Source organism: Desmodus rotundus, chromosome 4 (genome assembly GCF_022682495.2).
Source record: "Desmodus rotundus isolate HL8 chromosome 4, HLdesRot8A.1, whole genome shotgun sequence".
Classification (NCBI taxonomy): domain Eukaryota; kingdom Metazoa; phylum Chordata; class Mammalia; order Chiroptera; family Phyllostomidae; genus Desmodus; species Desmodus rotundus.
The window spans coordinates 78,756,337-78,828,425 of record NC_071390.1 but is presented as its reverse complement, the minus strand read 5'-3'; the positions used below and the strand labels follow the sequence as shown (position 1 = coordinate 78,828,425).

At 41.8% G+C, this 72,089-nt stretch overlaps 1 protein-coding gene and 1 pseudogene across 1 annotated transcript; one reads left to right on the top strand and one right to left on the bottom strand.

The window, feature by feature from the left end:
• The first annotated feature begins 34,738 nt into the window (after positions 1 to 34,738).
• Positions 34,739 to 68,021, top strand: COQ2 (coenzyme Q2, polyprenyltransferase). Its single transcript, XM_024574909.4, has 7 exons — positions 34,739 to 35,036; positions 41,540 to 41,706; positions 46,443 to 46,564; positions 47,958 to 48,043; positions 59,237 to 59,370; positions 61,402 to 61,590; positions 63,421 to 68,021. Exons 1-7 carry the CDS (start codon positions 34,784 to 34,786, stop codon positions 63,583 to 63,585), a joined length of 1,116 nt encoding a protein of 371 aa, XP_024430677.3. The 5' UTR covers positions 34,739 to 34,783; the 3' UTR covers positions 63,586 to 68,021.
• Positions 45,708 to 46,236, bottom strand: LOC112317816 (large ribosomal subunit protein uL23 pseudogene; annotated as a pseudogene).
• Positions 68,022 to 72,089: the final 4,068 nt, after the last annotated feature.

Below are 72,089 nucleotides of genomic sequence, written 5' to 3'. Positions count from 1 at the left end.
GCACTAAGGCTCTCCCAATGCCTATCAGTTCAGCCTTCTGTGCTGAGGTTCACAGCACAAGGGTTTGGGCTTCTATTACCTTGTCTATGATGCTACTGCATACCTTACTCGTCATTGGCTGTTGTCCATGAAGCTGCTCCTGTCTGTGTACAGGTTCTAGTCAGGTACCACCAACAGTTGGTCCAGTAGATCCAGCCTGCTAGAATTTACTTGGTCAATAATTTCCAAGTAATCATGCTGGAGGGCTGCGTTTTCCTTCACGTCTGGGAACAGAGTGGCCAGATTCAAAGTTGTAGTAGTCTGCAAGGTAACATTTGGGTAGTCCAACAGAATGGCCTGGTATTTCTCCATGTTACTGCCATCAGCCAACACCCTCCTTTCCATTCTAGTAGAGTTAAGACCTGGTATGGTACCAATACCATAGTAGTTTGTCTCAAAGTGAACTTTTCGGCTTCCTGTAAGATGTCACAAGTAGCTGCCACTGCTCAAAGATATAGTGGCTATCCCTTTGCCATGTGATCCAACTTCTTTGGGTGATAGGCTATGGGTTTGAAAATGTTTTCCAGATTCTGAATTAGTAAACCCAGTCCAATCCCCTGCCTTTCATGAATGTACAATTAGAAAGGCTTTTGTGCATTGGGCAGTCCTAGTGTGGGAGCCAAAACTAGCTTTTCCTTCAAGATATCAAATACTACCTGACAATCCCTTATGCATTTGAAAAGTTCAGAGTCCAATCCTTTCAAGGAATTGTACAGTGGTTTTTCTATGAGTCCAAAGTTTGGGATTCAAATTTGGAAGAATCCTGTAATCCCTAAGGACCCACAAAGATGCCTTCAGTTTCCTTGGATTTTTAGTGTAGCAATGGCTTGTTTTCTCTCCTCCGTCAAGCTCCTAGTGCCATTTCAGTTGAAATCCTAGGTATGCCACCTCCTGTTTGCAAATCTTGTGAGGAGATACCCCTTTTTGCCAAATGATTTAGGACTGTGATGGTGTTGAGCAAACGGTCCTCATAGGTGCTACTAGTTATCAATATGTCATCTACATATTGCAGAAGAACTGCTAATCTCAATTGAATATCCCTTAAGTCCTAGACTAACACTCCCCCAAATATATTCAGGGAGTTCTTCAAACCTTGTGGCAGCACAGTCCAGCAGTGTTGGAGCGTGGCTTTTGTCTGTGGGTCCTGCCGTTCAAAGGCAAACAGCAGCTGAGCCTGTTCATCTATTGGGATGCAGAAAAAGGCATCCTTCAAGTCTAGGTCTGAAAACCACATGCCATCTGCAGGCACCATGGTCAACAGAGTACAGGGGTTGAGCACCATAGGATGAATGTCCTGAACAATGTTATTTATGGCTCTAAGATCCTGTACAAATCGATATTCATCAGAGTGGGGCTTTTTAACTGGCAAAATGGGAGTGTTATAGGGAGATTGGCATGGCCAGATTAGCCCCAATTTTAAGTATTTCTGCAATACTGGCCGAATCCCCTCTAAAGCCTCCTTTTTGAGGGAGTACCGTATCTTCTGTGGAATTCACACCCTCTCTTTTAAGCTAACTTTTATGGGTTGGACATTAACCGCTTTACCTGTGGTTACATCAGCCCAGTGGTTTGACCAAACTGTTCATAGATCCCAGGTAGGAAGAGTTCACCTCCAGAACCTTCCAGGCAAGTCAGCGGGAGAGCATGTTTCAATGGGACCTCTACACATAATTGCTGCTTTTCAAGAGAAAAAGTTATTTGTGCATTTAATGTACAAAGTAAGCCTCAGCTCAGAAGTGGAATGGGATGATCTGGCATGTAGAGACTATGTACAATCCTCTGATCCTCAGGCTGGCATTCTAGGGGTTGAAGGAATGCCTGTTTTTGTAGTCCAATCACTCCAGTAACTGTTACTGCATCCAACTTTTCTTAATTTCATATTCAACAAAAAATATGTGGCTCTCACATCTAAAAGGAAATCCACTGGCTTATTCCCCACCATTATTTGTACTGGGGCTCCCATGGGGAAATGGGTTAGGAAATGTCCAAGAGAGCCCCCGGGCCTCCTCATTTGTCATCAGACTCCCCTCACCTTTTTACCATTTCTAGGTGAGATTTTTTTATCTGTACTTTCCCTTTTGAGTTTTGGGCACTCCTTTCTCCAGTGGCCCTTCTCCTTGAAGTAGGCACATTGATGGATGCCTAGTGAGCCTCCCTTTTTCCCTTAGAGTCTCTCCACTTCTTCCAGTCTTGCCACCTTATTTCTAAGAACACAGTGGCCTGCTTTATCTTCCTTGCTTCCCGGGTGTTGTAGACTTCAAAGGCTATGTCTACCAGCTAACAGGGATTCATTCCCAATGCCCCATCAAACTTCTAGAGTCTCCTTCTAATATCCAGGCCACTTCGTCCAATAAAGGTCATGTTCATCATCTGCATGTTTTCTGGTGCCTGTGGGTCAGCACCAGTGTGCTTCCTGGTGGACCTAATAGGTCCTCTCTAAACATTCAGAAAGGTCATCATTTGGTTTTTGTGGAAGGGCTTGTATCATATTCAGGCTCTTTTGCTTGGGTACCCACTTTCTTAGGCTCTTCCAGTATGCACTTTCTGTAATGTTCCAGGAAGGCTAGGCCCCCACCAGTTGGATACCAATCCGGCTCTGTCAAGGGAATTGCCCCAGCTGGGTTGGGGGGTCCCACTGGGATTCTCTTGGTGGAGACACTGGGACTCTCTGTTTGCTTTATTTATAACCAGCCATCTCTCATCTACAGTTAACAAAATGTTAAGGAGAGCCTCTACATCTGCCCAGTTTGGATGATGAGTGGCACAAATGGAGGCAATAAGATCTGCCATTCTCTGTGGATCCTCCTTCTAAGAGGGGTTGGAATTCTTCCAATTAAGTAAGTCTGAAGTGGAGAACAGAGTATGGGCCCAACAGCAGCCAGTGGGCTGGGCTTCCTGAGTTATTCCTCCTATAGGGTACTGCCACCAAAGAAACTGCCTTGCTCTGAATACAGAGGATCCATGGCCAAATTGGGTGCCCTGGTGGGTCTTTGAGGAGGAGACCCATCCCTCATCATACAGGGCCAGGGCCATTGGCTTAGTGGGTCCCCCTCCAGGAGTAACCAGTGGAGGGGCTGGTGATGGGCAAGGTTCTCCTGCCACCAACCCTTAGTCCCCTGGGTTCAGGGCATTGATGAGGTTTATTTACTCTTTCTCCTTTCCTTCCTGTGTCTTACTATCAGGAAGAGGTTTCAAGGCCCCTTCCCTTCTCTGCACCATCAAGCAGACCTCTGTCTCTGCTGAGATCCTATTATGCAATGACATAACTGCCTTGCCATAATGGATTTCATACCGTTTCTGTAACCGTTGGCAATACTGTTCCAATTGCTCACTGCTACAGGAATCTAGGAAACCAAGCACAGGCCACCTTTTCCCAAAATCTAAAACATACATAGGCCACACAATATTACAATAACAAATCAATACCACCTTGACCATTGAATAATGGCAACACATGCTCCAGTCTGCCAAAATCCTACCCAGTAGGCTCCCTCCAGGAGCCAGCCCAGAATTGTGCTTATTGGCCCAAATGTACAGGCCTAGAACTATTACTGAAAGTATGCTGCAGGCAACCTGTGAACATAAAAACAAAACTTGAATCTGCAACTCCATCTCGCAAGGAGGTTTTGGGGTCCTATCTTCTGCAAACCAATGCTGCAAACTGTGGCCTTCAAACCACAGGTGATCGATACCCAATCCTAGCCATGTGGCCTTCCTTGGCCACTCCTTACCGGAATACAGTTCACAGCCCCAAAACTCAGGTGATGCTTGTTCATCCTTAGAGTTTATCCCCTTCACAGACCCATTTCCTTTCCACATGCCAGAGGTATTTAAGCAGCCAAAGCCTCTAGCAGGCACGCAGAAGCATTCCTACCAACAGGGAAAACTCAGTCCCACTCCTCCAGGGGAGAACTCTCCACCCGATTTCATGTATGAGTGCTTGGCATGTGGTGGTACATGATCTGGAGATCTGAGAAACATCTAGTTTATTGACAGGAGCTAATTAAAGAAAAACATAATTAAGGGAAGCTAGTCAGAAAAATATCTACCAGAAACTTCTTCAAGACTCTGGAACACCCCGCTGTGAGCTCCTCCTGGATCCCTGCCTGTTGTGCAGGTCAGCATGCATCGTCCAGAATCCGCATGATTCCCAGCTCACCAGGATACTGGCTGGGTTGGTGTCAAGTGGCATGGATGTCCCAGTCGTTCCCTCTGCCACGAGTGGCACCAAGGTTCTGGTTCACGCTCTAGACCTCAGGGTTCCCATGGTCCCAGTTATGGGCTGTCCGGACCTCAGTGGCACCATGGCTCCGGTAGTAGGCACTCCAGACCTCTGCTGCTCCATGGTCCCAGTGATACATGCTCTGGGTCTCAGGGGCTCCATGGTCACGGTGGTAGGAGCTCCAGAGTGCAGCCTTACTGTGGTCCTGGTGGTGGGCACTGTGGTACCTGATCTTCACTGGTCTCTCCAGTGGACTCCCATACCAGCTCAGCACAGTACAATGCTCCCAAATCCCTTCACCCTTTCCTCTCCAACAGCTCACAATGTGGAATGTTAGCATGTCTCTAGCCAAGTGTCCGGGTGAAGGGGAGGAGTCAGTGAGCTCATGAGAGGGGCTTTGACCCTAGTGTGTCTGTAAGTGTTGGGCACATTAGGGCTTAGCCCAGTCACTCATTGACCACAGGTAGCTTTCTGAGTAACCCTCACAGTTCTCAGCACCCTGGGTCTGATGGAGAGGACACATTTCTTTCTAGGGTTAATATACCTCAAGGTCCAGTGACAGACGCCTTTGCCTCACTTGCCCAATCACTCTGACCACGCTCCCACCTCCCACATGGTTGTGTAGTCCTGGCCCTTGCAGCACTGGCCAGAGGCAGGTTAAGGCCCAACGGAGTCCCTCTTGGGACCCTGATCTTTGTTCCATTGCTCAGTTGTTGAGTGCATACAACTTGTCTGCTCTGCACCCCTTTCCACAGGTTTACAAACTCAGGGTCCATTCTGTCATCATCCATCTAGTTTGGCATGGCTGCTCACTGCACTTGGAATTTGTGGGTCTTGCTTGGTGAAGTATTTCTTATTTTCCACTATGTTGATTATTTTTATTCATGGCTTTTGTGAAAGACACTGTCATCTTCATTTTTCCTGCAGGTTCCTGAAGCTTCCAGAGAGGTTGACCCCTGGCCCTGTGCACCAGGGTCAGGATGGGCGAGGACCAGCCCTCTGCCTTTCCTCCTGCCACCTCCCTGCACTCTGCAGGTCCCCTTACCTGGCTACTGGCTCTGCTGCACGATCTCTAGCTCCTCTCTGGGCTCTGGACCAGGCTCTGCCCCACTGAGGAGCCCTGTCCCCATCTGCCCTCTTGGCCATGTCACCGCCACAAAAATAATTTTTAAGAAATAATTTAGAAATGTAGTTCCCCACATTCACTTTAAACTAGCCACTCACAAAATAATTCCTTTACACATTTTACTCTCTCAAACTGCTGCCCATACTCCTATATACATCTTAGCTGAACAAATGTGGTTTATTTTGTAATTATAAGGGAACTTCTACAAACTTCAGGCAACCTAGGTATGTGCCCTGACCGGGAATCAACCCATAATCTTTGGGCTATAGGACGATGCTCCAACCAACCGAGCCACAGCAGCCAGGGCTACAATGATATTTTTATAAAATTCATTTGGGGTCCTTTGGGTGTAGGTCAGATAACCCAGTCTTGTGGCATCTGAGGTACGTTGTGGACAAGGGAAAGAAATCAAGAAAACTGGGTTCTGTACCCAGAGCCACATCTAAACTGGGGTGTAAAACTTGGACAAGATTATTACCTGCTCTGAGTGTAACATGGAAATGGAAGTACTAATATCTGTCCTCTGTAACTTATCAGATTACAGTAAGAATAAAAATTTGCTTTTCAGTGAAAAACAGTAGCCTCTATCAAGAAAATTCAGCACTGGGAAAGGAATGGTACCAGCAGTTTGCTGCCAAGATCATCGATCTCACTGCCTAATGTAAAAAAGTGTTTTAAATAGAATTTTCCTGTGAAGGATGTTGTGATGAGAGTAATTAGTAGGGGTTAGGTATCACTATATGATGAGTTAGCAGTTTCGATAATTAGGTCTTTGGCATGAAATCCTGTCAGGAAAAGTATTCCTGTTAGGGCCAGGCTTCCACGATGAGTGCAGTGAGAGGGAAGGGCAGTGTTTTGAACAGCCCGTCCACCCTTCAAATACCTTGTTCACCATGAAGGCTGTGAATAGCAGACCCTGCACATAGGAACAGTACGGCTTTTAAAAATGCGTGTGTACACATATGGAGAAAGGCTTAGATAGAGTTTGCTAAGGCTGATGGTTATTATTATTAGGCCTAGTGGGTTTGAGGTGGAGAAAGCTATAGTCTTTTTAATGCTGTTTTAGGTGAGGACACCAATTGCTATAAACAGTGTGGAGACTGCTCCTAGGCATAATATTATTGTTTGAATTAGGTTGTTTTCTGTTAGTGGGTAGAGTCAGGTTAGTAGAGAAATGCCTGCCTGAGTGGAGTGGTGCTGAGATAGGTGGAAACTCTTCCATGGCAGAGGATAGTTGTGGGTAATCCGAATTGGGCTGATTTACTGGTAGCAGCGAAGAGGAATCCGGTTAGGGGGAAGTTGGTGTTGTCAAAGTTTAGTAAGAAGATCTGTTGTAATTCTCATGTGTTAGGGTTAAGTAGGCATCATGCTATTGATATAATACATCCGGTATCTCAGATACAGTTATGTAAGATTGTTTCGCAGAGAGGCACTATTAGCATCTGCTCAGCCATATCATCAGCCAATTACCAGGAATGACATAATTCCTACTCTTTCTCAGGCAATAAATTGAAAAAGACTGTGGATGGGAACTAAGATTAGTACTGGGATGAGAAATACTAGAAGGCACTTGAAGAATACATTGCTATTTGGATCTGACTGCATATATCATATTGAGAATTCCATAATAGATCATGTGATGAGTAGCACAGTACTACTGGTATACGAGTAAATACCACTGAGAACTAGTCCAGTTTGGAGCTGAGTGATCGTTTCATAGTTTGAATTGTTATTCAGTGTCAGAAATTACTATTTCTTGGCTGGAGTAGGTAAACATTACAGTGGGGATTGAGCTGGTGATAAAAGTGTATGAGATTATAGTTTCTACACAGTTTGTGTATACAATGTATTTCTGGATATTAGAGACAGTTATTATGACCGGTTCAGTTAGTATAAGGAGTGAAATTATTATTGAGGAGGCAGTTAGATTTCCTAGTCTTACTTGAACTTGCACCAACTTTTTGGTTCCTGACACCAAGGGTCTACTTCCAAAGTTTGAAAAAGCCACACTCTTAGGTGTAGGGGCATGAGTTAGCAGTTGTAGCATACCTTTCAGTAAATAAGAATTTTTAGATTCTATTATTAGATTCTCAATCTAATGTTTTGTTTAAACTACATTTATAATACAAAGTCCCCAAAATAATCCTGGGATTAATAGTTAAGAGTAGTGGGGGCATTAGTTGCATTATTATGAGTGTGTTTTCTCGTGAAAAGGATGGTTTAATATTGTTAATGTGATAACGTGTGGGTGTCTGTTGGGTTACAGTTAGCATGTAAAAGGAACACGAAGCAGTAATGACAACGTTAACTCCTATAAGGAGGAAGGGTAGGTGGGTTCACGAGGGTGTTCTATGACTATGACACTTCTCCAGTCAAGTCGGTCATGGGAGGCAGAGAGCTAGGCTGGCGAGATTTGCTGATGGTCCTTGTGATGCTATGACAGGGAGACTGTTCATAGGCCAGGAGCTAAAATTATAGTTCGGTATAGTTTAGGCTATTCCAAGCAGCTTACTTTCAGAATAAAAAGATAGTTGTATTTCTAAAGTATTCACTGAGGTCAAATATCAGGGTAATCTAAAGTGCTAGAGTAGGTCAGCAAGTCACCAAAAGGGAGAAATTAACATAAAGAAGTGTATTGCTATCAATCCTATTTCCTATTCCTCCTACTTCTGAGGATTCAGAGCCCACAGCAAATCCCTAAGGTCTGTTAGTGAGAGCTACCTTCCTAGCACTGGTCTCTCAGGACCTCCCCACTTCTCCTACAAGAACTCGATGGTCTCTCATTCCTCCCCCACCCCTGCCCTTATGTTGACTGTCTTTGACCTCAGCTTTATTTTCCCCAAAGACTCTCATCACTGCCAGGACTTTCTGATTGCCACAGGCTCTGTGCTGAAAAATACCGCTCAGTCTTTGCAAATGGCAAGAATACTCCTTCCTAGGAAGTGTAGTATTGACTTCTGTGGGAAAACCAGTGTTTTACTAAATTTGAATTAAGAAGACACAATTCCTTTAGATAGCAGTCTGAGGATGTGGGCGAAAAGAAAGGAAAGAATGTAAGTATTTCAGGGTGGTGATTGATTTTATTTTATTTTTATCCTTACCCAAGGACATGTTTATTGATTTTAGAGAGCAGTAGGGAGAGAGAGAAGGAGAGAAACATTGATGTGAGAGAGAAACATCCACTGGTTGACTCTAGTATGAGCCCGGACTAGGGACCAAACCCACAACCTGGGCATGTGCCCGACAGAGAATCAAACCCTCGACCTTTCGGTTTACAGGAGTACATTCCAATGGAACCACACCAGCCAGGGCAGGATTGTGAGTGATTCTAAAAGAATGTGATCATTGTTTTAGCAAAAGCTAAATTAGCAATCTTCTAAATTAAAACTTTCATGATTCAGAGAATGCAAGAGGTCTTGGTTTTTATTATCTACCCACTCAATATCTGTAGTCATCTGAAATTTTTAGTTTCAGGAAAATGGAAAACTTTTCTATGAAGTAGCTACATCTTTGAACCTGCCCCCCTCCACCCAAGCCCAAAATGGTTAACATTCACAGCACTGTAGAGCATGTTACAATTACTTTTTAAACCACCTATCCATTCTGATCAATTTTAGAAGGCACTGCTGTTACATGATGCTGTTTCTTCTTTATGTAGCACATTAACTTACAGCAAATGGGAGGCGCTGTGAAGATAAGTGACTGCCATGCTATGTCTCCAGTGTGCTGGGTTTCCCTTTTCTCCTCTGAACAAAAAGTAATGTGGGCAATATTCAGTCAACAGTACTTATAAACTAGACCTATACAATAAGACTACATAGCAGAAGGTCCAGATCAGTAATTTTAACCTTTTTCATCTCATGGCACACATAAACTAATCACTAACTTCTGCAGCACACCATAAAATGTGTTTTTTGCCAATCTGACAAAAAAAAAAAAACCCATAAGTATTATTTTGATTGATTTGTACCAGATGGCCATTCTTGTGTTGTCTGTCATCATTTTTAAATATGGCAATCTAAGGGAAAAGTGGTCATGACCCCTGCCTAAATACTCAGATACTGCCTGCTTTACTTTAAAAAAAAAAAAAATTTATTGTTATTCAATTACAGTTGTCTGCATTTTCTCCCCATCCCTCCACCCCACCACAGCCGAACCCACCTCCCTCCCCTGCCTCCACCTTCCCCCTTGATTTTGTCCATGTGTCCTTCATAGTAGTTCCTGTAAACCCCTCTCCCCACTGTCCCCTCCCCACTCCCCTCTGGCTATTGTTACATTGTTCTTAACTTCAGTGTCTCTGGTTATATTTTATTTGCTTTTTTCTTCTGTCGATTATGTTCCAGTTAAAGGTGAGATCATATGGTATTTGTCCCCCACCGCCTGGCTTATTTCACTTAGCATAATGCTCTCCAGTTCCATCTATGCTGTTGCAAAGGGTATGAGCTCCTTCTTTCTGCTGCATAGAATTCCATTGTGTAAATGTACCATAGTTTTTGGATCCACTCATTTGCTGATGGGCACTTAGGTTGCTTCCAGTCCTTGGCTATTGTAAATTGTGCTGCTATGAACATTGCGGTGCATAGGTTCTTTTGGATTGGTGTTTCAGGGTTCTTAGGGTATAATCCCAGCAGCAGAATTGCTGGATCAAAGGGCAGTTCCATTTTTAGTTTTCCGAGAAAATTCCATACTGTTTTCCACAGTGGCCTCACCAGTCTGCATTCCCACCAACAGTGTACCAAGGTTCCCTTTTCTCCGCACCCTCTCCAACATTTGTTTGTTGATTTGTTTATGTTGGCTACTCTGACTGGTGTGAGATGGTGCCTCATTGTGGTTTTAATTTGCATCTCTCTGATGGCTAGTGATGCTGTTTTACATTTTTTAAATTTTTTCATTTTTGAAATTAATTTATTTTTTATTGTTCAACTACAGTCGTCCTCCATTTTTCCCCCATCACTCTCCCCCACCCCACCCACGCCCACATCCCACACTCAATCCTACCCCACCTTTGGCTTTGCCCATGGGTCCTTTATACATGTTCCTTGATGACTCTTCCATTCCTTTTCCCCATTATCCCCCTCCTCCCTCCACTCTGGTTACTTACTATCAGTTTGCTCTTCATTTCAATGTCTCTGGTTATATTTTGCTTGCTTGTTTGTTTTATCGATTAGGTTCCACTTATAGGTGACATCATATGGTATTTGTCTTTCACCACCTGGCTTATTTCACTTAACAAAATGCTAAGTTCTATCCACACTATTGCAACAGCTAGGAGCTCCTTCTTTCTTTCTGCTGTGTAGTATTCCATTGTGTAAATGTACCACAGTCTTTTGATCTGCTCATTTGCTGATGGGCACTTAGGCTGTTTCCAGCTCTTGGATATTGTAATAATGTTGCTATGAACATCAGGGTGCATAGGTTCTTTTGAATTGGTATTTCAGGATTCTTATGGTATAATCCCAGCAGTGGAATTGCCAGGTCAAAACGCAGTTCCATTTTTAGTTTTTTGAGGAAATTCCATACTGTTTTCCACAGTGGCTGCATCAGCCTGCATTCCCACCAACAGTGTAGTAGGGTTCCCTTTTCTCCACAACTTTGCCAGCACTTGTTTGTTGTTTTGTTTATGATGGCCATTCTGACCAATATGAAGTGGTGTCTCATTGTGGTTTTAATTTGCATCTCTCTGACGGCTAGTGGTGATGAGCATCCTTTCATTTGTCTCTGGGCCCTCTCGATGTCCTCCTTGGAGAAATGTCTGTTTAGGTCCTTTGCCCATTTTTTAATTGGGTTGTTTGTTTTCCTGGTGTGGAGTCGTGTGAGTTCTTTATATATTTTAGAGATCAAACCCTTGTCTGAAGTATCATTGGCAAATATGTTTTCCCATATGGTTGGTTCCCTTTTCATTTTGCTGATGTTTTCTTTAGCTGTGCAGAAACTTTTTAATTTGATGTAGTCCCCTTTGTTTATTCTTTCCTTTATGTCCCTTGCTCTAGGGGACATATTGGTGAATCATTGAACTAAATTCAGTTAAAACATATGAAATGACCATCTTCTCAGGTCCAAAAATGGTAAGAAGTCTATCACCCTGGCCCAAACAAACTTCAAAAACCCACTAGTTAGTGTAAGCTTCTTCCTTCCCAGTAAATGGGCTCTCTTATCAGGCAGTTCACATTCAAGTGATTTTTGTCAACATTTCATATGGCCCAATTGAATATTACTCACGAAAGAGCTTTAAATTTATGGAAGTATATTAATTACAAAAGCACTATATGAAATTCATTTCCTCCTGTCTGTTACAGATTTGAAATTTAAAAAGTGTAACAGGGCATCAAGGGTGAGTAACTTGTGAGTGGAATAAAAGGTGAGCAATTGTTACTATTCTTTTGAGGTATTATAGAACCTTTGAGAATCTGACAGAAAACATGGACACACGTCCCAGGAAAATGTGCACACGCACAGGCACCATTTTTCATAGAGTTCCATCAAGTTAACAAATCTTTCCGTTCCCACCAAGCCATCAATTAATAACTCCTCTCAGAAGATGAAGAAAATGTTTTCCAGTAATTCCAGCCATTTCCCAATTTTAGAACAAGAAAACATGTTGCCTACTTTGAGATATAGCCAGTCCACAAATTACCAGATGGTTGCTATGGTAAACTGAAGGTCATCATTACCAATTCAATGCCACCAAGCCCACCACTCACACTCGCAGCTGGGCTAATTTTCTGTGCCTTAGTTTTCTAATAGGTGACGTGGGGGAAGAATGATGCCCACGTAGGTTTGAGCATTAAATGAGTAACTGTGTGAGGCCTCAGGACAATTGGGGACACACAAGCAGCAACTGAGCAAAACTTCATCATCAGGCAGGAGGTGCTGTGGGCTGACATGTCTTGCAGGAAAGACCAGAGGACAACACTGGGACTGTGTTGTCTGTGGTGAGGGGTGGTGATGGTGCTGAGCACTGAGTCTAGGAATTCCCATGCTTCTGTTCTGTTTTTGCTAATCTGCCAGGACATGAGCCAGGGTCTGAGCTATCTCTGACCAGCAGGGACTCTGTCCAATATAAATTCACAGAGGCAGGGTTTGAAGCAATGTAAGATCAGCATCACTAGTTGACATTTCAAGTGAAGATACTCAATCTTTTGTAATTATCATTTTATAGACATGATTGAAAGATTCCTTTAACAAACACAGCTCATAATTTAAGGTGTTTAATTATTACATTTTGGAATCTTGCTTCTCATTCACTATTAAACATAGGAAAGCAGGTCTGATAACTGAGACAACAGACTGCATATTGTTGGATATTAAAGAAAACCTTCCCTTTCTGGCTGCTTGGTTACCACACACTGGTGTTCTCAAATCTTCCATCCTCGGGCTGTGCCGTAGCACATACAGCCAACATTTTGCTTTCGTGGGGCTTTATAATGCAGCATATTAGTTTCCCAGGACTGTGTGCCTTTAAACAACAGGAATTTGTTCTCTCACAGTTCTAGAGTCTAAAAGGCTAGACTCGGGTGTCAGCAGGTTGGCTCCTTCTGAGGGCTCTGAGGCAGAATGTGTTCCAGGCCTCTCTCCAGCTTCTGGTAGTGCTGGCTATCCTTGGTGTGCCATGGCTTGTACATATCACCCCAGTCTCAGTCTCTGTCGTCACAGGGCCTTTCCCTGTGTCTGTGTTTCTTCTTTTCTCTCCTTGTAGAACACTGGCCATTGGATTAAGGGCCCACCACCCTACTCCAGGATGACCTCATCTGAACTAATTATATCTTCAAAGCCCCTATTTCCCAATAAGGTCACATTCAAAGTTTCAGTGGTTAGAACATGGGCATATCTTTTGGGGGACACAATTCAATCCACAACAGGTACTAAGGCTTATGAATTCTGACTCTCACCTGGATCTTTGCCAGGTACAGTCACAGGTGAGGAAGTCCTGGTAGCTGGGAGCTCCTCTCTTTCATTTTAAGGTTCTGATGTGTTGGGGTCTTTGGAAAAGATAAATCCGGGGGAACAATATGGATTCCAATGTTCTGAGCTCATCATTTCCACACAGCTTCCATGGCTTTTACTATTTGGGCAGACTTTTTTTGTTAGATTGGCTCTGCCCTTTTTGATTGCTACAGAATAATTCTATTACTAGGGTCTTTTATGCTTCTCTTTTTATTGAGATATAATTAACACATAGCACACACTTCTTTTAAAAATACATTAGTTGCTTGATTCAAATGAGACCTCCTTTCACAAATTTTAACTTTCACGTTTCCCCATTTATACTTCTAGGTCATGGTATTTGGAAGCCGAATAGCAAACTTCTATTTTTATAGTCCAGCCTTTAGATACTAAAACTTCACTGAACATTTGTAGTGGAAAATTCCAGAAATAAATGTGGTGTTTTTCTAGCTTTTACTCTTACTTATTTCTCGTGGAAGAATGTTTAGTTTGTAGGGATAAAGCCCATGATCTTGGAAACACTCATTTGTTTCCTGATTCAGTCAGACACTACCACAGAGGTGAGGGCACAGCCATGACCAGGAAGTTCAGATGGGCGCAGGAGGCCTGGCACAGGCAGGCAGATGGCCCCCTCTGTGGAGATGGGAGCTGGCAGCTGGTGCATATTTGAGCTGCCCTAGAAGACAGTGAGGGGGAAAGTCAGGTGGGCATCTGTGAAAAGAACTTCCAGGTAGAGGTCAAGATAAGTGCAAAAGCCTCCAGATGGGGTCAGGCTGGGCACTGGAGGAGAGTGAGAGTGGAGATAAGGCCAGGAGGGGTGGGGGTGAACCATGGAGCCCACAGGCCATGGAGAAGATGGGCCATGGATACAGTGAAACTGTATTTTTTTTAAATATATTTATTGATTATGCTATTACAGTTGCCCCATTTCCCCCCCCACTCCACTCCATCCTGCCCACCCCCCTCCCTCCCACATTCCCCCCCCCATAGTTCATGTCCATGGGTCATACTTATAAGTTCTCTGGCTTCTACATTTCCTACACTATTTTTACCCTCCCCCTGTCTATTTTCCACCTATCATCTATGTGCTACTTATTCACTGTACCTTTACCCCCCTCTCCCCCTCCCACTCCCTTATTGACAACCCTCATGTTCTAGTTGTTTGCCTAGTTTGCTCTCGTTTTTGTTTTATGTGTGGTCGTTAATAACTGTGAGTTTGCTGTCATTTTTACTGTTCCTATTTTTGATCCTCTTTTTCTTAGGTAACTCCCTTTAACATTTCATATAATAAGGGCTTGGTGATGATGAGCTTCTTTAACTTGACCTTATCTGAGAAGCACTTTATCTTCCCTTCCATTCTAAATGATAGCTTTGCTGGATACAGTAATCTTGGATGTAGGTCCTTGCGTTTAATCTTGGGTAATGTAATTATGATGTGCCTTGTTGTGTTCCTCCTTGGGTCCAGCTTCTTTGGGACTCTCTGAGCTTCCTGGACTTCCCGGAAGTCTATTTCCTTTGCCAGATTGGGGAAGTTCTCCATTATTTGTTCAAATAAGTTTTCAATTTTTTGTTCTTCCTCTTCTCCTTCTGGCACCCCTATAATTCGGATGTTGGAACGTTTCAAGGTGTCCTGGAGGTTCCTAAGCCTCTCCTCATTTTTCCAAGTTCTTGTTTCTTCATTCTTTTCTGGTTGGATGTTTCTTTCTTCCTTCTGGTCCATACCATTGACTTGAGTCCCAGTTTCCTTCTCATCACTATTGGTTCCCTGTACATTTTCCTTTGTTTCTCTTAGCATAGGCTTCATTTTTTCATCTGTTTTTCGAACAGATTCAACCAAGTCTGTGAGCATCTTGATAACCAGTGCTTTGAACTGTGCATCTGATAGGTTGGCTATCTCTTCGTCACTTAGTTGTATTTTTTCAGGAGCTTTGAAGTGTTCTGTCATTTGGGCCATTTTTTTTTGTTTGTTTGTCTTGGCAGGTCTGTTACTTTAAGGGGCGGAGCCTTAGGTGTTCACCGGGGCGGGGTAATGCTGGTCGCTGCGCTGTGACGCTGTACGTGGGGGAGGGGCCAAGTGGGAGCAATGGCGCCCGCCTCACTCTCCTCCGGATTTCAATCTTCCACTCTGATACCCACAATCAAACTGGGCCACTCTGGTGCTGGTTCCCGAGTAAGTGGGCCTGTGCACACTCTAGGCCCCTCTGGGTCTCTCCAACAACCTCTCCTGTGAGGCTGGGAGTCTCTCCTGCCGCCCCAACCCCCAGGGGCGCTTTCAATCAGAGGTTTGAGGCTTTATTTCCCCAAGCTGGAGCCCTGGGTTGCGCAGCGGTCTGCTTCGCTGCCCGCCGTTCGTCAGGTTTATCAGTCTGGATGAATGATTATTTTCTGTTTCCTTGGTGTCAGTCCCCCTTGCTGTTCGATTCTCTGTCAGTTCTGGTTGTGCGAGGAGGCGCAGTGTGTCTACCTACGCCGCCATCTTGGTTCCTCCAAACCCAATTGTGAAACTGTATTTTTATCCAAAACCATAAAAGCATGTTACAGCATGTCTCTCATCCAAACAGCACCCCTAAGAACTTGCTGTCCGGAATGGCATAGCATCAACCGCATTTTAGAATCTCACACATATAGTTGCTCTTGAGCCTATACCATGCACATCTGAACTTGAGTCTGAATAAGCATAATCTCCATCATTTATATTCCATGCTGTCATCGTGTTTTTAGAATCATTACTCTCCCTTTTTAAATATTTCCCAAACTGGAAAATGTGATCTTGCAGAGATGGGGGGTGGAGAGAGAGAATTGAACCAGTTACTCTATGGTGTGTGTGTGTGCGTGTGTGTATAGTAGGAGGGGGAAGGTGTTAAGAGAACACTGCAATGTCTTCACTTTTCTGAGGTGTTTTTAAAATATCCTGGAAACCCACAGGAATAATTAGTGGACACTAACATATCAAAAACAGGGCCCTGGACAAACTGAGAACTCCAGACGTCTGGCAGCCTTCAGGAGTCCTGTGGGACCCAGAGGTGGCTGACTCTGCCTTCTGTGGGCACGTGTGCTCACGTGCTTATCTGGGCTTCTACGTATTTAGACAAAACTGCTCTTACAGGCCCACAGATGACAGCAACCAGCCCCCAGGCTGGGGCATCCTCTCCATGCTCTGGTTGACTTCTGGGGTCATCAGGGTGGACTCAGAAGAAAAGCCGACTGTGCTCACCATGCAGGAAGTCGGCCTCATGATGCCTGGAGGTGAATGTCAGCCTGGCCACAGACAGTGCAGGAGTTCATTCAGTACCCCAGCCAGTGGCTGGAGGATGATCAGATATCAAATGCTTCCCTAACAGCATCACTGGCCCCTCTGGCAGGAGCTCTCAGAATAATGCCTAACTCCAGTCTCCTCACATCTTTGTTTAAGCTTCACGATTGGCGGTAGCTGCCCCTCCTGATGAAGGAAACTCAAAATTTTCAAGAAGCTGAGGAAAGTCTTCTATGCTGCCTTGTGCACTGGAACCTGGGGTCCACTTCCCCTGGGGTTGGTGGGGCTTCTCCGTACCTCCAGCGGCACCTGGCAGCTTCTCCTCTGAGGGTCCGATTCTCGCTGGTCATCCTGATGCACCATGCAGGGCTGGGTGCTGGTTTGGCTTGTAAGCAGACCCGCGAAAACTGAGGAGTGGGGGTCTGAGTATTTAGTGAAGCTTGTTTTAGCAGTAGGGTCCTTTTTAAAAGTCACAGAAAACATTAACACAAATGAGCAGAGAGGAGCCCTGGTTGAAAGGCTCACCCTGCAGGACCCCATGTACTTCTTACCCCCAGCCTTGTGCTTGGGTGTCTCTTGTGACTTCTTAGGGCTCTAGGAAGTGCAGAGAGACCATCTGTGCTGGAAGAAGAGGGGAGCCCATTCTATGATTAGCATACCTTTACCTGTGTCCATTTCTCCTCATGTGTCCCCTCTTTCAGGAGGCCTGTGAACCCTAAGGCCCCCACAGTGGAGCAGGCTCCCTTTTCAGCTGCAGGTTCCACTTGGATCTGGACTTTTTCCTCCTGATGAGCCCACAGGAGTGTGGTCTCACTTCACAGGGAGACAGTCACATCCACGCACAACACAGCCCTGCAGATACACACATGCACGGCACTGGAAGCAAAGACAGCTTCCTCACCACCAGCACGTGCCACAAGCCAGAGGTGCACACATCTGAGTGCTGTAGGTGCGAGGTCCATGTGGACCCTCCCAGGAGCTCCCCTTGCCTGTCCATAAAGAGTCTGCCACCTTGTACCCCTGGTGTCACAGAAACTTTGCTTTAATCCTCAAACCCTCCACATGCTGTATGTCTCAGGCCCACTGTACACTTTCAGCCTTGGCCAGGCCTCCCAGATCCTTTTCTTTAAAATTGTTTTTTCAAATAAATAATAGAGTCCCATGGTCTTAGCCTGAAAAAATACAGTTTGTACAATGAAAAAACTTTCTTTCTGGCAATAGTGCTTCTTTTCAGAAATGCTCTGGGGCTGTAGGGGCACACACAGTGACATATACATATGTACTTCTTTTTTCTCTTTTTTCTTTAATTTTTTAATTTTTTATTTTTAGAGAAAAGGGAAGGGAGGGAGAAAGAGAGGGAAAGATACGTCAGTGTGTGGCTGCTGCTCCCACACCCCCCGACTGGGAACCTGGCCCTCAACCCAGGCATGTGCCCTGACTGGGAATCGATCCAGTGACCCTTTGGTTTGCAGGCTGGCACTCAATCCACTAAGCCACACCAGCTTAGTTTTATTTTTTTGTTTTGTTTTGTTTTGTTTTGTTTTTTCTACATCATGTAATGAGAGACCATTCTTGGTTTTTCCTTGGTTCAGTGTCACATGATATAGGGCAGCTCACACGTGTCTTGCATCTTAGAGCTTGTTTGTGGTGTGTGAAGGGCTCTCTTTCCTTTCCAGACCATGGAGTGTACAGTGATTGTCCATCTTGTGCTGCTGAATAGTGATGCCAGGAATAACTCATCTGTGCTTCATCTGCACAGGTGTGAGGATGGCTGAATGGAAAGGCTGTAGAAATTGGATTTGTTTCTATGGTAGATGCCCACATAACTAATGATATTGTGTCCTTTGGAAAAACGGTAAAGATTGATATCCTACCACTAGTGAGGGATGACCCTCTCTCTTCACTGCTTCCTGCCTAGTGTGTTACAGATTTATTTATTTTTTTGTGGTGGGTGAAGAATATTTTGGTATAATTTTATTCTGAATCCCCCCCCCCCCGCCGCTCCCAGGAGTGAGCTGTATGTCTCCTGTGTTTTGCTGGCTGTATTTCTTAGATGTGGCTGTTCCTGTCACCTTAACTCCAACCCGGGGTGACAGGGTCAGGCTCTTTCTGGTCAGCTCAGCCATTACCGACACACACCCCACTTCACTGAACTGCCAGCTCCCTAACCAGACCCACGGTCTGTGGTGGCCAGTGTGGGGCACACGTGTCATGACAGCTTTGGGCGTGCATGCCACAAATGAGGAAAGCTTAGCATCGTTGAATTATGTGCTGAAAATGGTCAGTTGTGAACCTCTCAACCAACATTGTCCAAAGGGCCCAGCTTGGTAGAGAATCTGAGATCAAAGGTTACAATATCCACAGGAAGCTGGGGCCTTCTACCCAGAGGAGCTTAACAGACTATAGGCCAAGTGTTTTGTGCTTCTTGTTAGACGAACTTGAAGTTGCATCCTAGACACTGCATGTGTTTTGCTGATGGTGTGGCTGTAGCCAGTGACCCTTAGGCTTACTCTGTCATCCTCACATCTATGGCAGAAAGGACTACCCCTCTTACATACAATTTACACATTAAAATTAAAGCAATTGGAATGATCCACTGATGTCTGTTGGGAACCACCCTGACTGGTTTCAGAAGCTGTAACCCCCCATGGCTAAGGCTGAGTGAGAGACCTTAGGACCTTAAGCCACTAAGGAGACAAAGCCTATCTCCCTGGCAGGAGCACCACCTCTGCCCAGTTTACTTCACCCTGCCTGGCCCCCAGTGCATGACTGGTAGCCAATGACAGGTAACATTCCTCAAGGGAGGGACTACCTAAGACAGGCACAGTCACAAAGGGGCCCTCAGGGAAGGACTTGGGGGCTATAGAAAAAAGGGTGATGGACCTTCACCCCTTGGCTTTGACATAGCCTGAGTCCTCATTCTGTCTGCAAGAAGTCTCCTAATCTCTTGGCTGCCTTACTTCCCCTCCCTGACTTTTAAGCTTGAAACAATGCCTTAAACCTGAAACAATGTTGGAGGTGGGTGTGGCCCTGTGCTGGAAAGGGCAGGAACCCTAGGGTGATCAGGCCTAAGAAAGAATGCATAAAATCCCATGAAACCTGCTTTGCTAATACCCTCAATTTAAATGATAAGGGTCCAAGCATGAAATAAATTTGTTTCCCCAAAGTTTTATGGTCCTTTAGCTATCTGACCCTGACTCAAAATAAGCCCTCAGAGTTCTTCTTCGAATGTTATCTATTTGATTATTACTGCCTGACAATGGTTGATGAGCTTTCCATACACGCCCTGTATTCCTATGCAAATTAAGCCAATAAAAGCCTGTCAAGGCAAGGGTCGGGGCGCTCTCCTCCTGAGAGAGTGGCCGTGCCATCCCTTTTCCTCCACAGGTCTCAGTAGTCCGTGTGAATTTGTCTCATCTCAGCCACAACACCGTGGACACTGCTTGCTGGTGACCATGTCAATGTCACAGTTGTGAAATTTGACATTTTGCTGTAACATGAAAAGTCACAACTCACTTTAGGGAAAATGACTGCCTGGCTCATCACCTCCCTGTCACATTGTAGCTTTGTTCCTGATGATGTTTCTTTCCATATATGTTTCCATTTGTTTTCATTTCTCTCTCTCTGTCTCCATGTATGTCCCTCTCTGTAACTGTCTCCCTGTCCCTCCCTCTTATATTTCTTGTGCTCCGTGTTCCACATTCAGCCTTCATGTGCTCCATGAAACCAGACGGGATCCCTCAGCTGTGCAGAACAGATGAACTCATGGAGCTCTGCATGTGCGCGATTGCTGCAGGCATATGCTATTACGGCCTCTCCGGCATGACCAAGAGCACCTTCGAGGTAGGTCTGGGAGGTGAGTGCCATTGCCAGGAGCACAGACATGAAAGATAAAATAACAATTTCTCAAAGAAAAATTCTTATACTCATTAAAGTAGTCTCACTTTCTCCTGCCATTGTTATAGTTTTCAATAAATTGAGCTTATACTGTTTTCACTTTGTAACCAGTGTTGAAAAAGGACAAATAACAGTTTCTTTAAAATGGGCCGTTTCAAAATATTGCTGTTCTCCCCTTGCCTGTTTATGAAGGGGACCAGGGACAGTGGGTAGATGAAGAAACACGAGCACACGGGCACGGCCTCGCTGGTGGGGGAGCCAAGAGCCCCCTTTTCGGCCTGCCAGTCTAGGCCCTACTTGGGCAGGCAGGAACAGGTGTGCACACTAAATAACTCTCTCCACAGCGTGAACAGGCAGGTGTATGTGGTGTGTGTGTGTGTGTGGTGGTGATGGTATGCTGTGTGTGCACATACATGTGTGATGTGTGCAGTATGTACACACACGTGTGGTGTTAGCACATGCCCACACACTTGTGGCCTTGTGAGTGAGAGGTTGAAGGATGTACTCAGCATTCCGGGAGCTCAGCTGCTCCTCAGCGTTCTCAGAGCTCCTGCCGTTGGCTGTGAGATGCCTGACCCCAGGAGGAGCACACTTTTGATTACGTTGTGCACGGGAAAGCCTGAGTTGTTTGGGGATAAGTTTCTTAATGTTCAGGACCATGGTTGTTGACTATAGATTCATGTTTCAAGACACATCTAAATAAAATCCCCATCTCCTTTCCCATGCGATTCACCTGCCAGGTTTGAGGAAAACGGGCATAGAGTCTGAATACGTGATTTGCTTCATTCATATCATTTTTAAGTGTAGTTCCAATAAGGAAAAATATTTTAATGAATAGGGCTCATTTCACAACTAAAAGATGTTATTTAAAATGCACCTCGATTCTCCACTTATCACATTTATGCTGTGGCTTTACAAGCAGAAGTAATTAGTGTTTATCAGACCATTGTCATGACCTCTGCATATCACCTCTCAAGAGGCTTAGAAGCCATGGAATGGAACCTGTGAAGGGCTCTGTGTATAGACGAGTGGGGCCAAATTGTAAGGTGCTCGGTGGGGGGAGGTGCCTCCCATGTTCATGATGTCTGCTGACAGCAGCTGCCTGGGCTGGCTTCCTCAGCCAGGGTTCAGGTTAGGAGACACAGCTGGAGAGAAGCAGGCCCAGTGGGCTCCAAGGAGGAGTAGAGAAGACAGGCCTCGCTGGGCACTCACAGCTCATGCTTCCCCAGGGATTCCCCATGATGAGCTCAGGGGCCCTGGTCAGCGAGTACCCCTTCGTGAGGACAGGTCTACTGGGCTTCATTGGCCCCAGAGGGCTTGTCTTTGTGGTGGGCAAGATGGATGAGCTTATGGTGGTCAGTGGACGCAGACATAACACCGACGACATTGTAGGTACAGCACTGGCCGTGGAGCCCATGAAGTTTGTCTTCAGGGGAAGGTGAGTGCACCCTCTGTGAATTAAGCACACAGTTTTCTGTGGATTATACTTTTATATAAAATTGCATAAATTCCTTAAACTGACAGGACTCAGTTTACTTTTATATAAAATGAAGCAACTGGATTCACTGAACTTTGTGATTCCATCTAGTTTTGAATGCCCAATTTTATAGAAATTTCCTGAATTCATAAATATATATTCATTAACTTCCCCTCTAAGTTAAGTAAAAATATCCATTTGAGAAATTTATTGTTAATATAAAAACAATTCAAATAGACACATATTCATCTTGGAGCGGGTCCTTTCAAAAGACCCAAAGATAACACAGATGAGCTACAAATTTGCACAGGCAACTGGCTCTCACAACTTCCCTCCCCTTGATTGTACCCCTGCCTTGCTTGGAATGAGGTAAATATTAGTGATTTACAGCCCCTGCATTTTCTGCTAGTTTGAAGAAAGCCATAAACTGCTTTAGAACCTTATTTCATATATCTCCTTGTCTTGTTTTGTCACCAGGCGAATGAAAGCTTATCAGATACTCTTTACAATGTCTAAAAACATTTCCATACACTTCATCAATGTAAAACAGTTTCCACCTTTGAAGCCTAGCCCTGAATCACTCAGCTATGATCCGGATGGTTAATATGTTTCTTCCAGTAACAAGCTATAAATACATGTAATTGGCATGTAGCTTTTAAAACATAGAGTGATTCTAAAACTCTCTCATTGATTATGGCAATATTCTATTGTTAATAAATTTAAATGAACATTAAAAAAAAAGAACCTTATTTCAGTGCTGCCAGCTAATGGAGTGGGACAGATAGATAACTTGGATGAGGCATTTCCACCTTTGCATTATTCTTAAACTACAGCCTCTGTGAAAAGGGGCACTGGGTGTACAGTTGCCACAATCCCGTGCTTACATGGGAGGCTGACAAATCTAGTAAAGAACTGTCACTTTACAAATGCAAAACTTCTACTCATTTGAAGAATGTTGCTTCACAGGTGTAAACTCAAGATGTGAATGGAGTGGTTTTCTAAATTTCAGCAGTCCTGATAGTTGCACCCAACACCTCCTATTGGTGCTGAGAGGTAGGGAAGTTCTCATCAAGCCTGCAGGCAGCCACAAGAGGAATGAGGATGATTCTGCCTCACAGCTTCATCAGGCTCTCACAGCTGCGCTTACTATGAAAAATGCATGATATTCTGTTGCTCTGGTGGCTCCTCCAAATCAGTCCTTGGCTCTGCAATCCCCTGAACCTATAACCAGTGGCTGTAAAGCTCCTTCTTGCAGACTGGTCCTCCTGCAAGAATCTCCAGCATATGCTTACTGTGCCTTCCCTCTGTCCCTGCAGAATAGGTGTGTTCTCAGTGACTGTCCTGCACGATGAGAGGATAGTGATCGTGGCTGAGCAGCGGCCCAACTCCATGGAGGAGGACATTTTCCAGTGGATGAGCCGGGGGCTCCAGGTAGCCCTTTTCCTGCCCTGGAGCTCCACCCTTCTCCCAAAATGGTTCAAGGCAGCTTTGTAGCATTTGTTAGGATGTGGCCAACCCTCATCAACTGTGCTTCTGTCCCTGATTGTCACTCCATTTGATCAAAAATTGCATCTACCCTGGAACTTAGATTTGCATTCCAGGAAAGTTGCTATTAGAACGAGGTTAGTGTAAAACTGGCCCCTGCTTGCTGTCCATGTGGGGAGCAAGCATAGATCTTGAGAGTGTATTTTCTTTTCTCCAAACTGCCTTTCTCAGTGTGCATGGTAGCCCACAATTCCTCTGTGGTGGTTCAGCCTGTTGAGACTTGGCAAGGCAGCCCCCCTCTCCACTTGGCACCTTCCTACAGGCTGCGCCGCTGTACTGCTCATGCTCCCTGTGCTGTGAATGGTATTTTGCTTGGTCTGCACATGTGCTTGATGTCTCTTCACAGTACCTGTTCTAACACAGTCCCCTCCTGTGACTTCTAGGCGATCAACAGCACCCATCAAATTGGGGTTTATTGTTTGGCCTTGATTCCTGCAAACACCTTCCCCAAACCCTACTTGGTGGGTCCATTTGTGAGAAACAAAGTAGCTTTTTCTTCCCCTCTGCAATGTCCTGATGTGCCCTCACACTTGCATCAGAAACCTGCCTAAACCTCAACAAAAACAGCCAGGTGTGTCCAACAGCTGGGAGGGCTTGTGCTTAGTCTCAGATGGGCATCTGCCGCTGGTGGTATAGTTGCCACACTCACCGGGCCTCATGAACGGAGGCAATTCTCAGCTGTTTTCCCCCACTCTGAGTCTCCACTCCCAGAAGAATGGAGCTGCTCGCCTTAAGTGGTGTTTTCTACCAGAGAGTGGGGTGGACACAGGCCTCTACCAGGCCAGCAGACCCCACTCAGAGCAGGTGTGTGCAGGACACCTGGAGGGAAGAAGGTAGCAGTATCCTGACCCTACTTAATTGGGAGTCAGAACAATATCTGCTGGTGGCCTCGGTGAGGCCTCTCAGGGTCACAGTTTCCTTGCACACAAATGAGAATAATGCTTCCTTACATGTTCCATGGGTTAACTTATGGGTCAAAGCTGCTTAACACGTGGGAAAGCACTTGAAGCCTGTGAAGAGTCCTGCAAACCTGTTGGTGACGTCCTGAGAGTGAACATTTGCCTGGTGCTCCTCAGCTGGGGGGACACATGATTATTTGTCATCTGACTTGCTCCTCTGGGAAACAAAATTGATCGCACTCTTCAGGGTTGCACAGTTATTAATGAAAGGGAATTTATCTCAAGAGTGCATCATGAGGAAACAAATCTGCCGGTGCAGTTGGAAGGTTCCAGCCTCCAGGCTGGAAAATGCAGACAGACGTCAGAGGACAAGAGCTCTGACTGGGCTGATGGGGCATGTAGCATGTTGCACATGTTAACTCCAACTCTCAGAGCACTAGGTGGTGGCGCTCTCTTGCCTCCTTTCACAGATGAGGAAAATGCACCACACAGCTGTGGGGCCGGAATGTGCTAGAGACAGACCTAGACCCAATGGCCATTTGCTCCAGCCTGTAGAGTGACCATGGGGGCAGTTTATGGTAAGGCAGCTACAAGCAGTTGGGTCATTGCAGGGTGCACACCCTGTGGTAAACATAGGGGCCATCTGTCCCAGAGGCTCACTCCCTGAGAAGGAGACTGGATGAGGTGACTGGGGCAGGTGGTCCTCTCGGTTAATGTGAGGACATGGTTGCCAGGGGAGAAAAGTGGTTTTCCCATGAGTTGAAAGAGGTCAGAACTTGAATCCAGATCTGTGACTCTGTGTCCCTCTGCCCCTTGCTGTTACTGTCCCTACAGCACAAAGATGTCTATATCGCAGTCAGAATGCAGCTTCCACATTATGGCATTTTGTTCTCTCTTAGTATGAGGTAATTCTCTTCAACAGCCTAGAAAGTCAGCTTTTTGCTTTCTGAGCCCACTGGGTTTACAGTCATCACTGTTCTTTTGTTTTTGTTCTACTTCCATCTTCCATTCTCTTACATTCTAGATTTCCTTAACTAATATTCCTCCCCATTTTTTTCCTCTCCCCTTCCTTTTTTCTATCAGTCCCCAATTTATAAGATTACTGCAGCAAAATATAGAGTGGCACTGACTGAACTCTCACTCTTTAAGTTCTGTGGGCACCCAGGCTTCAAGTGGGTGGCCTCTGAAAACACAAAGCATCACCCTTCGGTGAGCGTAACTACAGGATGCCAGGTCACTCTTTTTTCTCCTGTTGTCTCAGGTCATGGACTGCACTGGGGATGCTGTCTGGCTGTGGTTGTTTTTTATGTGTGTGCAGGGGGGAGTCAGGACTCCCCAGGGTCCTCATTCACCCTGAGGTGAGTGGCACATCTCTGTCCTGCTCACCTTCACTCATCATCAGACATCCTCAACCTAGTGTCCCCTGGTGCACAGGTGTGGAGGAGGTCACGGCAGCCTGCAGGTCAGCAGTGTGACAGCAGAATTCAGGACAGATATCTGTGGAAGGGGGTGATTTGCAAGTACGTATGATTCCAGAGGGACAGGGTACAGCTCACCTGCCAGATGTCAAGGACCGCGAAAGGAGAAACATGGCCAAGGGGAAAGCCCAGGGTGCTCCGTGCTGAGAGCCATGGGGAGGGCCTTCTTACTCAAGGGGGAGTGAAGGAAAGGTGACCAGGGAGATTCGGGACCGCTTAACACTGTAGTGTGGTACACGGAGCTTGTGGTTACTGACAAATGTCAGGAAAGAATATTTATTGATATTTTATATTCCATCTGTTCTTATTCAATATTAAATATTGAATAAGAGGTTATTAATTCTGTGTCTTCAAAAAGTTGTTTTTAAACAAACATGAAATGGCAGCTGTGAGGTGCCAGTTGTTGCCCCTAGCTCAGTCGGTGGCCTGTGATGTCCCTTAGGTGACTTTTCCCTGAGGACTGAATTCCATGAATGCAGGGAGGGAGATGCATAAGATAATTTCTACAGCCTCCTTGGAATAAATATTTATGACTCCAAACAAGTACTCAGCAGCCAAAGCGAACACAGTGAGGCCATGTTTTCATAAGGGTTTTGCTAGACGCTTGAAACAGAGCCCCTACAGTTTAAATCATTTGTAGACACCCCAATTGCCTTTTAACTGAATGAATGTGTATTTACTCAGCTAACAACACTGTTAATGTGAGAGTTCCTTAATTGAGCACAAAACTGTTAAGAGAACTTTAACCCATCAGTTGGGCTAGCAACAAAATTATAAAAGCATCTCCCAGTTTTGAGGCGCCCTCAATACGTTCCATCGGAGCAGCTGCGGGAGACCTGAGGAATGTGCGCAAGCGCGCGGCCCCTGCAGCGCGGAGAAGCGCTGCTCTCACGTGCACTGGCCTGTGTCCCTGCCCAAACCCGTCAGGTATTAGAGGGCGGGAATTCGTCGGCACTGAGGTGAAGTTGCTGGCTTGTGCATTTGTAAATCTATGAACGGGAGCATGGGAAGAGACAGCAAAGGTGAACACAATTTATAGTTTGGGTTCACCTCAACCTTACATTTTCACATTCTGAGGGGTGAGGGCTGCAAGAGTGTTCTGCATACATCCCCTTAAGTCAGCAAGGGAGAGAGCCTCCATTCTCCACAAGGATGGATTTTGTAAATAAAACCATCAGGGAAGCTGCCTGTCTTCCAGCAACATCAGGGACATATAAACTCTTAAGTCTGTATGGGAAGAGAGACACGGATGATCCAAGCACTGCAGCCAGAGAATGCCGGCAGAAATACCTTCTTAGTGAGGCAAGACTGGACTCAAAGACAGAGAAACACAAAATAAGTCACCTTGAAATGTAATATTCCCTCAAAACAGTGCTTTTCCTACCATAGTTTGGACTCTTTCAAAAAAAATTACGGGGAAGCTTTCAAACCAGGTTAGGCCAGTTTCTGAGCTGGCTTCGAAGAACTGGCCTGCCCGGTCTCAGCAAAGGAGGAGAACATTGGATGCTTTGTGGCCGGTCCTAAAGGTAGGGAACCAATGACTGATGAGCAAGGCTATAGACTAGGGCATCTGTCTCTGGGCAGCGCTACCTCACTCCAACCACACAGCAGCGTGATTTCTTTCAACACGCACCACATTGCCTAATTTTCTGTTTCATAGTTTCTTTCTTAAGAGCTAAGAAAAGAAATTAGTCAGCCCCCAACTACCACACATGAAAATTCAAACATGATTTAGCTGAGTATATAGGTCATGTTCTATGACTGCGTGGAAACCAGCATCAGGGCTCCTGCAAAGGCACCAGTGCAGAACCCTGTGTCGTGGCTGTTCTCCACAGTGCAGCCCTGCCTTCAAGTTCCCTGCGGCCCCCACCCAGCTGTGGGAAGATGGCTGTCTGATGGCAAACCGAATTCTGGACAGCTGCGTGTCTGCAGAGAAGAGTGGGCGGCCTGTTCCCACTTGGACAGTCACCTAAAAGGTATTAGGTGCCCTGACTGGCATGGCTCAGCAGGTTGGACATCATCCAGGAAACCAAAAGGTCTCCAGAGTGATTCTGGGTCAGGGCACAAGCCTGGGTTGGGGCCGTGTGAGAGGCAACCCATCAGTGTTTCTCGCACACATCAATGTTTCTCTCCTTCTCTTTCTCCCTCCCTTGCCATCTCTCTAAAAATAAATAAAACCTTTAAAAAATATATTAGGTGCTCACCTGCTGCCTTCCTCATTATTCCAGTGAAAGCCAAGGTGACCACTGGAGTGGTTGTCACGGCACATGTGCATGTTATTAGCCATGTTTAGTGGCATTACACCCCTCAGCCTAAATCTTAAAACCTGTGTCTCAACTGCAGACAAACAGCTCTCCCTGTGCAGTGAATGATGCAACATACACCCTGATTTCTACGCCTGTGACTTGGCTTCATTGAAAATTTACTAAGAATAGGACTCAGTAGTGGCCCTCATCTCTTATTTTATCTAACTGAGCATTAAACACTGTCAACTTTGTTACTTTAAATTGCATTTTTTTTTTCTGGTAAATATCTCTCACCCTTCCTCCTCCTCCTCCTTTTTCCTCCTTTCACACCTCTCCCTCACACTCATGCATTCCCACACATGCTCACACATACACTCAACATGCTCCCTCACACACATACACACCCTTACACACACTCACATTCACACTGGCATGTTCTCCTGGGACTCCTAACCTTTTCCTATTGTGTGTGTGTCTTGACTTATATGTGTGTATTTAATGAAAAGAAAATGTGAATGGTAGCATTTTCAGAAAACTGAGGTTATCAAGGGTTTCTTGAAGTCATAAATTTGAAAGTGTTATTCCAGGTCTTTAAGAAACTTCTTTGTATCATTAAAAAAGAAAAGGAAAGCTGACAGAATAGATTGTTTCTGCATCTCTCTTTTGAAATATGCCATAACTGTGAAAAGACCAAGGCGATCGGGTCAGTAAAAGGGGCGTAAAGGGAACATGGACTGTACAGGAGCCTTTTGGTTTATCCCATGTTTCCGTGGGCCCGACAGAGAACCTAAACCTTCTAGTCAATGAAATACACAGGTGAGTGACTGTTACATCCTTCCACAGTATTACTCCCTAAATCTCTCCCAAGAGATATTTATAAAAATTGTTTGTTTGTGGCCAATTCTCAGTGATGTTTAATAGCACCAGGGAACCAGATTCACATAATCCAGTCTTTCATCACTTAGCAGTGAAATTCATCATGTTTTTTAAAAATATATTTTAGTGAGCCCTGGCTGGTGTAGCTCAGTAGATTGAGTGCAGACCTGCGAACCAAAGAGTGGCCAGTTCGATTCCCAGTCAGGGCGGATGCCTAGGTTGCGGGCCGGGTCCCCAGTTGGGGCATGTGTGGGGCAACCACATATTGATGTTTCTCTCCCTCTCTTTCTCCCTCCCTTCCCCTCTCTCTAAAATAAATAAATAAATATATTTTATGGATTATGCTATTACAGTCGTCCCATTTTCCCCCCTTATCCTCCTTTGCCCTGCACCCCCCTCCCAACTGCATCTCCCCCTCCCCTGCTTAGTTCATGTCCATGGGTCATACATGTAAGTTCTTTGGATTCTCCATTTCCTATACTATTCTTACCCTCCCCCTGTCTATTTTCTACCTACCATTTACACTTTTCCCCGTATTCTCCTCCCTCCCCCTCCCTACTGATAACCCTCCATGTGATCTCTATTTCTGTGATTCTGTTCCTGTTCCAGTTTTTTGCTTAGTTAGTTTTGTTTTTGTTTTGGGGGGGTTCAGCTGTTGACAGTTGTGAGTTTATTGTCATTTTACTGTTCATATTTCAAATTCCATATTTGTCTTGTGCTGTATTTTTTTGTAATCACTAATGTGAGAAGATTTCAGCATCCCCCTAACTGGAAAACAGGGCTGGAGTGGCACTGGGAGAATTTGGTGAACACGTTATTTCTGTGTATTCTTAATCGAAGCCTATATATGCCATTATTATCATCATAGTGACCTCACTGAAATTGTTTTAATAACTTTTTTCAAAGCCACATCTTTGAAAGAATTTCTCCAGAGTAAGCTCTTTCACAGGGTGGGATTTCATGTTTTTGTGGATTTCACGTGTGTTTTCCTCACACATGTGCCACCATTTTCTTTCCAGAAATCGGCCCCACCTCTGTGATGGTGGGGAACCTGGTGTCAGGGAAGAGGATTGTGCAGGCCAGCGGCAGAGACCTTGGTCAGAGAGAAGATAATGACCAGGCCCGGAAGGTGAGAGCAGGGGGCCAGCCTTCGCTGGATCCTCCACCCATAACCCTGATGCTGGATTCAGGGACACTAGCTCCCACTTCCTGCCCGCCAGCCCAGCATCTTCCACTGATCTTCCCCATCTTTGCTTCCTACCCGCCCTGTCGGTTCTGCAGGAGACACCCATATAATTTTTAAGGAAATGTGTTTATTAGGGGATGCAGTGTTGTATAACACGTCACAGTGGCACAGAAGGGTGGATGACACAGTTCCACGACTGGCAGGCCTGGGATCAGTGTCTGGGCAGCCCTGTCTGGTCCTAGTCCCCTGAGCATTTGTTCCTAGTTTCCTGCCAGCCCTAGCTGGGCACCAGACTGCCTCACAGCAGCAACCTTGTAGCAAAGCTTCAGTTCTTTCATTGTAAGAATGCAAGAAAACATCAGCTCAAAACCCTTCAACTGGCCCTAGGAATGTAGAAGTCCTCAACCCCACTCTACCACAGACACCTTACGATTTGTCACATGTGGCTGCAAGTCCCATTATGACCATTCAGCCTTACAAGGCTGAACTCTTACAAGGGAGAACTCTTACAAGTCACCAAAAGGTGGCCCCACTCTGTACAGCTACCAGGAAATGTGACAAAATCAACCATTTGAAATATTGCAAATTTGGTAACATTAGCGATATGTCCATTGAAAGCAATGGTCATGTTACCTGCCTCCCAGTACATCTCTGTAATAACATGGACTAAGGGAATACACGGTGCTTCCTGGATCCTGACGTGACAGAGGCTGACCTTTTCACTAGGACTGAGTCAGTGTGATACACATAGTGTCTGTGATTTGTGGTACCTTTGAGTGACATCAGGGGTGGCCATTCTAAACAACACATTTAAGAGAGCCCATGTTACAACAGGACAGAGATGACTGCCATTGCAACCCAGAAATCACATGGTATCTTCTAGAAGCCTCAGGAGAGGGTATTTGCGTGTGTGTCAGCTGTTCTATCAGGGGGAATGAGGATGCACTTCTCCCATCACAGGCGGATAAACTTCTTCTCCAGCCACATCTGAACACTGAGCATCTGCATGTTCTGCCGTCCACATCTGACAGGGCATCCTCATTCCTCTGTGGAGATGCACCCTAAGAGCACTCAGACAGACTAGACTGATTTAAATGTTCCAATAAGCCCCCCACACCAGGTGGTCTGGGCCTAATGTCTGAGCTTTGTTCTAGTTCCTGTTCCTCTCGGAAGTCCTGCAGTGGAGGGCTCAAACCACCCCTGACCACGTTCTCTACATGCTGAACTGCAGGGTAAGGCTGCTGACTCACACTTCCTCCCTGGACTGCCACCCATGCCTTCTGCTATTTGCCGTGTTCCTGACCTCATCCCCTCCCTTCAGTCTTAGTTAAATTCCTTTTAGTTATTTATTTCTTGCTATTTTGACTGAGACTTTTTCACCTAAGGATTGTTTTAAAATATAAGGGTTTATACATCTGTCTATCCATACATATATGTATGTATATATTTTAGCAATTTTTTTGCAATATTTCCCCCCAAAGGAAGTAATGAATGATTTCTACCACCACGAACAAGTGCAGAATTATGGGATATCTGTCCCTATTTTTATTACTGAACTATTTTTTGTAAGTAAGAAGTTATATTTTAATTATAGACATTCACTCTTAGGAATGAAAACCTTTTCTATTTTATAAGTAAATTTAGATTGATCTTTCTCTCTCTCTCTCTCTCTCTCTCTCTCTCATTCCCTCCCTTTCTCTCTCTCTAAAGTCAATGGGCATAAATGGACGTACCTTTGGATGAGGACTAAAGAAAAAAGCAGGATACCCTCCCCCAGGGACTCATGATCCAGCGTGAAGTATCAGAGCCTTGTAGGTCCTATTAGAGAGAATACAGTTTCTTTTACTGAAGAGTTTACCGCAGTTGAGTGTCTTGCCCAAGAGCATAGAGTGTCTTGGCAATAGAGTTTGAAAACTGTTGAGGTGGAACCATCGTAAGTCAGGGTCTGTAGTCCGTGTGTTTCTTGAGAATAAGATTTTTTCTGCTTGATATACCCTGTGCTAACACAGTGCTTTCATAAAACAGGGATTCAATAAATATTGTATTAAATTATTTATATTCTCTTTTAAGGAGTTTACAACCAAAATGAGAAAAACATACAAACTAATATAATACAAAGTTATTTAAATCACATAAAAGAGATAAAGCACAGTTCTATTAGTGTTTCAGGGAGGGAAACACCTTATGTAGTTGAAAGACTTTGTCTACAATTCCAAGTGCCATGGCTGCACTAATGGGAAGAGGCCGCTATCTCACGTAAGTGTCGGTGGAGGCTATGTTATTAGAGGGTTGGAATTTTCAGCCCCACTCCCGACTTTCAAGGAGCAGAGAGGAACTAGAGATTAAGTTCAATTACCAATGGTCAATGATTTAGATTTAATCAATCATGCCTCTAAAGAAGCCTCCACAAAGCTCCAAAAGGATGGGGTTCAGAGAGCTTCAGGATGGTGAACATGTGGAAGTGTGGGCAGAGTGGCTTATGCCTAGAGAGGGCATTGAAGCTCTGTGCCCTTTCCTACATGCTTTGCCCCATGTATCTCTTCTATCCAGTTGTTCCTCGGTTTTAAAATAAATTGGTAATCTAGTAAACAAAATGTTTCCTAAATTCCCTGACCCACTTTAGCAAATTAAGTCAAACCTCAGAAAGAGATCTTGGGCTTATGCCTCCTACCTATAGCATCTGCAGTGGTGGGAGGGGCAGTCTTGTGGAACTGATCCCTTAATCCATGGGATCTGATGCTATGCCCAGGTAGTGCCAGAATTGAGTTATGTCATAGGCCACCTAGGTGGTGTCACAATTGCTTCATATATGGAAAACCCATACATTTGGTGTCAGAAGTGGAGTAATGTTGTCGTAGAATTAGAGTAGAAGAAACACATACAGGAAGAAGTGTATTTTTTTTTTCTGTTACCAATATACAGGGTGGGAGAAAATGTAGGTTTATAGTTGTTCGTATGGAAAATAATACAATAATTAATAAATACTAATACAAAAATAAACTCTGTGTTTCTCATACTCTCAACTGTAAACCTACTTTTACCTGACCCTGTGTAATAAAATTTCTCAGTGCCTGGATCCCTCTGTCTACAACTGGTGAATGAGCTGTGTGTTGGTTTTGTAGCATTGTTAAGGTATGCCCATGGGCAACACTGAGACAGGATAGTAAGAAGCTAAGAAAATTCCTTGGCAAGTGGAATAGGGAAACTGAGACAAATAGCTGAACAAACTGGCAGAATAGTTTACAACCACATACAATAAGTCATCCCTGGAGATAACACCTAGGCCTCAGTTGTATTTCAGCTACATGCCCAGAAAAGCAGCAAAACCAGATGGGTGAGGGCAGGACCAGATGCACTGACCAAGGAACCCCTGCCCTGTCACTAACCAATCAGTGGAGACCATGGTCCTGAAAGCACCTGGAGAGCTAAGGAAAAGTCTAATGAACCCTCCCCAGAGACCTTGCATAAGATTCCCACAGCCTTTCCCCAGGAGAGAGGAAGAGAGGGAGAGAAGGAAAGAGGGAGAGAGAGGGAGAAAGGGAGAGAGACGCAGCTGTCAGAGCTCTTCCTCTGGGAAGCAAGCCCAGCCATTCCCTTTCACTTCCTCTCCAGCCCCCTACTTCTTTGCCCACAAGCACATGTCTCCTAAACTCTAAGGCAATGGCAGTGGCACATTGTCCCAGGCTAATCCCCTGAACCTGTCTCCAAAGCTCTCTTTTCTCTGACTTCCCAGTAAGCTAAGGCAGCCCAGCCTAGGCTCTCCTGTTTCTTCTTCTACTCCTTGCTTTACTGTCCCCAGCTTTAACAAATGTACCTTCATAGTCACCTGGGCTTGTGTTAGAAATCTTTCCTACATGAAGTTAAGAAACTACACACTACCAGCTGGCGGTAGGCAGACCCGCTCAGGGTTAGGCTCCTGTCTGGTAACACCAGCACTGGGGACTCAATATCACCAGGGAACCTAATTCCCTAGAATACTAAAATCCAGATGAGTGACTTGCCCATGGTCACTCAGTAAGTGGTTAAATGGGCTAATACATGTAAAGCATCTGAAACAGTGCCTGGCACACATTGCCACCCAAGAAATTGAGATCCAACCGGCTGTTCTAGCTGCGGGCTCTTAGCTTCCCAAACACTCCACGGCTCTCAAATATACTAACTCCTTTGAATTAGACTGTTAAACACAAGGTATTCACTTGTGTAATGAACATTCTTCAACTCTGAGTACGGTTTTAACCTACACTCTCGGATTCGGCCTCTAGGTGCCCTTTTTAGCTTTAAAAATGGAACCACCTGCTTGCAAATCAATATTTGGGATTCAGTAGGTTTTTTGCGTGTTTTTTTCCTGGTAAAACTGCGAGCGCTGGTAACAGGAATTCCTTTTGCACTAAGTACCAAGGGGACCGCATTCCGGGGTAAAGTGACCAGGATAACCCCTCTTTCCGGTTAGTCAAAAGGGTAAAGCCACACCACCACCCAGACGGGACGGACGCGAGCCGGGCGAACGGGTATCACTTCTGTCACTGCGCATGCCTACCGGTGACCCGACGCCAGGAAATGACGTCAGGCCGGTGCGGGCGAAGCTGCCCGACACCATGCTGGGCGCGGGCCGCGCGGGGCGCGCGTGGTGTCTGCGAGCCAGGACACAGGCATGGCTGTGGGGTTCGCGGGGGCGCTCGCTGGCCCTGGCGCGCATGGCTGGCGTGCCGCGCCCGGGGGACCGGCAGCCCTCCGCGGGGCGGGGCCTGCGCTGGCGTCCGCTCAGCCTCTCGGCCGCTGCGGTCGTGGAGGCGGCGCCCCGCCCGCTGCAGCCCTACCTGCGCCTCATGAGGCTGGACAAGCCCATTGGTGAGTGCGGCGGGCGAGGGTGGGGCCCGGGCTGCTAGTGTAATGGAAATGAAGCACTAAAGCTGGGTCTGAGCCACCCCGCGCCGGGGCCCTGGGGACACCCGAACCTGGCGAACTGTGAAGTGACTCGCCTTCGCGCCCCTCTGAATCCTGAGTGTCTGAGCCTGGCCAAAAAGTTCGCTCATTCTGTAATCCTTGTTTAAGTAGTGAATCGAGCTGAAATCCCGTGCTGGTCGTGTCCCTGCTGTTGCAGAGACGTGCAGTACTCTAGCACTTCCTTACTTTAATTATGCTTGATCGTTCCCATAATCCTGTAAGGCTTCCAGTGCAAATAGACAGTAAAAACACTGAAGAAACTACGATTCTTCGGCAGAGCCAGAACAGATGAACCTAGTGTTGATGCTGGTCCCAGCTGTTTGCCCTACACTACCCGACTCACAAAGATTTAATTCATGTGAATGCAGCACGTAGAGCACTACGGACTGCCTATCAGCTCACAGTCGCCTCCTAAGGATATCCCTCACCTTCCTGTTTAAAATACCACCCACCGCCTCACTCTGTCCCTTCACCTCCGGTGGCTTTTGTTGTTCTTGTTGTTTTTGTTTTGTAGCACTCTCCATTAACGAACATTACGCATTTATTGGGTGATTCACCTCTCCAATATAATATAAGCTCCACATCAATGGGATTTAAAAAAAAAAAATCTAATGCCTAGTAGAGCCTGACAGTAGAATTGAATGAATTAATAAACAACTACAGCATCACCCAGCTTCAGAGATAGAAAGCTATAGAAACTCCCTGCTCTCAAGGAATTCCCAGTGTAGTTGAAAAAGCTGATTTAAGTAATACAGGTAGTAAGTACAGCAGGAAAGACAGTAATTACTAGGGAATTTCATTGCTGGAAAAACTCAAGAAGAAAGTGTAACTCAAAGGACAGGTAGATTTTGCAGAGGAGGGAAGAGCTCTTGATTGGTGGGGGAAATGTTTTTGACAAAGATGGGATGGTAGAGTGTTGTTGGAACATTAAAACCATAAGCTGATCTAGAACCCCAGGTGTGCGTAGAAAATAGTGGGAATACAGGCTGGTGAGAAGCTGGACTGAAAAAGGATGGACAAAATGGGAGGGAGTGGTAGAGGCTGAATTCCAGGTTGTTGGTATTCCCATTGCAGTGCATGGAAGTACAGTCAGATGTGTAGATGACATTTTCTCCACCTTTGCTGAGCTAAGACCTCAAATTAGGCCTTGTTTCTGGTATCCTAGGTTTATGCACTACTTATTTGGGATCAGAGCACTAAGAGTTTATGGCAATCAGCAATTAAAGTATAAAAGCAAAATAAATGATAAGGCACAGCCCTGCCCATCATGCATGTCCCCTTGCATTTGGGGGCCAGATACAAGTAGATAGGCATAAATTTCCAAGCCCAGTTCTAATCTAAAGCCTAACCATAATTCTGTTCTTTGGGTCTGTGTCACAAAGCTTCGGTGTAAGTTTACAGGCATCCACGGCAGATCAACAGGTACTGTTATTCCCATTTCCATAAACCTCTTGTTTCTACTTTAGTGGCTAGACCACCCTACCACGTACTGAGAGGCTACAAAGGGGTTTTGCATAATGCTCTGGAGCCAGACCTCTTGGATTTGAATCTTCACTCCGCCCTTTTGAGGGACCTCAATTAAGTTACTTCACCTCTCTGGGCTTTCATTTCTCATCTATAAAATGAAGATACTGACTAATAATACTGACTTTATAAGATTGTCATGAGAACTCACATATATGTGTCAAGTATTTAGAACAGTGCCTGACATAAGTGCCCAAGAATGTCAGTCATTATTACTTGAGAAGTGAGAATTGGAGGAGATTGGGAAGTAGTTATTTGGTTGGCCAAGGTATTGGTTGGCCAAAAAGTCTATTTAGTTTTTTCCATAAAATAAAAGACACATTTTTCATTTTCACCAATACCTTTATTGATTTGGATATTTTGAGTATGTCAGCTATCTGCTGCTATTGGCTTCTAGTGGTGGGTAGAGGCCAGGGGTGCTGCTAAGCATCTTCCAGTGCATAAGACAGCCCCACAACAAAGAATGATTTGGCCAAAATGTCAATAGTACCTAACAAACCTCACAAAGCACTTATGACACATTCAGTCAGTCACACCACCTTCTAAATACACTGCACAGATCTTTTTCGTTTTCTTTCTTTTGTGTTTCAGTTGTGTTTTTACCTTTCTTGAAATAATAAAGCATAATATGCCAAAAATGTTGCATATTTTCTTCCATCTTCAGTATTAAAATGGCTACACAAAAATTCACCAATTTTGATTTTTTTTTAAAGGCATGCTGATATGACAGCTGTCACAATGCAGTCTACAAAATTGTCTCCAGTGAAATTAAAGATAACTAAGCTCTATCAGAGCCATCATATGGAAAAAACTAAATGAACTTTTTGGCCAACCTAGTATTTTAGAAAAGACTAACCTGTATGCTTTGGTTCTAAATAAGGTAATGATTACAGGATTTTTAAGATAACTTATTAGTAGTTCTGTGTGTTATAGTTCATTCAACAAACATTTTTTGAGCCACTGTGTATGCCAGGAACAGTAAGTTGACAGTAGTAGAATTCAGGTTTGATATTTCTTTACTGAAATTCTTTTGTGGGGTGATTTTACATTCATTGTTTTACTTTGTTGAAGTTTAATCTTACTAATCTTCATAAGCCAAAGTGTTTCATTTTTCAGAAAGGATTACAACTATGTTATTTGAGAAAGTTTCGGCAGGTGGCACTCTTTCACTAAACCGGTGGTATAATTTTTTTACTGCGTTTATGGGTGATTATGTTGTCTTAAAGGTAAGGTGTGAGATTAGTGAATGACTCTTAGACTCCATTTACATAGGTTCTTTTGTTGCCCATCACCTGCCAAAACTTGCTGTTTTTATTTAATCTCCCAGAGAGAGTTTTCTTTTTTTACAGTAAACATTTTTTTTTCCTGAAACGTATCTGGTTGTAATGAAAATAGAGCCTATTTCATTGATTTGTTATGAGAATCAAAAGTGTTATATGACAGCACCTGGCACATAGTAAGCACTATATGTTTTTTATTATTGTTTGTGTTTTCATCACCAATATTGTCTTCTCATAATAACTCTGAAAGATAGATATTTTCCCCCTCATTTATAGATGAGGAATGAGCCTTAAAGTTTAATATACTTTAGTGTCGGTGTCATTGCACTTACGAGTAGCAGACATCAAGCAGGAGGTCTGACTTGTTCTTGCATTATAGGAACGCTCCTCATCTGTAGCGGTGACGTGCAGATTCCTGTTAGTAAGTGAATATGCCACCTGTAATACAGACTAAGGCCAGGAAAATTTTGTTCGTAACAAAATGTTACAGGAGGTTACACATCTTTCTCTAGAATTATTTTGTAATGGAACCTTCAGTTCTAATTGCACCGGGAAAATAATGCCTGTGAAGCGATTGTTTTCCTTTTCTATCTGGGCAGGAACAGCTAGCTGCTCCTCTGTCTGTCTGAGTTACAAGCAGGTAGTTAAACTCATTGTTTTAACCTCTATGCATCTGTTGCCGCATGTGTATAATAGGAATAATAATAATAGTGCCTATTTTATGAGTGTTTTTGAAGATTAAATGAGTTCATACATTTTAATCATTTAGAACACTGCCTGACATTTCACGAACATTCAGTACATGTTAGTGGAGGGGGTCGGAATGAGTTGCTCCAAGATGTGCCTCTGTGGCGTGGAAGCTATTTTGAGCTGAAGGTAATCGAGACCTTGCAGGTTCAAGAGAAACTTTTACCTGTCCCTTAAATTTTAAATTGGGGGCCTTGTCCATAACAAGAGTTATTAACAAAAATAACTTATTTACAGGGCAGGATTTTTTAGGGCTCTTTCTTATTTATTTATTTATTTATTTAATCCTCACCCGAGAACATGCTTATTGATTTTAGAGAGAGGGGAAAGGAAGGAGAGGGAGAGAACACCGATGTCAGAGAGAAATGAGTGTTTGCCTCTTGTGAGGCCCGACCTGTGTTCCCTGCCCTTCACCTGCTCCCAGTGGTCCAGCAGGGTAGTGGGTCTCAGACTTCTTGTCCATATGTATGTAATTAAATTTGGTTATTTTCTCTTGTTAATCTGCCACATGTTGATTTAATTATTAGGCTCGCCAAAAGAACCTAGAAGGTTAAAGGAAACTTTATTCCTCCCCCACATTAACTATCGTTATTCAGGTCTGGCCTGGCCATTTCTCACTTTTAGCTCCTCCTTGCCTTTTCTGCTGTGTGAGTTTAAGCCCCTTTTGGAAGACCCTTCCTGAGTTTTCCTTATTGTCTCACCAGTGAACTTAGGTAGCTCTGTTTTATGCCTTGGTAGGACCCTGTGCTTGCTCTGTTGTTGAGTTGCTCTATTTTATTACTGTTTGGTTAACCGTGTTTCTTCCGTTTGATGTATAAGCTATGTAGAGGCAGAAACCAACTCTCAGTCACTATTGTATTCCCTGTTCCTAGCACAGCCCTGGCACAAAATATGTGCTTTATAAATATTTGCAAATGAATAAAACTTAAGAAGCTTAAACATGATTATAAGGACTTTGTCATTCAACTGTTTTCATATAGGATCTGATCTTTCCATAACCACATACCTTTTTTCTCTGATATTGCTAAATAGGGAAGGAAAACTCAGAATTTTTCTAATGGGCACCATGTGCAAACAGTGGTAGAAAGACTTTTTTTTTAAAGTAAGGTAATTATTAAAGTTCATGTGTGAAATTTCTTATTCACACAATCTACAGTAGTACCCCCTTATGCGGTTTCACTTCCTGCAGTTTCAGTTAACCATAGTCAACTATGGTCCAAAAATATTAAGTAGAAAATTCCAGAAATAATTCAGTAAACAGTTCATAAGTTCTAAATTCCATACCATTTTGAATAGCATGATATAATCTTGCCATCATCCCCCACTCTGCTCAGCATGTGAGTCATCCCTTTGTCCAGTTTGTCCACACTATATACACTACCCACCCGTCACTTTGTAGCTGTTGCAGCTTTGCAGTGCTTGTGTTCAAGTAACTTTCGTTAACTTAGTAATTGCCCCAAAGCCAAGAGTAGTGATGCTGTCAATTCCGATACGCCAAAGAGAAGCCGTGAAGTGCTTCCTTAAAGTGAAAAGATGAAAGTTCTCAATAAGAAAAGAAATTGTATGCTAAGGTTGTTAAGATCTACAGTAAGAATTGAATGAATTTTCTATCCGTGAAATTATGGAGGAAAAAGAAATTTGTGCTAGTTTGTTGCACCTCAGACTGCAAGTTATGGACCTCATGCTGCAAAAGTTACAGGCACAGTGTACGATAAATGCTTAGTTGAGATGAAAAAGGCATTGAATTTGTGAGTGGAAGACATGAACAGAAAACATTCTGACTGACAGCAGCATGTCATGCCAGAAAGCATTGGGCCCCTACAATCCGCTGGAACAAGTGACCACATTCACATAGCTTTTATTACAGTATGTTGTTTGATTGTTCTATTTTATTCATTGTTGTTACTGTGCCTAATTTATAAATAAAGCTTTATCATAGGTACATAGGTATAGGAAAAAATAGCATCTACAGTGTTTGGTACTATCCACAGTTTCAAGCATCCGCTGGGGGTTTGGGAACATATCACCCACAGATAAGGGGGGACTGCTATGTTTGGTTTTAGTTTAATTTCATCTAGTTTTGGGCAAAAGGCCAAGAACTAAGCCCATTTGTGCATGTAGTTGCAAAATATATTTTTTATATGGTTAATACTCTCCCTACCACAAGACCATTTTATTGTAAATATATCAAAAACAGTAAAGAAATTTTGAGCAGGTAATACATGCATGTGATACAAAATTCGGAAGGTATAAGAGTGTAGATTGAAAACTAAGTCTCTCAGCAAACCAGTTCCCCTCCTCAGAGATAAGTTTCTAATATATCCTTCCTGACATGGTCTGTGAACATACTAACATTCAAACGTATGTATTTGTTTTGTCTCTGTGTGTGCGTGTATACTAATAAAATTTTCAGGTTGTCCATAAGGTTTGGAGTGTTTTGGAACCTCATCAGGAATACATGGAAGTATCCGATTCCCCAGGGTGTGTTGTCAGACTTAGAGTTTTGCCAATCTGATAGGGGAAGAATGTTACATCAGTGTAATTTTAATGTGTAATTTCTCAAAGTAGGTTATCTTTTCATATGTATAAGAGTCATTTGTATTTCTTTCTGTGAACCTCTATTATGTTTTCTGTCCATTTTTCAGTTGGACTATTTATTGATTCTCTTCAGTTTCTAGGAACCCTATATATTAGGGAAAATAGTCCTTTGTGATATGAATTACAAATTTATTGTCCCCGTTTTGTCATGTGTTTTTCACTTTGTGTTTTTTTACTTTGGGATGTGATGTTTAAACAAATGAAAACAGTTAACCAGCTTGAACTTGTAACCTTTTTTGTCTTTTTATTTTTGCTTAGGAACCTGGCTGCTGTATTTGCCTTGTACCTGGAGCATTGGTTTGGCAGCCGAGCCTGGTTGTTTTCCCGATTGGTACATGTTATCCCTCTTTGGCACTGGTGCTATTCTGATGCGTGGAGCAGGCTGTACTATTAACGACCTGTGGGACCGGGACTACGATAAAAAGGTAGCTTCATTGTCGAAAGGAACAGAGAGGCTCCTCTAAATTCTGTAGAGTCACATGGTGGCATCATTTTTGAATGCTGCATAAAGCAACAGCCTCATTTAGTGTCCTCACTGAAATCCAGCATGAGAAGTGCCAATAACAGCTGAACAAATAGCTGGTGTGACACAGTGCAGTGCACTTCTTTTCGCGGCACTGGAGCGGCCATGGGGGCAGGGTGTATACTTTATTTTTATGAAATGAATTAGGATTTAGAAGGCCAGGGTAAGGATGTTAGGAGTGAAGTGAAAAATCCATCCGAACCTCTGAGTGTCTAAAAGAACCATCATCCACCCTGGCTGGTGTGGCTCAGTTGGTTGGAGAGTCGTCCTTTAGACGGAAAGGTAGCAGGTTTGATTCCTGGTCAGGGCATATACCTAGGTTGCAGGTTTGATCTCCAGTTGGGGCATTTATGGGAAGGCAGCTGATTGATGTTTTTCTCTCTCTTTCCCTTTCTCTCCAGAAAGCAATGAAAAAAACTATCCTCAGGTGAGGATTTAAAAAAATAAAATAATAAAAAATAAGAGACCTGTCATCCCTTCCTTTGCAGTGTATATTGGAGCCATAACTATTAAATCAAATCTTAATTTAAATGAACAGAGGCTACCCTATTTGTATTTGTTATAATTATTTCTTTTAAAAACATAATTTTATTCTTTTTTCTCCTTAGAAAAATAACACATTTATTCTGAAAAATTCATACAGTACAGAAATAGAAAGAATAGGAAGTGCAAGTCCTCCTTATCTCCTTCCCCAAAGCCCCAGAGAAAACTTCAGTTAAGGTTTGATACATTATATTCGTCAGGATTATTTTCTATGCATATTCTATCACATGTGTATAATTATTTCTTTGTTTTTCAACAGATCATTATTTTCTCAAGGGAAAGGTCCATCTTGTTTGCCTTTTAGTCTAGCAGCCACACTATAACAAGTACAAAATCATTAAATGCTTGAGTAAATAATCAAGTAAACTTCCAGTTTAAAAGAAGCCCATGGTGAATTATATAAAGTAAATATAATCATATATACAAATAGTCACCTTTAGTTTGCCTTCCATTTAAGTCTGAATTTCCTTAAGCAAGGCACACCTAGAATGATTGTTAGTTTATAGAACAGTGTCACATTAATATATTTTTTAATTCATAAAGCAGTTAGTGAATACTTGCTGTGTAAGACACAGTGCCAGGTTCTAGGATTGCGTGGCTGAAAGATGACACTGCTGACCTCACCATCTAGTAGTTGTAACACAGCGGCACTGTCATGAGGATGGTGTCCGCAGGGGAACTTACTGAAGACCCCCTTCCTCAGCACAAGGGAAGTCAGTCAGAGAGCTTTCAGGGAGTGATGTTTAAACTGTGTCAGAATAAGGTAGCCAAAAAAAAGGGTGGGGGGGCTGGGCTGGAGGGTGAGGTCACTACACAGAGGGAACAACAAATACAGAGGCATAGCTGTGAGATAAAGTACATTATAAAGCAGTCATGGGGTTTGTGTATGGCTAGAGGGTAGGATGGTAGCAGAAACTGCATAGTAAAGGCCACTGTATGCCCTGCAGATCCCGTTTGGATGCCTTGATCCTTGCCAGGCATCCTTGATGCGTTGATTTGGGGCTTCACACACCTGGCCAGTTTTTCTTTCTGCATAACCATATGAATGAGGTGTCTGGCATATATCACTTCAAAATAATTCTTAAATGTGATTAGAGCACCTAACATCCAAATCCTGGTTGTGATGTTGGACTGTAAAGTTTTATAAGATGTAACCCCTAGGGGAGCTTATAAAGGGTACATGGGATCTCTGTATTTTTTAAAATACAGAGAATTTAAAAAAAAAAAACAAAACTGCATTTGAATCTATAGTTACCACAAAAGAAAAAGTTTGATTAAAAAAATATATACTCAAACCAACTTTTTCCATTAGTTCCCCCAAGTGATATTTTTCCATCTCTAGATAAAAGGGAACTGATTAAATACCCTTTATCTCCTGCATGCTGTTTTCCTTTGATTAGAAGACTCCAGATTCTGTATCGGCATATAACAAAGTGCTTAAATGAGTGTTTTATAGCTATTGAGGTGGTTTTGCTAACGTGAATGTCAAAATGTTACACGCATCTTTTAAAGGACTAGTCAAAAGGCTTGGCCACGTTGTAATGCTTACCTCACAGTTTCTTAAAGGCTTTATGTCATTAGAATATGTTTATGGCTCAGGATTCTAAGTGAGTTGCTATTAGGGTATTTGGGTTAAGTATGTTTTGCTGATGTATGTAATCTACTAGCCATGTGATAAACATTAGGTAGATAAACATTGAAATAATATCGATGCACAGGTATTGATTTGTTTTTATGAGCTGTGAGCATTCTGGTTTCATAAAAACCACATAGAATATGTTTCAATCATCGTGTTACATAATTTTTAGTCTTTCAATGGAGTGCTCATTTTCAGCTTTCAAATTTAGGTAGATAATTATAACTGTACTGAACAGCCAGTGTAATGTCATGGTTAGTGTGGTCAGTGGGACTGGACTGACGGAGTTGTACTCCTTGTGACTTTGGAAAGTTCCTGAGCCTCTGCTTTAGTTTCCTAAAACTTAGAAATGCCAAGACTTTGTGAGTGCCTATAGACAGGGTGGTTATAAGGGTTCGGTGATGTGATGCATATGTGATGCTCTTAGAATAGTGCATTGTCAACAGTCAGATACTAGCTGGAAGAATCATAATATCCTGAAACAAATATAAGAACATAAATATTATTTCCAACAGAAACTGGAGACCAAAGCAAGGCTGGACGATCCAGTTCTGTCACACGAACCAAGATGAGTCATTACAGTTTGAAAGAATAATGTTTTTATTGCAGAGTAAAACACGCTAGGACTTGGGTCCACAAATCTTTTCTATAAAGAATAAGATAGTAAATATTTTAGCCTTTGTGGGCCCTACTGTCTTTGTTGCAACTACTCTATTGGAGCATGAAAGCAACCACACACAATATGTAAACAAATGGGTGTGCCTCTGTTTTAGTAAAACTATTTGTGGGTGCTGAAATTTGAATTTCATATTATTTTCATGTGTCACAATACATTACTCTTTTTTTTAAATTTATTTTCAACCATCTAAAAAAGTAAAAACCTGCCTTAGCTCACAGGCTATATAAAAGCAGGCACTGGGCTAGATTTGGTCCACAGGCCATAGTTTGCTAACTCTTGATATAAATCATACAAAAATATGTTATATTAATAATAGTTAACATTTATTGAATACTTAAGTGCTTCAAACACTGCATTTACTCTGTGAAATAGGTGCTATTATTGCCTCCCTCTCTTCTCCCTCTCTCTCTTTTTCCTTTTAACAGGTATGTAACCTACGCCCGAGAGAGATTAAGTAATTTGCCAAAATTCATACAGTCATTAATTGATGGAATTGGATTTAAGTGTTGGATTTCTTTGCTTGTTTGTTTTGTTTTTTAGCAATGTTGAAAATTTTGGTTATTTTTTTCTGTGGTTCAATTTAGAATAATCACGTTTAATGATCTCTTGGAAGGAAAAGAACAAATTAATATATATTATTTGTTCACATAATTGCTCTTTCTGTTCATATTCTTACAGTGGGTTTGCCCTTTATATTTGGGTGCAGCTAATACAAGATTACAGACCCATTCCTGAATAAGCTGGCAAAAGCCCTTTAATTTTCAAACCCAGATAATCTGTCTTCTTTCTTCACATCTGATTTCTGATTGCAGTGCTTCCCATACTCAAAACATTCACACAATATTAGCCTTATTTAACATGCACTGCAATTCTTCTTTCCTGACAGTTCTCACGATTATTGTCCCTCTTTTCTCTATGGAAATTGAACATACACTTGCTAATTAAGCTAGGTAGCGAGCTAAGTAGCTAGATAAGGAAATAGCTTTGTTTTGTTTGGGGGTGGGAGGTAAGGGAATGAATGGTGGGAAATTTTAGTTCTCTCTTTTTTTTTTTTTTTTTTTTTAGTATAAAATTTTTATATTTAGAATTAGCCAGCTGGACTCAGTTTAGATGATCCCAATTTTGTTGGCAACATCCAAAGCATCATAGTCTGGAGCCAGTCGAACATATGCCTTCTTCTCCCATCAGGCCTGATCAGGGTGTTGACCTTGGCCACATCAATATCATACAGCTTCTTCACAGCCTGTTTGATCTGGTGCTTGTTGGCCTTGACATCCACAATGAACACAAGTGTATTGTTGTCTTCTATCTTCTTCATGGCTGACTCAGTAGTCAGGGGGAACTTGACGATGGCATAGTGGTCAAGCTTGTTTCTCCTGGGGGCGCTGTTCCGAGGATATTTAGGCTGCCCATGGAGCCGCAGTGTCTTAGGCCTCCTGAAGGTGGGGGACATGCAGATCTTTTTTTTTTGTGGCTGTGGACACCTTTTAGCACTGCTTTCTTTGCCTTCAAAGCCTTGCCTTGGCTTTGGCTTGGGGAGGGGCAGGAGCTTCCTTCTTCGTTTTGGGCGCCATGTTCGTGAAAAGGCAGGAAATTTTAGTTCTTTTCAAAGCTACTTTAAATATCAAGTTTTGATTCTTGGCAGTACTTCCAGTATTGATTTCACCTTTTATTCATATTTCTGCCTTGGTACTTTCCACAGACCAGTCTCTGAATTAAATGTCTAAATGAATTATTGAGCTATTACATGAGGCTAAGGTATCTGTTTTTATGTATTAAGGTTACAAGAACAGCAAGTCGCCCAATAGCTGCTGGAGATGTTTCAATTTTCCAGTCCTTCGTTTTTCTCGGGGTACAGCTGACCCTGGCACTGGGTATTCTTCTGTGTCTGAATTACTACAGGTATAGTAAATGTGTTTTTCATAATCATGTATAAAATCTATCCTTTGAAATGGAGGAAATAGGAATAAAATAAAATTGAAATAGCTTTATCATGAAGTTGTTTATTGGCTACCCATTGAGGCTCTGTAATTTTAGCAAGTATAAGTAAATCACCTCATATTATAAAATCAAGCATGTTTTCAGCCAAAGGAATTGAGATCAGCATTTAATTTATTCTGAAGCACCTTGCACTACGTGTTTCTAAGGGACACAGGCACTTTATAGGTTGTTTTAGGTACATGCATGGATGTGTGTGGATATAATCATTCATACACGAGTAAGCAAAATTAGGTTTATAGTTCACATGGGAAATAATACAATAATTAATAAATAATAATATAAGAATAAACTCTTGTGTTTTGTGTACTCAAAACTGTAAACCTGCTTTTGCCCACCCCTGTATAATTTTATTTATGCTGATAGTATCTCTGAAGTAGGTAGAAGTGATTATACTCACTATGCAAAAAGAAGAACTGGTCTTTCCCAGAGTTGTTTCTAATGCATGACAGACAAGAAAAAGTGGAACGACTCATTTCTATATCTCTTAAACAGAGACAAAATTCTGTGCATCAGAAGGCTGCTTACAAAGTGTTTCAATAAGACAAAAAAAGAAGAGGAGGTCAGCAAATGAACATTACTTTATAAAGACTAAACTTAATTGTATACCTTGCCCTGCCAGCATCAGTCATATGACAACACTTCGGAAGGTTATTCCTAGAGGGGTGGTGTTAGAAGAACTTTGAGGTACCTAGGAAAATCTTATATTACTCTCCTTTCATAGGGACTCTGTGACCTTGTCCTCTTCTAGAGAATGAACACCCATTGTACAAATAGGGTTGAATATCTTGTAATTCTCTGTTAGGACGTCTCAGTTTCTATCTGTCTTAATGTTTGAATACAAAATTTGGAGAGGCAATTGCATATGGTGGGTAATTAGTTGGACTCTGGAGCCAGCCTGCCTTAGGTTTGAATCCTGGCCCTGCTATTGACCAGATGTATGACAATTGGTAGATTATTTAATCTCTTCCAGCTTTAGTATCCTCATCTGCAAAAAGACAAGTAGATTAAAACTACCTACCTCTTAAGTAACATGTAAAGTGGTTAGAGCAGCGCCTAGTACATGAAAGCATTACATGTGTTAGCTATTGTTACTGTGCTTGGTTATTTTATAACACTTAAAATAGTTTTTAATCATCCTTTGTCCTAATCAAAGTCCAGGAAGAGAACTTTACATAACAAAAAATGTAATTGTTAACATAAATTATTTTCACAATTAATGTTACTCTTATTGTCTCATTTAGTGATTTGTAAAGCATGGTGATGTTAATCTTTTTAATGTTTTTTTTGGTTTCAGTATAGCTCTTGGCACAGCATCCCTACTTCTTGTCATCACCTACCCACTAATGAAAAGAATTACGTACTGGCCTCAATTAGCCTTGGGTGAGCTTGAATTAATACAACTATTTCCTTTGATACCTTAAAACTATACTTTTATTTTATTTTATTTAAATTTCATGGTTTTTTAAATATTTCTATTGTTGTTCAATTACAGTTGTCCTCATTTCCCCACATTACTCTCCCCTGCCCTTCGAACTATACTTTTAGATATTATTATACATGCATATATGCATATATAATGGGGCAGAGATAAAAAATGTCAATTCAGTGATGAAATTTTCCAAACCAAGAATAGATTTTCATATATTAAAGGAGAACAGTTAGCAATTTCTATCGACTAAAAAATCTTGCATATTTATTAAGATTATTATCATTATTACTCTGAAATACTCTTTTAAAAATCTGGGTATGGAGACTTCTCTTTTTGTTTCTTTGTTTGTTTGTTTAATTATTTTATTGTTGTTCACTTAGAGTTATCTGCATTTCCTCTCTACCCCACCCCAGCCAAACCAACCTCCCTCCCCTGCATCCACCCTCCCCATTGGTTTGGTCTATATGTCCTTTATAGTAGTTCTGAAAACCCTTCTCCCCACTGTCCCTCCCCCGCACTGACCCTTCCCCCCTCCCCACTGGCTATTGTTGAATTGTTCTTAACTTCAGTGTCTCTGGTTATATTTTATTTGCTTTTTTTCTTTTGTTGATTATGTTCCAGTTAAAGGTAAGATCATATGGTATTTATCCCTCACCATCTGGCATATTTCACTTAGCATAATGCTCTCCAGTTCCATCCATGATGTTGCAAAGGGTATAAGCTCCTTCTTTCTCTCTGCTGCGTAGAATTCCATTGTGTAAATATACCATAGTTTTTGGATCCACTCGTTTGCTGATGGGCACTTAGGTTGCTTCCAGTCCTTGGCTATTGTAAATGGTGCTGCTATAAACATTGGGATGCACAGGTTCTTTTGGATTGGTATTTCAAGGTTCTTAGGGTATAATCCCAGCAGTGGAATTGCTGGGTCAAATGGCTGTTCCATTTTTAGTTTCGTGAGGAAATTCCATACTGTTTTCCACAGTGGCCGCACCAGTCTGCATTCCCACCAACAGTGCACTAGGGTTCCCTTTTCTCCGCATCCTCTGCAACATTTGTTTGTGGATTTGTTTATGTTGGCCACTCTGACTGGTGTGAGATGGTACCTCATTGTGGTTTTAATTTGCATCTCTCTGATGGCTAGTGATGCTGAGCATCTTTTCATATGTCTCTGGGCCCTCTGTATGTCTTCCTTGGAGAAGTGTCTGTTCAAGTCCTTTGCCCATTTTTTAATTGAGTTATTTGTCTTCCCGGAGTGGAGTTGTATGAGTTCTTTATATATTTTGGAGATGAAACCATTGTCTGAAGTATCATTGGCAAATGTGTTTTCCCATACTGTTGGTTCTCTTTTCATTTTCATGCTGTTTTCTTTAGCCTTGCAGAAGCTTTTTATTTTGATGAGGTCCCATTTGTTTATTCTTTCCTATATGTCCCTTGCTTTAGGGGACATGTCTGTGAGGATGTTGCTGTGTGGAATGTCTGAGATCTTTCTACCAGTGTTTTCCTCTAGGACTTTTATGGTGTTATGACTTATATTTAAGTCTTTTATCCACCTTGAATTTATTTTTGTGTATGGTGTAAGTTGGTGATCGGGTTTCATTTTTTTGCATGTAGATGTCCAGATCTCCCAACACCATTTGTTGAAGAGGCTATTTTTGCTCCATTTTATGCTCCTGCCTCCTTTGTCAAATATTAATTGACCATAGACACTTGGGTTTATTTCTGGGCTCTCTGTTCTGTTCTGTTGGTCTATGTGTCTGTGTTTATGCCAGTACCAGGCTGTTTTGATTACGGTTTGGTATGAGGTATTGTGATCCCTCCTACTTTGTTCTTTCTCAAAATTGCTGCAGCTGTTTGGGGTCATTTAAGGTTCCATATAAATTTCTGAAATGTTTGTTCTGTGTTGGTGAAATATGTCATGGGTACTTTAATAGGGATTGCATTGAATCTATAAATGGCTTTGGGTAGTATGTCCATTTTGATGTTGTTAATTCTTCCAATCCATGAACATGGTACATGCTTCCATTAGTTTGTGTCTTCCTTAATTTCTTTCTTCAGTGTTGTGTAGTTTTCTAAGTACAGGTCTTTTACCTGCTTGGTTAGGTTGATTCCTAGGTACTTTATTTTTCTTGTTGCTATATCAAATGGGATTTTGTTCCTGATTTCTGTTTCTGATGTTTCATTGTTGGTATACAAGAATGCTTTGATTTCTGAGTATTGACTTTGTATCCAGCTGTTTTCCCAAATTCATTTATTAGGTCGAGTAGTTTTTGGTGGAGTCTATAAGATTTTGCACGTACACTATCATGTCATCTGCAAACAATGACAGTTTCATTTCCTCCTTTCCAATATGGATGCCTTTTACTTCTTTTTCTTGTCTGATTGCTGTGGCTAAGACTTCCAATACTATGTTGAATAGGAGTGGTGAGAGAGGGCATCCTTGTCTTCTTCCTTATCTTAGTGGGAAAGCTCTAAGTTTTTGTCCATTGAGTATGATGTTGGCTGTAGGTCTCTCATATATGGCCTTTATTATGTTGAGGAATGCTCCCTCTATTCCCACTTCGCTGAGTGTTTTTATAATGAATGGGTGCTGTACCTTATCAAATGCTTTTCCACATGTATTGATATGATCGTGTGGTTTTTGTCTTTGCTTTTGTTTATGTGGTGTATTTTTTTTTAATTTGCAAATATCATACCATCCTTGCATGCCTGGAATAAATCTCACTTGATCCTGGTGTATGATCTTTTTAATGTATTGCTGGATGTGGTTTGCTCATATATTATTGAGGATTTTAGCATCTATGTTCATCAGCGAAATTGGCCTGCAGTTTTCTTTCTTCTTTGTGTCTTTGTCTGGTTTTGGGCTTAAGATGATGTTGGCTTCATAAAACGATTTGGGAGTCTTCCATCTTCTTGAGTTTTTTGAAATAAACTAAGGAGGATGGGGGTTAGCTCTCCCTTTTAAATGCTCTGTAGAATTCTCCTGTGAATCCGTCTGGTCCAAGGCTTTTGTGAGTTGGAAGCTTTTTGATTACTGTTTCAATTTCATCAGGTGTTATTGGTCTGTTCAGGCTTTGTGTTTCTTATTCATTGAGTTTTGGAAGGTTATATTTTCCTAGAAATTTGTCCATTTCACCTAGGTTTTCACTTTTCTTGGCATACAGTTCTTCATAGTAATTTCTTACAATCCTTTGTATTTCTGTGGGATCAGTTATAGGCTCTCCTCTTTCATTTCTGATTGTGTTTATTTGGGTCCTCTCTCTTTTTTTCTTGATGAGCCTGCTGAAGGGCTTGTTGATTTTATTTACCTTTTCAAAGAACCAGCTCCCAGATTCCTTAATCCCTACGATTGTGCTTTAGTCTCTGTGTCATTAAATTCTGCTCTGATATTGGATATTTCCTTCCTTGTACTTGCTCTCGGTTGTCTTTGTTATTGTTCCTCAAGTTCTTGTAGGTATACGGTTAGGTTGTTTATTTGAGCTGTTTCTATTCTTTTTAGATAGGCCAGTATCCCTATGAACTTCCCTTTCAGGACTGCCTTTGCTGTGTCCCACAGGTTTTTGATTGTTGTGAGTTCATTTTCATTTGTTTACAGAAACTTTCTGATTTCTTCCCTAATCTCAATCTTCACCCATTCATTGTTTAATAGCATGCTATTCAATCTCCATGTTTTTGAGTGTTTTGGAGTTTTTTCCTTGAGGTTTGTTTCTAGTTTCAGTCCCTTGTGGTCAGAGAAAATGCTTGATATGATTTCAATTTTCTTGAATTTGTTGAGGCTTGCTTTGTGTCCTATCATGTGGTCTATCTTTGAAAATATTCCATGTGCATTTGAAAAGAATGTGTATTTTGCTTCTTTGGGTGGGATGAAAGGCTCTGTATATATCAGTTAAGTCCATTTCCTCTAGGGTATTGTTCAATGTCCCAATATCTTTGTTGATATTTTGTTTGGAAGATCTGTCCATCTTTGACAGTGGGGTGTTAAAGTCCCCTACTATAATTGTGTTGCTGTCAATATCTTTCTTGAAGTCCTCCAAGATTTTCTTTATGTATTTGGGTGCTCCTATGTTGGGTGCATATATATTTACAATGTTTCTGTCTTCTTGGTGGATTCTTCCTTTGAATATTATGAAGTGATCTTCTGGATAACTCTTTATGGCCTTTTTTTGAAGTCTATTTTGTCTGATATGAGTATTGCTACCACTGCTTTTTTTTCCTGTCCGCTTGCTTGGAAAATTTGTTTCCAGCCCTTCACTTTCAGTCTGTGTAGGTCTTTTGTCCTAAGGTGGGTCTCTTGTAGGCAGCATATGTGTGGGTCATGCTTTCTTATCCATTCAGCTATTCTACATCTTTTGATTGGCACCTTTAATCCATTTACATTTAAGGTTATTATTGATAGGTACTTATTCATTTTCATTTTTTTGTACTTGTGTTCTTCCCTCTCTCTCTTCCTTCCTTTTTTTAAACCAGTCCCTTTAGCATCTGTTGCAGTGCTGGTTTGGTGGAGCTGTATTCTTTTAGACTTCTTTTGTCTGGGAAATTTGTTATTTGGCCTCTATCTTGATTGAGAGCCTTGCTGGGTAAAGTAGTCTTGGTTGCAGGCCTCTGGTTCTCATTACTTGGAATATTTTTTGCCCTTCTCTTCTGGCTTGGAGCGTTTCCATTGAGAAGTCAGTTGCTAACCTTATTGGGGCTCCCTTGTTTGTTACTTCCTGATTCTCCCTTGCTGCCTTTAGGATCCTCTCTTTGTCTTGGAATTTTGCCATTTTAATTATGATGTGTCTTGAAGTGGGCCTCTTTGGGTTCCTCTTGATTGGGACTCTCTGTGTTTCCTGGATTTGGGTGACTTTTTCTCTCATCAAATTAGGGAAATCTTCCATCATTATTTTTTTGAACAAGTTTTCTATCCCTTGCTCTTCTTCTTCTCCTTCTGGTATCCCTATTATATGGATATTGTTACATATCATGTTATCCTGCATTTCCCTTAACCCCTCTTCATTCTTTCTGAGCCTCTTTTCCTTTTCTTGCTCGTTCTGGGTGTTTTTTTCTACTTTGTCCTCCAGTTCACTTTTCCTATCCTCTGCTTCATTGAGCCTGCTTTTGATTCCTACTACTGTGTTCTTCAGTTCAGAAATTGTATTCTTCATTTCCTCTTGGCCCTTGTTGATAGTTTCTGTTTCCTTTTTCATGTTAATATGGTTTGCAATGAGTTCATTGTAGTTTCCCTGTAGTTTCTGGTAATTCTGTGTGAGCTTATTAAGTTTCCTTATCACAAGTGTTTTGAACTCAAAATCTGTTAGTTGATTTGCCTCTTTTTCATTTAGCATTGTTTCTGAGACTTCCTCCTTTCCTTTCATTTGGGGATTCTTTGTCTTCCCATTGTTTGTGAGATTCTTCCTGTTAGCCTCTGCTTCTTAAGTTGCTCTGTTGTGACCCCCTGGCTTTATGGTGTAATCTTCTGTGGTAGAATACCTGTGAGCTTCAGTGGTACAGTCTCCTTTATCTCCCGAGCTTACTGATATTGGGCTGTGGTTTATGTTGGCTCTGTGTATGTCTTTGGTTTTTGATTGTTGTTGGGTCTTTCTTTGGTGGGTCCTTCCCACCAGCTGGCTATCTGAGGGTCAGTCTGTCCTCCACCTCTTTTTTTCTGTTGTACAGGTGTGGGCAGGTTGTGTTGGAGCTGGTTCTTCCATTTGTACAAGGTTTTGAGGCTTTTTTCTTGCTCTTGTTCAGTTGTTGGTTCTGAGTAATTTCTCCACTATTTAGTTGTATTTCCAGATAGGTTCTGGGTTGAGTTAGTGTGACTTCCACTCCCTCCTTCATCTTACTCTGTTCTTATCTGTTGGTGGGTTTCCTCTTTCAGGATGTATCCTGGTATTCACAGCTTCTACCTACTCTTTTTTGTGATAGATTGTAGGGGGAAGGTGAAGTGGTTTAAGGCAGGAATGTATTCTATGATATTTAAAGTAGAAGCACTTAGACAAGAGATAGGAGATCCTTTGGATATGTATAGTGTTAACTGTGATAATTCACTCACACTTTTAAGAAAGGGTAGAAAGATGGTAAGACTCTTGTTGGGGGGGGGGGTGGGGGGGGAGAAGGATTGTGAGTTGGATCTGGAAATCTGTGAGCTTGTGGGAGGTTAGATTATGAGGCAAAGTGAGAGTAAAGGGTAGAAAATAGGTATATGTGTGAGAGAATAGTGTTAACCACACCAGTAATAAAGTTCAGGAAACAGTGAAGTGGGCTGAGATCTGGGAGGGTTTCTGTATAGTATTTACAGATGTACGGAACAGCTATTATTTACAATAGTAATGGAGCAACAATCATATGACAGAATCTATGTGATCTGGAGAACCAGAATAGGGAGTACAGGTCCTTGGGTAGTGTGCTAATGGAACACAAGTGAAGTGAAAGACAGTTAATTAACAGTACACTATGAAAGAGAGAACAAGGGGAAACCAGTCAAACAATGCAAGTTAACCAGTCAAGCAAAGAAGACTAAACAGAAAGAAGAGAAATACAAAAATACTAATGAGTGATGTAAGAATAATGAAAAAAATACTAATACAAATATACAATAACTTGCAAGTTCTCTGGAGTAGCAAAGTGAAATTTTTTTCACCGTCTCAGCTGTTGTGATACCTCCTCTTTGGTTCCAACTCTGGTCTTTTCACAGTTCCAGGTTTTATTGTCTTACTTGCGGGATTTAAAAAAAAAGAAGAAGGAAGGAAGAAGAGATATAAAGGGAAAGGAAGAAGGAATAGAACAAGAAAGAAGGGAAGGTGTTAAAAGAAAAAAATAATTAAAAAAAATAATAATAATGAATTACTTTTAAAAAAAAAGAAAGAAAGAAAGAAAAAAAAAGCCTCCTGCTGGCTTCAAACTGGCCAAGCCAGTTTTGCTGGTCTTTTTGGCTGCAGCCAACTCAAGGGGCCTAGCCCAGCTCTTCTCTGTTTCTGACCAGCACTTGGCCAGCCTCCAGCCCAGCTCTCCAGCAGCCCCTGGTCCCACAGGTTCAGACACGCACCCTTCTCCGGGCTATGGATGCGCACATGGGGCCTTCCGCTGTTGGCACTGTCCCCAGTTCCTTGGATGTGGTCTCAGGTCCCTCTGAAGTGCGTACTCTCCCTGGTGCTTCAGATGTGGTCTCAGGTCCCTCCGAGGTGTGCACACTCCCCAGTGCCTCGGATGTGGGCCTGGTGCCCCCACACCCCTGTGGGAGCACTGGATGGCTGGGTGGAGAGGAGGCTGGAGCTGCTGCTGCAGGAGAATTCCCCAAACTGCCCCTGAGTGTCTCTTTTTTTTCACTTTTTCTTTTTGAGAAATTCTTCCTGCTCAATCCTGCTGCTCTATACAAGGAAGGGCCTGTCCTATCACACGGCCCACCTCTCTAGCTAGACCAGGGACTGTCCAGGTCAGGGCCCAACACGGCCCAATTCTCAACTCTCCCCAGCTGGTGTACATGGTCTCCGTGGGTTTACCACTCGTCCTTATTCCCCTCCCTGTGACTTCCAGCAACCAGGTCTCTCTCAGTGCTGCTCAAACCTTGTTTGGCAGGGGAGGGTGCCATTAACCCGACTCTCTCCCAGGAGTCCTGCGACAGGCCTGGCAGGCGCCGGGCCTGGGGCTACAGTTGCCCCAGGCCCCGCGCTCATCCCAGGGACCTTATTGTCCTGAAGCAACCCCCTTACCATCTGTCTTTTCAGTGTCCTCTATACTTTTTGGTCTCCTATCTTCATAAATGCTGGGGTGCTGTTGGCTGTTCGCTCTGTTCCTCAGTAAATCGGCTAGGTGTTTCAGCTGTGTGTCGGGGGAAGTAGACTCTGCTCCCACCTATCTCACCGCCATCTTCCTCAGTCCTCGGGACTTCTGTTTAGATGGAGACATAGGTAGACACACTTCGCCTCCTTGCACAGCCACAGAGAGAATTACAAGTAGACCTCAAAACAGATAACACCCAGAACCATCAGAAAATTGAGCTGTATAGAAGTCCAACAACCAAGGATTTAAAGAAGCCACGTTCATTCAGATGGGTAGGAGGGGCAGAGATGCAGTGTGGCACAGAGAGGCAGTGGTGGTAGAACATATGGTGGATAAAAGTCGGGAGTGATACCTTAGGAGCAAGCAATCCCAGCCCCAGCGCAGGGTTCCAACACCAGGAAGATAAATCCCCATAACTTCTGGCTATAAAAACCAGTGGGGGTTGGGGCAGCAGAGGAAACTGCCTGATTTTCAGGAGACTCTGTTTAAAGGCCCTACATAGACTTAAAACGTAGGCAGCCCCACCCACTCTGGGATTCACCACCAGGGCAACAGCTGGAAGGGCCCATAGGGGAAGTGGGTGAAGTGACTTGAAATGGGAAGCGTAATTGGTGGGTACAAAATAGACAGAGGGATGTTAAGAATAGAATGGGAAATGGAGAAGCCAAAGAACTTACATGCACAACCCATCAACATGAACTAGGGGGTGGAATGCTGGAGGGAAGGGGTGTAGTGGGTGGAGGGGGACAAAGGGGAAAAATTGGGACAAATGTAATAGCATAAACAGTAAAATATATTTTTAAATAATATATAGACCAAAAAATCTGGGTATACTCTGAAGAAAAAAAATTAGCTGTCTTGACCCTACCTCTCTGTTTAGGTGGTTGATCTAGATGCCGTGAAGACTTTGGAATATAAAGCACTCTGAGGAGAAGAACAAGGGTTAAAATAAAGTATGTGTGATAGCTCATCTGGCCTCTCAGAGCTCCCTTTTTGTGAAGCCTTCCTTAGACATCCCAAGAAAAAGTTACAGCACTCTGGGCTCCCACAGTGCTCTGGTGACCTCATTTCAGCTGCATTAATACAACAAGAAGGCACCGAGATTGAGAGCCTCCTCTGCCTCCCCAGTAATAAATTGTAAATGCCTAAAAGACAAAGCATTCTTTACAGATGGATAGCTCAGCATCTAACATAGCATTGGGTACATCACAGGAATTCAATAAATGTTTATTAGTAGAAAGAGAGGAAGATAAAATATTTACTAGTCTTTTATATTACTAGAATAATCTAAAGTATTCCTTAAACTATTTTAGTTCTTTGTTGTTGTTGTTGTTTTAGTAAATAAAAGAAGAACCTACAGATACTCCAAGAAATTGACGAGAATCTGACTGGAAAGTTGTGGTGTAATACTAATCTTTTTCTAAGATCCTGTCAATGTTGTGTTTCTTTTTATTAAAAAAAATAAATAAGCCATTATATTTTAACTGACCTGGGAATCTTTTGGTATAAGGAGGATAAGCATCTCCTGTCTATAAGATAATATTAAGAGAGCTGGTATACTCAAATATATGTTGAACCCCTGACTTGTTCTTTGTGCCAGGAATAACACCAGGTACTGGGAAAATAAAAGGTGACTGAAATACATTTACCATGATGCCCCGGCCAGTGTGGTTCAGTTGGTTAGGCGTCATCCCACAAATTGAAAGGTTGCTGATTGGATTCCTAGTCAGGGCACAAAGCCTGGGTTACTGATTAGGTCCCCAGTTGGGCTGCGTATGGAAGGCAGCCAGTCAGTATTTCTCACATCAGTGTTTCTTTCTTTCATCCTTCCCCACTCTCTAAAATTAAAAATCAAATTAAAAAGCCACTTTCACTTCCTGAAGGAGACAGTGATAAACAGACCATTGCAGTACAATGTCCTGGCACGAGTGCTGTGGGACCACAAAGGAGAAGCCCTGCTTCAATTGAGGAGAGATTCTGAGTGGAAATAGGCCACATAGGAGAAAGAGGGTTTCTGAGAAAAGACCCTTGGGACCCACTGAGTAAAGTATCAGACTTGCAAGTGGAGATGTCCAGCAGATAGTTCAGTGTCTAGTCTGACGCTTAGGGAAGTGATCAGGCTTGCACGGAGAGATTTAGGAGTGGTCAGCATGTAGGTGTTTGTTTACAGTCCTCAGAGAGGACGGGCTTGTGAAATAAATAAAGATTCCCATCAATACTCCTCCCCCTCCCCCCCCATCAATACTCTTGTTTCTATAGCTTACAGGGGAAATAGACTGATAATGAAAAGATGACAGGATTTTGGGGGGGATGTTGTGTAAAACAATTTAGTATTACTTTTTATTTATTGTTGTTCAGTTACAGTCATCCTGCCTTTTTCCCCATGGCTGACGCCTACCCCATCCCCCCACCAATCCCACAGTCCGTGCCCATGAGTCCTCTATTCATGTTCCTTGACTAGCCCTTTTCCCTTCTTTCCTCCGTTATCCCCCTCGCCCCTCCCATCTGGTCACCATCAGATTGTTCCTTATTTCCATGTCTCTGGTTCTGTTTTGCTCATTTGTTTGTTTTGTTGATTAGGTTCCACTTATGGGTGAGGTCATGTGGTATTTGTCTTTCACCATCTGTCTTATTTCACTTAGCATAATGCTCTCCAGTACCATCCATGTTGTCAAGAAAGGTAGGAGCTGCTCCTTTCTTTCTGCTGCATAGTATTCCATATGGAGAAAAGGGAACCCTAGTGCACTGTTGGTGGGAACGCGCAGGCTGTTGCAGCCACTGTGGAAAACAATACGGAATTTTCTCAAAAAAAAAAACCCGGAACTGCCTTTTGACCTGGCAATTCCACTGTTGGGATTATATACTAAGAACCCTGAAACATCAATTCAGAAGAACCTATGCACCCCAATGTTCATAGCAGCACAATTTACAATAGCCAAGTGCTGGAAGCAACCTAAGTGCCCATCAGGAAATGAATGGATCAAAAAACTGTGGTACATTTACACAATGGAATTCTATGCAGATCACAGGATTTTGACTCAGGTCTAAGTTCAGACCCCAGCATCTACCATTTATTGACTGTGCCAGACAACGTACCAGGTAGGATAAATGTTGTTCTCATGAAACCTATTATCAGGAGGGTGCTATTCTTTCTCTTAGCAATGTTATTTTAATTGTTAATTAACGTCTCTGAACCTGTTTTTATAAAATGTACCTAATAACTACCACAGAGAGCTGAGAGGGTTTAAGGAGGAAACATATTAGAAAACAGCATATACAGAGCCTAACACACAGAAGCATTTAATCCATGCTGGTATCCCTCTCCATCCCTGTGGAACTCTGAAATATATTTAACTTTTCCTCTCTTTCTGTTTCACTCCCTGTAGGGTTCACTTTTAATTGGGGAGCATTACTTGGGTGGTCTGCTGTCAAGGGCTCCTGTGACCCATCAGTTTGCCTGCCTCTCTACTTTTCTGGAATTATGTGGACTCTAATATATGATACTATCTATGCCTATCAGGTAACGAAATGTCATATTTTTTCTTAATTTTGGTCCAGTTGGTTTTTTAAAAAAGTTTTAAGAACCAAACTAAAGGGAAAGGTTTTTTTTTTTTTCCTAAAAAAATTCATTCATACTTCCATGGTGCAAACAACATATTTCTGTTTCATTTTACCAAGGAGATCAACTCATTTATTTTATTTTATTTATACTAGTTTAAGTAGTATTTACAATATGCCAGGCACTGTTTTAAATACCTTGCATAGAATTCCATTGTGTAACTGAATAACAATAAAAAAATTTTTTTAATAAAATAAAATAAAGCTGTCATTAAAAAATTTAAAAAATAAATAAATACCTTGCAAACACTAATTTAACCCTCACAGCAACCTGAGAGGAAGGTACTTTTGTTGTCCTCATATAGATGAGGAAGCGTGCGCATGGAAATAGTTGGTCTGCCTCACACAGTTAGTAGACGTCAGGACTGAGACTCAGACCCAGACAGCCTCCCAGGCCTGTGCTGTCAGCCACTGCCCTCCCCTGCCCTTCTGCTGATGCCTCTGATCATTGTACAATACTAGGCAGCTTTTTTACCTAGCATAGGTAATAAATGTTTTCCCAGATTTCCACCTATTTTTTGTCATTATTACTTTAAGACTGCGTAATAGCCCATTGATTTAATACACCATAATTTTTTTAACAGCTAGTCTATTTTGGCCATTCAAGTTGTTTCTGAGTTCCTATAATAAATAGTATTATTCTAATTACTAATGACTTTATGACTGAGCTTTTCAGGTAAATTTTTAGGAGTGGTATTACTTAATTAAAGATATAAACATTTTTATAGTTTTTGATATTGCCTTTCATAAATTTAATAAATCTTTTTAATGTTTTTTGGTTTATGTTCTTAATTTTCCTTTTATGTTTATGAAGTATGAAAAAGATTTTTTCTCAGTATTTTTGTGAAATATGACTGTATTCTCATTTACTTAAAGAATATGTCATGACTTAATGAAATTTTTTTCTAATATTTTAATCTGTATTTCATCCTGCTTTTTCTTATTAACTCCTTCCCCCTACCACATGTGTATTATCACAAAAAAGTTGGCCAGATCTATAATCAGCCTGATTCCTGAAGTGAAACTTAAGTGACAGTTTGGAAGAGATGCCTATACATTTTGCATCTAGGGATAACTGTACTCCAGTTAGATTAACTTCTTCGGTTAACACCATATACTCATGGACACTTTTATAGTCCACATAATTAAAGTCACAGCTTGCACCCTCAAGGTGCTTGCACTACCAAAGGGAAAACATACCCACGTTTTTGCATTTTGAGACCCCAAAAGATAGCTATCTGCCTGCAGGTGGGTACAGAGTTCAGCATGCAGCCGCTGATATCACAGGACCATAATTACAATACCATATGGAAATGCTTGCATATAAAGTTGTTAGAGGAAACCAGTTGGCTAGATGTGACTATATATCAAAACCTACTTCTGCTTAGTAGACAGGATGTTATGGGAGCAAGGCATAAATTGAGTTTGAAGAGAAGTATGAATGGATATGATTAGGTGGTAAGTGAACCTTTTTCTACATCTGTGATTTTAAACAACAGTGAAACTAAAATGCACAGGAAATTATTGAGATTTGAGAACTCTGCAATAAGGAGGAACTATGTAAAGAATTTGAATTGAGTTTTACTTTTAATGTAGTAGAAGTACTGTATAGTTAGAAGTCATCACAGGATTGTAAGTACAATGACACGTAGAAATAGAGCTGGAAGAGCGGTAACGTTTGACTTTGATTTGGCCTGCACAGTCATTACTGATCAACCCATGTTTCTGAGTTACTGTCATCTTTCGCAGCTCATGGTGTATCTTTATGTTTGTACAGAAATGTTCTTTAACAGACAGTGTCCTCCAGAATCAGATAGTGGTGATGGTTGTACAACCTTGTGAACATACTAAAACCACGGAATTGTACACTTCAAAATGGTGAATTTTATGGTATGTCAGTAAATAACAATTTCTTACTACTTTCTGATGTTAGGACATAAGAGATGATGCCCTGATTGGTCTTAAGTCCACGGCCTTGAGGTTTCGTGAGAACGCCAAGCAGTGGCTTAGTGGCTTCAGTGTAGCAATGCTGGGGGCTCTGAGCCTGGTGGGAGTGACCGCTGGGCAGACTGCGCCCTACTACGCTGCTCTGGCTGCTGTCGGAGCCCATCTGACTCACCAGGTTTGACCATCTTATTTTTTTCCCTCACTTTTCTTTGGCATACCAGTAAATCATAAATATTCTTTAAATGAAATGACCTCTGTATTTACAAGCAAGGTACTTAAAACAAACACTTGGCTTGAACTGCCTTGAATCGCCCTCTCCCCTCCCACAATTTATCATATAAAAGACCTAGCTATATTGTTTTAGAGAAATAATTTAAAACTAAATGTAGGGTTTTTTCCCTCTGATTTTTCTGGAATTATTTCTGATTTATGTCTAGAAAAATTTTAGTTATGTCTGAAGATGCAGGTTAAAGTGAATTACTCTGAAAGCAACTGATCACAACTTTATTTTAAAATGTGGACTTCCAGAGATGCAAAGCAAACTAAATATTTGTAGGTTTTGATCCCACTGGCATAGAGACCAAGGCCAGATAAGTCATGAAATTACTATAACATGTCAGAGTTCTGCCTAGAGCATAGGAAGCTGTCATTTCAGGGTATGTACCCAGCACCCCAGCCTTCTATAAGCTGATACTATGAATCTCCATTATTGACTTATATAAAATGAATGAACTAAATCTAATTTTAATTGATAGATTGGTTGTAAATGGATGTATGTTTGCATCAGTGTTACCATTTTCTTTGAACAGAAGTTAGTGAGCCTATATTTAGATGGTCTATTTTATACAGATTATTGCAAGTTATTTCTCAGTGTAAACAAGATTTGTATAACATGGTGTGAAGGAAACTCAAGTCTGATGTCTATAAGGTAAACCCTGTGCTGAATCACCATTGTTTTTCTCATTAGGAAAGCTGAAAGATGCATTGGGGATTCTCAGATATAATTATTTTCCTCCTCAGAATTTCCCTGCATTCTCTTTTGGTCATAACTCAGCTCCATAGGATTATCACCATCAGTTGATTGTCTGGTCAGAATAATGGAGATTCAGCAATATTTAAGCTCCTGGATATTAGTGTAGAAAGGCAAAAGTATGGCAAATATTACAACTATTTGGAACACACTTTATATTCTCAATTGCATTTGTGGTCCTCTTTCCAGTCCTTGACACTATTTTAGGATGGGCATAGCCTTCCAGTATTTGAAAAGGAGGAAATCATGATGTTAAGTCTGCAGGCCACAATAAGAAGAGTCGGGGAAATGCAGGTTGCTGATGCTTAAGCCTAGGGAAGAGTAAGACAGGGACATGAGACTTTGCTGATACAGTTGCAGGACTACCATGGAGAAGCAGGAGTATGTTTGTCCTAGGTCACCAGCTGCAAATCTAGGTTGCTAGGATTCCCTTCTGTACGCGGGGATGGGAGGGAAATTTATACATGTATGAGAGTATTTTTTATTACCTTAAATAAAGTGGGGAGAGCTCACTACAAGCATTTAGTGGATGAGAACCAGGATATTATCTTCCAGCCCACCAGACAGCCCTACACAGTAGAGTTGTCCTGCCTAAATGTGACTTGTTCTCCTGTTGAGAAACACCACTACAAAGAATAAAGCTAGAACTGGAGGATAGGAGCTGTAGGAAGCAGATTTTAGACCAGTTAGTGGAAGGAATAGCTTTCCAAATAGAACTGAAAATAGCATGGGTTGCCTCTCAAAGCATTCATTCATGCATTGGTCATGGGTGAGTCTTTATGACACATATTAGATGATACCCAGTGACAGATACAGTAGATTTGTCTACATTGGGAAACCATTTGGAGTACTTAAAGGGTTTCCCAGTGCTTAAAATTCTGTTAACAAAAGTGCTGATATTTTCTCTAATGATTTGTTTGTGATGCCAAAAAGTTCACATTAGTACTAATGTGGCATTGTGTTCTTCTCTCACAGATTTACACTCTAGACATCCACAGACCTGAGGATTGTTGGGATAAATTTACCTCCAACCGAAGACTAGGGCTTATACTTTTTTTAGGAATTGTCCTTGGGAACTTGTGGAGAGAAAAGAAGACAGATGAAACAAAGAAAAATATAGATAATAGAGTAGAAAATTAGCAAATGACATTTATTTAGGAGTTTTTAAATCAAACTTTTACAAAACACTGTCAGGTGTTGTTACAACATAATTAGATTTGAATAAGAATCTTAACTATATTAAAGAATTAAGAATCAGCAGATGAAGGCTTCGAGCATATTTTATATTTGCTTGAATTTTAGTTCAAGTATTTACCAGCAAAATTCTTCCTCCGTCACGGAAACCTAGTACTCTTCAGGATTTGAGATGACCTTGAGTGTTTAAGGTGATGTGTTCTGTTCATTGTAATTCTGATCTGTAGTTATGGGAATTGTATGAGTTCTGGTACTTTAAAAGAAACTGACATGTATTTCATCTAAATAAATGTCTATAGACAAATGTGGGCTGCCTTTTTAGGGAAAAATAAAAGCTGCCACAGAAAGTTGGGGCTTACTGTTCTTTATTGTGACCTTTACTTACTGCCAAAAGCTGTAATTCAGAAAACCATATATATGTGTTTGAGGAGAATTTAAGTAAATGATTTTTTTTCCTGCTATATCCATATATATTGCTATTGTTACCAACCCTAAAGTTTATTTGAGAGATCACATCTTTCTCTTCAGCCATAGTAACCAGAATGGGCAGACAGGCAATCACCAGGGCACTGGTGTAATTTCTACTTGTTTCATTTTTGTCTGATTGTAATTTATAAGGTAGTGGCATATTGGTTAAGTGTACTACTCCTTTGCCCCCTTCAGAATATCCTCAACACAGCCACCAGAGTGATTGTCTTACAACCTGTGTCATTCCTCTGCTCAGAACTCTCCAGGGTCCTCACAGCACACTCAGTACAAACTAGAAGTCGTCCTACCTGCAAGGCCCTCCAGGATCTGGCCTTGTCGGTGACTCCTCACACCCCTTTTCAGCCCCTCTGGCTTCTTCCTTGCCCCTCAATAGCTGGGCAGACTTCTACCCCAGGGCCTTTGCATTTACAGTTCTCTTTGTCTGCAGTGTTCTCCTTGAATCAGGTCTGAGTCCTTCACTGCAGGTCATTTCCTAAATATTTCCTTCTCAAAGAGGCTTTTCCTAGCCACTGTTTCAAAAATTTCATATCAAATATTACCTACACTAACTATCCCCTTGCTCTTTAGTGTTTTCTCTCTTCAGAACTTACCACTATTGGTCTAAAATGTGTTTTACTTATTTAGGTGGTTCTCATGGACAGTGGTGTGTGAGGGGAGGCAGTCATTTGCGCATGTTACTTGTGGGTAGCAAGTAAAGGCTAAATAAATAATGGTGATGCAGCTGACACAGAGTGCTTACCAGCCACTGACCAATGAGCAGAGGAAAATGTCTTTAACTGTTTATTCAGCAAATACTGAACCACTGAAAGTAAGTGTTTAGACTAATGACAGGTGCAACTGTAATTCTTCTCTGCTATAGCAGCAATGAGTTCAGGAGAAGAAATAGAGACATTGTACCTTACTTTTAGGGGAATATGGTTGGCTTCTATTTTATGTAATTCTAACACTGTATCAGGAGAGATAAAATTTAAATCTATGTTGACTTCTGCTTTCTTACAAATATCCTATATATTTTTTTTCCCTTGGAAAAGATTTCTTTAGTAAAATTTGTACAATCTTTCTAAAATATATAGTAATAATAAAAATACAGAGTTAAGCAGAAGAGATACCTTCAACAAAAGAAGTGAGAATGAAGAAAAAACATTTGAGCTTAGAAAAGGGTTATGCTTTTTCAAAATACACCGTTTTCATGCATGAAAATGTTAATCTCTAAATGCTTTTTCCCAGGCTTCAACTCTAGAAGAACGTTGGGCAAGATAAATGGCAAAGGAGCAGGCCAAAGGGAATCTGGTTAACAAAAGAGGCCTGCTGTAGCGCCTCCTACCTGGTACGGTGGAGTACGCCTTAAGGCAAATCCCTTTTCCACTTGCAAAAAAGCTCCAGTGTCTAAAAGGGCAATGATTCTACTGAGGACTGACTACAATATTTGCCAAAATCTACATTATTTTCAGACCTGTATTTTGAAATGCACTGATAACCCATTAGCACTGATTCCAATTAGAGAAGGTAAAATGCAATGTTTCAATTTTATTTCATTTTCCTAAGTTAGTTGATGAAAGTTAATATGGAGCAACTCTTAGATTTGAAAGTTAATATGGAACAAGTCTTAGAAACTCCTGCAGCCATTTATGATAAATGGGGATGGGAGAATATAGTTAAAAAATTTCATAGATTTGCTTGCTGTTAAAAAGTTGCTTAAATTTAATTAAAATATTTTAGTTCCTTTTTATTTCTCCTCCCAGGTAGAAAGGCCGGAAAGTAATATAAATGGGTAAGGGGCAGATGGGGTGGGCGAGCAGGTGGAGATAAAGTATATTATTACCCTCTAAACTCATGGACTTAAAATAATTCATTGTTGCAAAGAAGTGTAACCACCATCAATCTGATATCAGGGTTGTCTATCTCTACACAGCCATGAGGGGCATTCTAACTCAAGATAGGTGAAATCACCAGTCTTCTCTTGGGAAATTGATTGAATGAAAGGGGCCCTTACCCTCGTCTTCTGCTGCAGAGTCATCTTGAGGTTGTAAACTGAATAGTTAGCTATATAAGTTTATGGTAGAGACGGAGGTCTGGTGGGAGCCACAGAAAATCTGGCTGCAGTCTGAAAATTATGACAAGTACTGCCTCTCCCTCTTCCCAACTTTGTTTTTTGCTTTTAAAATTATATTTTATTGATTATGCTATTATACTTGTCCCAGTTTTTACCCCTTTGTCTCCCTCCACCTAGCATTCCCCCTCCCTCAGGCAGTACCCACACCACAGTTCATATCCATGGGTCATATGTATAAGTTCTTTGGCTACTCTATTTCCTTTACTGTACTTCACATCCCCTCAGCTATTCTGTAACTAACTACTTGTTTGTACTTCTTAATCCCCTCACCTCTTCACCCATTCCCCAACAGCCCCCTCCCATCTGGCAACCATCAAAACACTCTATATCCATGATTTTGTCTCTTTTCTTCTTCTTTGTTTAGTTTGTTTCTTAGATTCAATTGTTGATACGTATTTATTGCCATTTTATTCATAGTTTTGATTTTCTTCTTTACGTTAAATAAGTCCCTTTAACGTTTCATATAATAATGGTTTGGTGATAATGAACTCCTTAGATTTTTTCTTGTCTGGGAAGCTCTTTATCTGCCCTTTGATTCTAAATGATAGCTTTGCTGGGTAAAGCAATCTTGGCTGTAGGTCCCTGCTTTTCATGACTTTGAATATTTCTTGCCAATCCCATCTACCCTGCAGTTTCTTTTGAAAAATCAGCTGACAGTATGATGGGAACTCCCCTGTAGATAATTAACTGCATTTCTCTTGCTGCTTTCAAGATAGTCTCTCTATCTTTTACCTTTGGCATTTTAATTATGATGTGTCTTGCAGTGGGCCTCTTTGCATCCATCTTGTTTGGGACTCTGTGCTTCCTGAACTTGTATGTCTATTTCCTTCACCAAAGTAGGGAAGTTTTCTTTCATTATTCTTTCAAATAGATTTCCTATTTCTTGCTCTTAATCTCTTCTGGAACTCCTATGATGCAAATGTGGGAACACTTGAAGTTGTCCCAGAGGCTGCTTACAATATCCTTATTTTGGAAGATTCTTTTTTCTTCCTGTTCTAATTAGTTGTTTTTTACTTCATTATGTTCCGAATCATTGATTTGATTCTCAGCTTCATCCACTCTACTGTTGTTTTCCTGTAAATTGTTCTTTATTTCAATTAGTGTATACTTCGTTTCTAACTGTATCTTTTTTGTGCTGTTGAGGTCATCACTAAGTTCCTTGAGCATCCCAAAAACCAGTGTTTTGAACTCTGCATCTGATAGATTGCTTATCTCTATTTTGTTTAATTCTTTTTCTGGAGTTTTGATCATTCACGTGGGCCATATATCTTTGTCTCCTCATTTTGGCAGCCTTTCTGTGTTTGTTTCTATGTATTAGGTAGAGCTGCTATGTCCCTGTCTTGGTAGCATGCCCTATTGTAATAGGTGTCCTATAGTGTCTTGGCAGCTGTTAGGAAGGATGCTGAGGCAAGTGACAAACCACCCTCAGTCACCATATTCTCATTTGCCAAACCTGGGCCATCTGAGGATTAAATGGAGTCAACATGTTAAAGCCTGTTATGGGTTCAATAAGGTCTTCAAAGAGGTTATTAAGTTAAAATGAGGTCACTAGGGTGAGCCCTAATCCATTACGACTGGTGTTCTTACAAGAGGAAGTCTAGACACACACAGATACGAGACGTGCACACACAAAGAGATGACTGTCAGTGTACAGGGTGAAGACAGACAGCCATCTACAAGCCTAGGAGAGCGGCCTCAAGAAACCAACCCTGCTAACACCTTGATCTCAGACTTCCAGCCTCCAGAACTGTGAGAAAATAAACTTCTGTTTTTTAAGCCACCCAGTCTGGTATTTTGTTCAGCACCCCTAGCAGGCTTAATACAAAGCCCTTAGAGTACTGATCCTGGCATAGAAAAGACTACAATGGAGTTCACTAGGAAGCTCTCTTTTCCACACCAATCCTAATTTTTTTTGTCCTAAAGCAGCATTAGTTTTAGCCCTTATAGTGTCCACAACAGTGACGGTGAATAAGATCTTCCAAAGTTGACCATGCCCTAATCCCCAGAACCAGTATGTATATTACCTTACATGGTAAAAGGGCTTTGCAGATGTGATTGAGAAGGACTTGAGATAGGGATAGTAGACTGGTTTGCATCTGGGTGAGTGCAAAGTAATCATAATGATCTTTATAAGAGGGAGGCAAGAGGGTTAAAGTCACTAGTAGATGTGATAAAGGAAACAGGAAGTTAGAGTGATACAAGGAAGGAGTCATGAACCAAGAATATAAGTGGCCTTTAGAGGCTGAAAAACAAGGGCACATTTCCCCTTAGAGTAGTGGTCCCCAACCTTTTTGGCACCAAGGTCTGGTTTTGTGGAAGACAAAGTGGAGTGGGGGGAAGGAAGGACTTAGCTGAGCATCCCTAGCTGGCCCACTGAGAGGGCAGGGCAACAGGAGGCAGAGCTCAGGGGAGTTTCGCTTGAGGCCCAGCTCCTAACAGACCACAGAAGGCTTGGGGACCCATGCTGTAGAGCCTCAAGAGAAAACAAGCCCTAACTAACACCTTGACTTTAGCCCAGTGAAACTGAATCTGAACTTCTGACCCGTAGAATTTTAAGATCATAAATTTTTGTTGTTTTAAGCAACTAAGTATGTGGTAATTTGTTATAGCAGCAACAAGTAAACTGATACAACTATTTGAACTCTGATTGACCTGTCCCCTGAACTGCCCAAGCACTCTCTTGGTACCAGTAGAGGAGTTTCGAGCCCTGAAAACATTATCTGGGTTGGAATCTCTGCTTTAACTAGCTGCTTGGATGATCTTGGGCCAGTTATCTGATCTCTGTGGTTAAGTTTCTCAGATGAAACTAATAATAGTACCCTTGTCATGGGTTTAAAAATCATGTCTCCAGCTACTAGGATGAAGATTTCATGATAACTGGGATTTTGTCTTAGTAAAATAGCCCCAATACATCACACTGTAGGTACTCAATAAGTATTGGTGATTTATCATCCATCAGTGAGCTAACATTAAGTACTTAGCCAGACTTCGTGTTAGGTTCAATAACTGAAAATTATTAATGTTGTTCAACAACATAAAAATTCACAGTGTAATGCACCATAATAAAAATATAGATTTTTTCATGTGCAAATGATTAAATCTATGTAAAAATGTATGTAATAAAGACTAAAGAAACAAAAATAGATATGGGTAATGGGTTGTTACAATATTGCTTTAATGTCATGGGTAATAGGTTATAATATTACTTTACTGTCATGGGTAATTGGTGAAGATCCCAGCCCACAGGATCCTGGGTTGTGACTGCAATATACAAATACAGACTACTGAGTCCTGTGGAGGAAAAGGGATGGCTGGGCCACTCTGTCAAGAGGAGAGCGCCCCAACCCTTGCCTTGACAGGCTTTTATTGTTTTTCTAGGCCCCTTAGGTCAAAGATGGCCCTCATTTACTATGCATAGGTTTGTTTTGGGTGGTTATCTTTTACAGACAACAAAGGAGAGGATGTCACTAAATACATCAAAGAAGGGTATTTGCAAATGTAAAGGGAAAAGTGGTTGAAACCGGTTATGCTCCATACCTGGAAGGTCAGCTCAGATTTTTAGGAAGATAAAGATACTCAGTAAACATTTGCTGCCTCAATTCAGGGTGAGGGAGTTTTAGCAAGAGCAAGTCTCATAGCAGTCTGGGTACAATGCAGGCCTGATTTCCCACTGGAGAACCTATCCATGGACGTGGGTCCTGCCCGCCAACCTCACTCCCCACTGGCTTTTCCGAGTGGGGGCTGGGCCATATTTCCCATGCTTAGAACAGTTCCCCATAGGTAATAGGTTGTTATAATACTGCTTTATAATAAAGTTAAATGCAATGATCCTAAATGTCATGTTTTAAGCTAATTTACAAATGTAACCTTTTCTTATTCCAGTATTATTTTTACTTTTTAATATTTACATTTTTAAAAAAGACTTTAAGATAACATTGTAGCCCCTACAAAAACCAAAGGAAAGATTTTTTTTTTAATAAATTCTTTCCAGAATAAAGGATTAAGTATTGAAGGAAGGCATGTAACTGCAGCTTCATACTTCCATGTCTTCCTTTAAATGATAATCCTTGCCCACATCTCAAAAAGAATTACAGCCCTAAGAAAGAAAGCAAACCCCAACAAAGCACCGAAGTTGAGACATCATCTTGGCTGCCAGTAAGTCACACTGTAAAAACAGTCATACCTCCATCTTCCTATGAAGCCAACATAGTTTCTTAACCAATGATGTACAAAGGCTTCTTGTAATGTTAGTTTCTTAACCAATGATGTCCAAAGTTCTCCCATAATATTGGGCAATGAGTTGCCACACCTTGCTCATTATCAGAAATGTATGACTGGGAATAGCAATGCCACCTTGCTTGTCTTCAGGCATAACTGATAAAGGGCATGAAATTAAAAGTTACCCAGTTACCATTTCTTCTGTCTTTCAAAAGCAGTATTTTCTGTATTCTTTCCTAATGCAAAAGTAATGTGTACGTTGTGGGAAGTCAAAAAATACAAAGGAGAAAATAGAATTCATTTTTAGCATCATTATCCAAAGATATGCACTATTAGCAGACTGATAATCTTTTAGACTTTTAATAGGCATATAAATATATTTTTAATAAAATTGGAGCCACACTGTACCTCCTTTTCAAAATCTACTTCTTTTACTTAATGTTTTCCAATGTCATTAAGTCTTTCAAAATATAAGTGTTTATTGATTGCATTGGTTTTTTATCATACATGTACTATTATTTAATTAATCCCATTATTAAATTCATAGACTTAATTTTTCCTCCCTCACAAACACTAGTGCTATGAATAGATTCATAGCTTTGACACATCTCTGATTATTTCTGTAGGATCAAGTCCTGGAAGCAGAATGTCTCTGTGTGCATATTTCCAGGGATTGTAGGGGGGGGGGGGTAGAAATTTGGATGTGCTGATGTGCGTATTTTTAAGGTCTTGGATATATTTTCTTAAATTACCTCCAGAAAGTTCTATATTTCTACCTGGAGATTCTAGCCAACACTGAGACATTTTTTAATCCCTGCTAATTACATAGGCAAGAATAATACATTATTCTGCTTACGTTTCTGTGGATACCAGTGTAGACAAATATTTTTCAAAATGTTTGTAGGACATTTCTTCTTTGTGAATTGCCTACATATCTTGCCCATTTGGTTATTGCTGTTAACACATGTTGCCTTGTTGATCATATTCCCCAAATCTGACATACTTAGATTGTGTTCTCATTTTATGAGATCATCATTTTATTAATAGTTAAGGGATATTCTATTTCATGCTTTAGAGCTATCTTTTCCAGGGAGGAGGTAACATTTTTAACATATTTATTGTTGTTCTCATTCATGTGTACTATTCAATCATCAAACATTTATTGACCATCTCTTATGTCCCAGACATGGGCTAGTTGCTGCAGACACAGAGATGAATTAGCTAAGCTCGCACTATGGTATACAGAGCTGTGCTGTCCAATACAGTAGTTGCTGGCTGCATGAGGAGATTAAGCACTTGAAATATGGCTTGTCTGAATTTAGAAGTCCTATAAGTGTAAAATACACACCAGATTCCAAAAACCTAGTATGAAAAAATGCAAAATATCTCATTAGTAATTGGTTTATTGATTTCAAAGGGAAATCATTTTTTTTGGATATTGAGTTAAATACAATGTATTATTAAAATTAACTTACCTGTTTCTTTTTACTTTTTAAATGTGGGTACTAAAAAATTTCAAATTACATTAGTAGCTAACATCTTATTTTTTAATATATAGCAATACACCATGGAGATTAGCAATATTCAAAAGGTTTGACCTACAAAAATTACATAACTCAGAGCTTTAGTT

What these genes read in the sequence shown, in the direction of transcription:
- COQ2 (XM_024574909.4), top strand. Translation starts at nt 34,784, where the DNA reads ATGCTGGGCGCGGGCCGCGCGGGGCGCGCGTGGTGTCTGCGAGCCAGG. An exon ending in CTGTGTCTGAATTACTACAG is followed by an intron (nt 46,565 to 47,957) that starts GTATAGTAAATG and finishes TTTTGGTTTCAG; the next exon opens with TATAGCTCTTGGCACAGCAT. An exon ending in GAGCCCATCTGACTCACCAG is followed by an intron (nt 61,591 to 63,420) that starts GTTTGACCATCT and finishes CTTCTCTCACAG; the next exon opens with ATTTACACTCTAGACATCCA.